The sequence below is a fragment of the Gastrolobium bilobum genome, unplaced genomic scaffold (assembly GCF_033153095.1).
Source record: "Gastrolobium bilobum isolate Gb01-03AN ecotype WA unplaced genomic scaffold, APGP_CSIRO_Gbil_v1 utg24242, whole genome shotgun sequence".
In the NCBI taxonomy this organism is placed as follows: Eukaryota; Viridiplantae; Streptophyta; class Magnoliopsida; order Fabales; family Fabaceae; genus Gastrolobium; species Gastrolobium bilobum.
In genome coordinates, this window is record NW_026900138.1 from 1 (window position 1) to 72,089 (window position 72,089).

At 38.1% G+C, this 72,089-nt stretch overlaps 3 protein-coding genes across 4 annotated transcripts in view; all 3 read right to left on the bottom strand.

Annotated features, from left to right (window-relative positions):
* Positions 1-15,118: 15,118 nt before the first annotated feature.
* Positions 15,119-20,839, bottom strand: LOC133295478 (serine carboxypeptidase-like 20). 2 transcript variants are annotated; one of them, XM_061494315.1, is made up of 14 exons: positions 20,651-20,839; positions 20,021-20,166; positions 19,459-19,535; positions 19,194-19,316; positions 18,992-19,094; positions 18,873-18,910; positions 18,698-18,799; positions 18,285-18,365; positions 17,958-18,200; positions 16,847-16,915; positions 16,657-16,775; positions 15,655-15,768; positions 15,368-15,413; positions 15,119-15,284 (listed from the first exon to the last, which is right to left on the bottom strand). In XM_061494315.1, exons 1-14 carry the CDS (start codon positions 20,788-20,790, stop codon positions 15,201-15,203), a joined length of 1,485 nt encoding a protein of 494 aa, XP_061350299.1. In that variant the 5' UTR covers positions 20,791-20,839; the 3' UTR covers positions 15,119-15,200. The 2 variants fall into 2 exon arrangements, with proteins under 2 accessions (XP_061350299.1, XP_061350301.1); XM_061494317.1 differs by lacking the exon at positions 20,651-20,839 and adding an exon at positions 20,334-20,372.
* A 13,037-nt stretch (positions 20,840-33,876) lies between these two features.
* LOC133295480 (uncharacterized) lies at positions 33,877-35,727 on the bottom strand. Its single transcript, XM_061494319.1, has 2 exons — positions 34,633-35,727; positions 33,877-34,536 (listed from the first exon to the last, which is right to left on the bottom strand). The coding sequence occupies exons 1-2, from the start codon at positions 35,725-35,727 to the stop codon at positions 33,877-33,879; spliced, it is 1,755 nt and encodes a 584-aa protein (XP_061350303.1).
* Positions 35,728-70,056: 34,329 nt separating this feature from the next.
* The window catches only part of LOC133295479 (serine carboxypeptidase-like 20), a 5,697-nt gene continuing 3,664 nt past the window's right edge, over positions 70,057-72,089 (bottom strand). Inside the window, exons 10-14 of the mRNA XM_061494318.1 lie at positions 71,847-71,912; positions 71,647-71,768; positions 70,645-70,758; positions 70,305-70,350; positions 70,057-70,221 (exon numbers count right to left, since the gene is read on the bottom strand). Coding sequence (XP_061350302.1) covers positions 70,138-70,221; positions 70,305-70,350; positions 70,645-70,758; positions 71,647-71,768; positions 71,847-71,912 — 432 coding nt within the window. The 3' untranslated portion in view covers positions 70,057-70,137. The remainder of the gene's footprint in view (positions 70,222-70,304; positions 70,351-70,644; positions 70,759-71,646; positions 71,769-71,846; positions 71,913-72,089) is intronic.

Here is a 72,089-nt window from a genome sequence, read left to right on the forward strand (position 1 = left end):
CTGCATGAAGTTAGCAATATCACCTCTAGTTTGCACTATCTTATTAGAGGGGAAAAATTTCATAATGAATTTCTCAGCAAGGGTGTGCCAATTGGTTATAGAGTTGGATGGAAGGGAGTTCAACCATTCTTTGGCTTTGTCAGCCAGTGAATGAGGGAAGAGCTTCAATCTTAACACATCATCCGAGATGTTAGGATTCCTAAAAGTGTTGGCCACTTCTATGAAATTTCTAAGATGCTTGTGTGGGTCTTCCATCAACAACCCATGAAACTGCCCCATGTTTTGAAGCATGGTGAACATCACCGGTTCTAATTTGAAGGGCACTCCATTCACAGGTTGGGCTATGCTTGGATCTAACTCATCCAACACAGGTATGATGAAGTCCATCATGGACCTATCATTATCATTTATAACAGGTGGTTCCCTTATCCTTGCAGGTCCTCCTACCCCATCATTCCCATTTACACTTCCTAAATCCTCCATTTCTTCAATTTCTAGAAGTGGAATTTGCCTATGTGCTATCTGGGCTCTTCTCCTAACTCTAAATGTCCTTTCAGGTTCCGGGTCAATTGAATATATGAACGGGTGTGGAGTTGCACTCATGCACCCCTTTTAACTAAAACAGGTAAACCTGGCTTAGCTAAAACACCTAAATTACTAACCAACTTTTATGCAGAACAAGCAATAAATAAACACACAAGAACCTGCAAGCAGAAAAATCCCAAGACAGTTCACAGCCTGACGGCTTTATAAGGCAGTAATAACTCACCCTCACACAGGGTGGAACTAATAATTAAAATAAAAATGAAACTAAGAAAAATTAAATGACATAAAATAAACAGAATATGAACAGAACAGATTTTAAACTACCAATATTCAAGATACTATAGAACTAATAACTAAACAAAACTGACACAGAATTCAAATGAGCTACACTAAAAACAGCAAAAAGAAGCAGTTCAAAAATAGCAATCACACAGAAACTTGATCATATACGCCTCGATCCCCGGCAACGGCGCCAAAAACTTGTTGCCTTGCTAACAGTTGTGCAAGTAATGCGCGCAAGTATACGCGACAACAAGTAATATAGGGCTGTTATAAGTCCCAGTTATCGTTCCCACAAGGATCGTTGGCGTTTTGAAATGACTAAAATTTGTAATTGCTTAAAATTGAGTTACTATTTGAAAATAAAAGATATAAAATTGTAAAGTAAAAATAATTTAGAATGGACCTAAAACACTACTGTTCACTTTTCTTTTAAAATTTTTTGAATTACTTTCTTAAGTTATAAAATAAGAATGAAGAATGGAGCAACTTAAATGAAAGATGTGACAAAAATTTTGAAAACGGAATAGAGATTGAAATATGAAATAACAAAGGAAATTGGAAAATCTTAATTGATAAAGATGTTTAAAAAGGTGGGTTGAGTTTTTGGCTCTCCTTCCCCACAATGCTTGAAAAATAATTTGATTAACAAAAGGCTCATCCTAAGATTCTCTGTTAACAGGACTGTATTGTTAATTTTTAATCTCTTAAAAATTATTTTATCCCAAAGTTGCCCACTTCCATATCTCTATGCCAAGTGGGATTAGGACTCTTAAGATTCAGGTCCACTATTACATGAGGACTCATTCATTTCTGAATTGAGATCCCTTAGATGATTTCTCATCTAAGTTCATGTGTCTAATGCAGAATCCAGAATTAATTGTTTCTCAACAACTAAATCCTAACCAAACATCTGACATTTGGCCAAAATGCAGATAATTTTAAACATTAGAAACAACATTAAACAACTGAGATATAAACATTAAAACCAGGAAATCAAATATTTGACAAGCACTGAGGTTTGGGTATCACCTAAACCCAACCTCTAAAAAGTTAGCCACTATCCATAGGGGTGAGGCTTACAAACAGTAACAGAACTACAGAATTCACAAAATAAAAATTCTAAAAACTACAATTACAGCACTGGCCTAACAACCGGCAATCTCAGTGCTGTAAAGACATGCATCAAGTTCATCAAAATGAACCAGAATCTCATTACAAAACAGAAATTAAAAGAAACTCAAAATTGTTCAGAAAACAAAAACTAAGAAAAACCATAAATCAGAAAACAGAAGAGAGCTCTCCGATGACTCACTCCTATATCCCTTTTATAGGGCTCTTTGCACACTATCCTCTTTTTCTCCAGCTCAGCAATATGACGCGCTGCTGCAAATGAGTGGTCCCCACAGTGCTCCACTCCTCTACTCTTACAAATCGGATGGAATTGTCGTTCCTTCAAACCGTACACTGACGTGTGCTCACAATCGCTCCAGCATCCACTAAGTAACGGATCTTTGTTTGGCTTTTTCTGAATCCAAAATAGTGGCTAGGTTTTGGTTTGTTTGCGATATTGTGTGGTTTGGTGCGTCAATCAGGTAGAAAGGGTGCAAACGATGGAAATGGGTTGTATGAGGGTTAGGGTTCGGTTCGAGACAAGGTGTTAGGGTTTGTGTAAGTTGGTCCGATTCAAAAACTGAACCGTGGTGGAAAGTGATGGTTCTATATCTAGGTTGAAAATCATAGGATGTTTTTGGTTTACTTGCTCGATTCAGAGAGGGAACCGTGATGGAGAGCTTGAGATGGAGTAGGCTCACTTAGACGGTCTATGCTAGGGTTTTTTTCTTTCTCTTTCAGAAGACGCACGATTCTGACTTCTTTCTCTCTTCTTCTTTTCTTTTCTTTTGGGCCACTGATTTGCTTTCTCATTTCTCTATTATTTCCTTTCTCTTTCCTTTCTTTCCTTGGGCTGTATCACAATTGGGCCTGAAGAATGCAAATAAGAAAAAAAACCCATTAGCATTTAAATCAGAATCATCCACCTTAATTCAATTTGGGGTATCTATTAACACAAAGTGTATTCTTTTTTTACATTTTCATATTAAAAACCATACATTGTAAGTATTATTTCATGGACTTATCAGTTACTATTGTAAAATAGGTAGCTCAAAGAGCAGCATCTATCATCTTGTTCATCCTTTCTCTGTCCAATTTATTTTTTTTGCTTGATGTTAACTTCTTCAAATTTGGATGAAATTTCTATAAGGGAAGAGGAAAGACCCTCGATTAGTGTTTAAACTTTCGGAATGCTATTGCAGATTTAATCAGTTTGTTCAACTCTCAACTCCTACTTTCAATTCTGCATTTGTTGATATATCAGTTTTACGGAACATCACCATTTACTGCATTAATTTGAGTTGCTTGATTTTGTTGAATTTCTTTCACAGCTTACCATCGGAACAGATTCAAGAGTGTTCAAGAGAGTCATAAAATGGTACTTTCTGCTATGGACGAGCGAAGCTCCAACCTCGGTTCCGAGAGGAAGTCTACGTTATTTATTATTACATTTTTAGCTTCAATTTACCTATTTCCTGTTATCATAAATATGATGAAGGTTTTAATTTCATGTAGAAAAGTTGTGGAACACGTTTGTCTGCTCAGAGAAAAGGACGATTTATCAGAAGACGAAGAGAACGACATGCTGGATTATTTGTACACAATAGGTAATCGTGTGTTATCTTGAGGGTGAATAGAAAGCTATTGCAGATTTAATCGATTAGTATAGATTTTTCTTTATGTAATCGATTAGATAATCAATTAAATTGCAGGTAAACGGTCAATGTATTTTTTTTTTTGAAGATTTAATGGATTAATTAATCATGTAATTGACTAAACAAGGGCAAATTGGTGTATAATTTTGGAACAGAGGCAAAATAGTTATTATTTAATTAATAAGGGGTACAAGGGTCAAAAAGTCCTATATGTAGTGTTGATGACTTTAGGCCTGCGAGCCACTAATTTTAATAGTAGTTTTTTGGCAGCATATATGATCTATCTGTGTGGGCCACAATTGTTATATGACTATGACTTATGTGAAAAAAATAATCTTTAAACTACGTTTTAAATTTTTTATTTTAACTTTGCATAAAATTTTACGGAAGAAAATAAAAATTGTGACATACTCTAAAAGCTAGCTATAGAGAGTTTTATAGTTAAGTTATTGGATTAGGCTTTTTGACCCTTATAACCTTTTATTAATAATTAATTATCAAATTGACCTTCATTATAAACTATTTCAAAAATTTAACCCCCTCAAAAAACATAACATCAATCTGCTCATGTTTGACCGTTGACCACCAAGCCTACCCAGGTATTTTTTGAAATTTTGTGCCTACCCGGGTAGGGAGGAATGTACCCAAGTATAGTTCTTGGCATCTGGGATATTGCTTGAATTATTTACCCGGGTAGAGAGGGGTGTACCCGGGTAAAGTCCTTTGTGAAGGATTCAAAAAGATCAAGACAGTTTTCTTTTATTTTCTGATAAAATAAAGTTCTTAAACTCACTTCAAAATCTACAATTTATAAACCTTCACAACTTTTGGAAATTTGAAACACTAAATCAGTACAACTTTTATCTGGTTTGAAAAATCGAACTTGAGGAAGACTATCTTGCAAGCTATAAGCCACTGGCTCAACTAAGCTAGCAGCATGACTTGGATGAACTCAACCAATAAATGCACCAAACAACAAAGCTCCAGAATTTTACGAGAATTGGGCAAGAAATATAAGCTCATAAGTAAGGCTATAGAGGAGTGTCATTATGTAATTTTCAGGAAATTCTAAAATTGATTCCCTGCTTGCTAGAAGAGAAAGTTCTGGTTGAAAAATTTAACACATCAAAATCCGGGTGAAACATTTAGATTAATACCAAGCAACTAGATCTGGATCAGTTAGAATGTTCCATCTGAATTTTGATCATGGAATTTGTAAAATCCAAGAGAAGTGGAAGCAACAAAGCAATTATCCAGGCATTTAAGACCTACTAGTACTCACTACTTAGCTAATATTTCATATAGCATCTCAAGACAATTGACGCAATTGAAATTTTACAAACTGTCTTTATTTTACCTGGGTACACCCTTCTCTACCCGGGTAAATAATTCAAGCAATATCCCAGATGCCAAGAACTATACCCGTGTACACTCTTCCCTACTTGGGTAGGCACAAAATTTCAAAAAATACCCGGGTAGGGAGGGGTGTACCCGGGTAGGCTTGGTGGTTAATGTAAGAACCCGCACCGTTAATTAAGGTATTTAATTAATTAATTATGCGAAATATGGAAATGATTCCATAATTGACCCTAATAATTATTTATGAGGCTTAATAATCGTAATAAGTGATTAAGAATACTGAAAGTCGCTTTTCGGAAGAAAAGTGCAGATACCAGTTCTGCTAGTCGGTGTAAATGCGTGCCGAAAAAGTATCCCGGAAAATTAATGTAAGTGCATGATAATTACTAGAATAATATGTATGACTTGTAAAACGATTTTCAAGTCCAGATAATGAGAACTGGTGCTGGAAACCGGTACTGGCTTGGAAAAGCGCGTACCGGAAAAGTGCTCAGAAAATTATAAGAAAAATATGATAAATCTTATAAAATTATGTAGTTTCATAATCCAAAGTTTGGGATTAAAATGCTAAGCGTAGAAATTAAAGTTAATACTGTGTGTTTAAGTGGCTTGGACTATAAATACCCTTTGTAAGGGCACAAAACCCTAGAAAACAGTTTCTCTACGTGAGTGTGTGAGGGTGGCTGATCAGCTTGGCTGACTTGTGGGGTTTCTCCTCCATTTTGGGTCCAAGACACTTCCTTTCTTGATTTTTCTTCACACTTTCACATGAGATACACTTGGTGAGGGTGAGAGCTAGCCTTGGGACTCTATTGCTGGTCTTTTCTGAGTTGAGAGAGCTGCTGTGTGTGAGGTTTTGAGGCTGACTTGGGTTGGTTGTGTGTGGAAGCCTTTGTTTTGGCATGGTGAGGTCCAAGAAGCTTCCTTTGTGTTGAAAGGTCCAAGCTTGTTGATCCATTTTCGTGCACCTTGTTGAGTCAGTCTTGAGGGGCTGATTGTGAGCTCCAAAGAGCAACCTCTTCTTCTGTTTTGGCCTTTGGTATGTATACCAACCTTTAATCATGAGTTTAATGCTTAAAAATGAAAGCTTGATGCATGATAAGGTTAAAAGATGATAACTTGTTGTTGGGTGAGGCTTAACACATCTAGAAATGCATGATTAGGTGTTTAAAATCGGTAAAAAGGGAACCTTTTAGGGATATCTTCACGAAAATGCAGAAACTGCATTCTGTCGTGAGATATCCGGATATTTGTCGAACTGATATCCGGATATTGGATATCCAGATACGTGGTTTTGGGATATCCGGATATTGGATATCCGGATATGTGAATCTGTATATCCGGATATTGCATATCCGGATATGGACAGTGAGATATCCGGATATTCTGGGTTTTCGCAGAACAACAGCTGTGCTGTGTGTACAGTAGGCTATTGGGTGTTTGTGGACCCTAGTTTGATGAAGTTGAACTTCTGTATTTAATGGATTAAGCCAGAATCATGGGATTAAGGGCTTGTGGCTTTGTTAGAAGCTTTAAGACTTGAAAACGTAATGAAAAGGCGTTGTCTTAATATTGTATGCTTGTGGTGCATGTTGTTGATGTATTGTTGGTCCATAACAGATTGTGAATCTATTGTGTTTGGACTTTGAGCTGTGGACTCTTGGCTTTTAGAGTTAGCTTGCAAGGTAAGCTTTCATGTCCTCGGTTTAGCCATGTTGTGGTTCCACCATGTCCCATGGGGGTATGGTTTATGCATGCTGTGTACATGCTTTTAGATATTTGATATGTTGATTGAACTTTACATGTAATGGCTTTTAATATGCATGTGTTGTTTCATCTTGACGGGAAGCCTGAGTATGTAGCGCCATACAAGATGGTGTACCGGGGTGAATGCAAGTGGTACTTGCACAGTGTGTAGGTGATAGACATATACCTGCACTGTCTCTGGCCAGTAGATTAGTATTGACACACATGACATGATTATCTGCTGCATTGCATCGTTTTAGAAATGATAAATGATAAACTGTTTTTGAACTTATATTGCACATGTAAGTGAGCTTGGGATGGAAGATCCTTGAGGACTCACTGACTTACTGAGATTTCTAGATTAGAGATCTTACCCCACGTTTGGGGAATGCTTATTTCAGGATCAGGTAGTATGGGTACTGATGCCTCAGGCGGCAGGAGGCCGGAGCTTAGCTGATTATGTTGTTTCTGCTTATATGTTAGCATGACTGGATTTGGATGCTGTTTATGTTTTTCGCTATTTATGATATGTTGTTGTTGAGACTGATGTTGGGCTTTTTGCCTTATTTGAGTGAGCATGGGGATTGTCCATGACACTTTCTGTTAGTACTTGTAGTTTGGAGTTGTATAAACTGTTAGATGGTCCGGTCTACGTTGTTGTAGTTCCGTGACTAGAGCCACACTTATATTATCTATGTTATGAGGTATTTCAGTTACCTGTTTTATTGCAATTACATACCGGCGATGTTTTATTAACTGATTATTAAGCAAGTTGGGAATGTTAATGGCATCATAATTGAAAAGAAAAAGTAATTCCGCATTTTAATTAAGCGCAGCTTAATACGATATTATGATAACATTACCAGATATATACGGGGTGTTACAGTCAACGGTCAAACAGGGGCAGATTGGTGTTATGTTTTTTGAGGGGGTTAAATTTTTGAAATAGTTTACAATGAATGTCAATTTGGTAATTAATTATTAATAAAAGGTTATAAGGGTCAAAAAGCCTATTGGATTACTGCATATATATATATATATATATATATATATATATATATATATATATGGGTTTTATTAGGAAAAGTGATTGTGTAATGTTATAGAGATTCGTTTTGCGTGCCATAGTTTTTTTTTTTTTTGCTTTAAAAAGTGTGGGCCCCACAAAATATTGTGTGCGTAGGAAAGTTTTTCTGGTCATGTTAAAGGACAAACTAAAACCCCAATATATATATATGTATGTGTGTGTGGGTTCACTTTTTTTGCAGTTACTACAGATAAGTTATCTGTAGTAAGCCCAATACGACGTCGTTTTGAGGCAGAAATCATGGTGCATTTGTAATTTTAATTTATTTCACGGTTATAATAGTCTTTATATTTATAATTTTTTAAGATTTCAATACCAAAACGATGTCATTTTGGGAATAAATGCAGATAACTTATCTGCATTAACTGCAGAAATATTTTTTCCTATATATATATATATGAATTAATATTTCTTCTGTCACAATAGATAAAATTATCTCCTTTAACGATGTTATTTTGAGGTTAAAGATTAAAATAAAGGATATTTTAGAAAAATTCATGATATAAAAAGGTGCGTAAGTTTTTTAAAATACTTTGTATTTTTAATCTTAAATCCTAAAACAACCCTTTTTGGGAAGCTTCTATTGTAATTTAGGTTCCTGCAATCCTCTTGATGCAGAATTATGGGGATTACTGAAAGGTTTGGAACTGCTTTGGGGAACAGGATTAAAAAGAATAGAGCTAGAATGTGATTCTAGCCAAGCCATCCAGATGTTAAAGGAGCATCATGAAGATCCTAGGGACTCTCAAGTCACTAGCAGATTGAGATTATGGTTAAAAGCAGATTGGACTATTCATCTTGTTCATACCAAGAGAGAAAACAACAAATGTGCTCATTGGTTAGCTAAAGCTGGGCAGACTAATAATATCCATTTCAAGATTTTTAAAGATCCTCCTCTTCAGGTTATGGAACTTATAGTTGCTGATGCTAGAAATATGTCTAGCTTGTTAGTTTCTGATTTGTAATTTCTTTCTGTTTCTGGGGCTTAGCCCCTCTTTATTTACAAAAAAAAAAAAAACAACGTCTGCAGAAGATAACTTTATCACTTATTACGAAAGAAATATTTTTTCATATATATATATATATATTAATAGAAATATTTTAACTAATCAGTTAATGTAATAAGTTGGCAGCATGGAAAATTTTCAAAACTTTTGTATAAATTTCTAGTAATCTACCAACTTTGTTCATTCGGGTCACTACTAATTCAATGCTCAACAGTCCAATCCAATAAATTTAACCGGACCGGAGAGTTATTCGATTAACAGGAGTTATTTGGTTTACGGTCAAATTGATTGGCTCGTTGGATTCGATTTTTATTATATTGGTTATAAGTGTTACTAATTTTGAGTAAATATCTTTTTCGGTTCTCAGCAAATTTTACGATGCTCACTCCACTTTAGTCCCTAGCAAATAAAAAGGCTATTTGTGGTTTCTAAAAAATTCAAAATGAACCCATTTTGATCTTTTTGAGGATTAATGTAGGTCTTTTTTGAATTTGTGAGGGATTATGATTTCAACTAAATGAATCCATTTTGAATTTCTTAGAGACCACGAATAGCTTTTTTATTTGCTAGGGACTAAAGCGGGTATCATGAAATTTGTTGAGGACCAAAACTGGTATTTACTTTAATTTTTTTATGAGAAAAATATTTCTGTTTTGATATGAGATTTCTTTTTTTGTGGGACAGGCGAGTGTGAACAAAAAAAGAAACATTAATTTTTTTTATTATGTATATTAGGAACGATTATATTTATTAGTTATTATCATTTTAGATTTATCACTCTTATTTGGTTATTGTTATATTAATTTGAAATTTGATTTTTTTTCAAATTAATCCACCAATAATCAAACAAGTAGTAAAAATAGTAAGCCTAAAACAGTGATAAATACAATATTCCCATGCATATATTTGTATGTCATTTTTTTATTTAAATTTGAATCTATGTTTTTGTCACAAGATATTTAGATATGGTTTGAAAAGAGAGAATAAGCAAAGTAGAAAGCAAAGCCACTTTGGAACTTGTTTCTTATGTATTTCCTTTAAGTTAAAAGTTTTTAAAAAAAAGCTTAAAAGATAAAATTAAAAATTATTTGATGATTATATAAAGATGTTCCCATGGTTTTGAAGTATAATGACCCTAACTTGTAAATCTTAAATTGAGGTTTAATTTAAGGATTTAAATGCCATAATTAGATTCAGAGCGTGATTTTGAGTATTTTGACTGTAATCATGACTATGTTATGAACAGTGCTTTTTACTGGAAAAATTGCAGTTTTGGAAATTAACCGGTAGAGCTTAAATGAGCAAAATGATTTTAGAAACATATTTTGATGATTCTGACGCCAAATATGAGTTCAGAATGAAAGATTGTATAGCGTGGCACTTTTCGTGAAAATCTCGTGAATAGTGTTTTCTACTGGGTATTTTGTACTGCTGTTTAAGCAACCGGTAGAGTCCAGGAAATAAATAATTGATGAAATAAGAATAAGTAAGTCCAATATATGCCATACAAGTCAAAATAGGCCCAAGAATGATATGTTTATAAGTTGTAAGTTTCGTAAGCAAACGACGTACAATTAGTGATTCACAGTGCATTTCGTCAAAAACGGTGCAGAAACCATACTGTGAATTATGAATATTGTTCCTTAGGTAATAAAAATTAATGTAAATGAGTTCAAAAAAATAAAAATATGTCCGTAGCTTTAAGTTAGTTCCAGGTTAGTTTAAGTGAAAATACGCGAAAGAAAAACATCCGATAAAAGGCCACATGTTCCTATATAGCCTAGTCACTTAAGTGGATCACTATTCATTTCAGATTTCTCCTCTTCTCTCTCTTCCAAGGCCGAGCTTCATCTATGGAGGGGGACTAGGGTTTGGTTTTGTTTCCTTTGATTTCTCTTTCAATCTTCCACCAAATCACAAAGTCCATTACATGAAATTGATTGTAAACCACCCAATGAAGCTATTCCACCACTTAGTTTGAGCTGATTTTGCTTGTGGAGAGAGTTATTCATCACCCCCAATTCGTGACACTATTCATCCTTGTAGAAAAGTGGGGCTTTTGAGTGAGCAAATCTTAGGTTTTGTTCATTGGACCTTGGAATAGCAACTATAGGTAAGAAATCTCTAATCTTATGGTTTTATTCTTGTGATTTATGTTTTGAAATTTATGATCATGTTTTGAGTGGGAAATAAATTAGTTTAAATTTTGAATTGATGATGTATTATGAATGTTTTGGATATAGGAAAGGAAAATAAGCATTTGTATGTATGTAAAAATTGGAAACAAATCCTATGCCTTTCCTCTCCATGTTTCGGCCATCATAGGTGATGGAGGGGGTATTATGCAAAATTTTATCTTATGTATTGGGAAGGTTTAATGTGGTGGAGTAAGTGGAAATTGATGAATTAGTAAGAATGCTAAAGTGGGAAAAATCCCATGGTATTGTCCACCTATTTTCGGCCATGATGGGCTTTGTAGGAGTATAATGTTCACAATTTAATTAGGCATTGTGGATATATATATATATATATATATATATATATATATATATATATATATATATATACATACATGTATGTGTAAGTTGTTAAATTAAGTGAAGAAATGAAATGAAAAAGAAGAGAAAACCTTGGTTTCTCCCCTTGAATTTCGGCCTAGGAGGTGGTTTAGGGGTAGATGTTGTTACATTTATTTTAATAAAATGTGTAGTTTTCCAAAGTATGAAATTGATGAGCTAAAGAATTGTAATGATTTAAATTTTTTTTTTGAAAGAAATCTTAGTTTCCTTTATGTGTACCCACGGCCTTAGGAAGAAAAATGACATAAATTATGTTAAAAATTCTCAAGTGGATACTTAGTTAATTTAGGGAACGAGAACGATTAGAAAAAGGTCTTGACTTATGTACTGGCATAGGATTGGCAAAAACGTAAAGAAACGAAAATAAGCGATAAAATGTATGCCTTATGTAAGGATCATGGCATAGGATCATTTTATTGATTTTGTTATGGATTCTTCTCTAGGTGTGCCTAGGGGCTGAAAAGGATCAGAATCTTATTGAAGCTATATAAGTAACTTCAGCCACAAGGAAGCATATTAGTAAAGCTTCAAGAGGTAAGCTCTATGTTTAAGGAGTCTTTTCCTGCTTGAGTGCTCCACCATAGTTAGTGAACTGTGGTTGGATTGTATGATTGTTTTGATGCTTTGTATAGATGCATTCATATAGAGTTATTTGATAACATGATATGCCTTGTTCTGATATGATTTCTGTATTGATTGTATGGTACACTGATGTCTTCTTGGGGTTTCCCTGAGATTGACGATGTACGCCTCTGACATGTTCTGGTTCCGCTTGGGGTCCTCCCTTGGGAACACATGCGTTAATTTCCGCTTGGGGTCATCCCTTGGGAATGACGGCGCACGCCTCTGATATGATATGGATATATGCTTTGTTCCGTTATGATTAGGGCTGTGCATGGGTCAGGTCGGGTCAGGTTTTTGTCCGACTCGACCCAACTTGGTTTTTATAGGTCAGGTATTTTGACCCGCCCCGCTTTAATTTGATCCAAGTCAGGTCTGACTTGGATTGGATTTTGTTGAACTAGTTCAGAACCAGTTTGGATCTGACCTGACTTGGTTTCTGAAGTGGGTCTGACTTGGTTTCTGAACTGGGTCAAATCTGACCTGACCCGTTTTTGACTTGGTTTTCTCATAAAATTTTGTCGAAATTTTTACGTTGCAAAAGACGAAAATTTCTTCACAAAATTATTTTTTCGTCGAAATTTGTACAAAAAAAAAAATTTCTATTGAAATTTAGTTTCCGTCAACAGTTTTGACGAAAATGATTTCTTCCATCAAATGTTTTAAACGAAAAAAGAATTTTGTCAAAAAATTTAACAGAATGTTTTTCGTTCAAAATTTCGTTGGGAATGTGTTCTAACGAAAATTTTGACGAAAATTATTTCGAGGGAAATGTTTCATTTGAAACTTTCGACGAAATTTAGATTCTCTAAAGAATTTTGACAGAATATTTTTTTCGTCAAAATGTTTTTTTTGTCAAAAAAATTTACGGAATTTTTTTATAGAAATGTGTTTCGTTGAAAATTTTGATGGAAATTTTTTATCAAAAAACTTGACGAAAATATTTAGTTGAAAATTTTCGATGGAAATGTGTTTCGCTAAAAATTTCGACGAAATTTTTTTTTTGTCAAAAAATTTAACGAAAATTTTTTCGTCGAAAACTTTCGCCGAAATTTGAAATCTGTAAAGAATTTTGATGAATATTTTTGCCGTCGAAATTTTTTGCCGTCAAAATTTTTTGATGACAAAATTGTTTCCGTCGAAAACTTTCGCCAAAATTAGAAATCTGTAAAGAATTTTGATGAAATTTTTTGCCGTCAAATTTTTTTGATGACGAAAATTTTTCCGTCGAAAACTTTCGCCGAAATTTGAAATCTGTAAAGAATTTTGATGAAATTTTTTGCCGTTAAAATTTTTTGATGACGAAAATGTTTCCGTCGAAAACTTTCGCCAAAATTTGAAATCTGTAAAGAATTTTGATGAAATTTTTTGCCGTCAAAATTTTTTGATGACGAAAATATTTCCGTCGAAAACTTTCGCCGAAATTTGAAATCTGTAAAGAATTTTGATGAGATTTTTTGCCGTCGATATTTTTTGCCGTCAAAATTTTTTGATGACGAAAATGTTTCCGTCGAAAACTTTCGCCAAAATTTGAAATCTGTAAAGAATTTTGATGAAATTTTTTGTCGTCAAAATTTTTTGATGACGGAAATATTTCCGTTGAAAACTTTCGCAGAAATTTGAAATCTGTAAAATTTTTATGAAAATATTTTCCATAAAAATTTTTGACGTAATTGTTTTACTTTAAAACTTTTCTTTTAAAGTAGTTGTGATTTTTTTTTCACATAATGATTATGGGTCAAGTTTTGGGTCAGTGGGTCAATATTAAAACGAGTCAGGTCTAAAACTGACCCAAATAAAAGTGGGTCAGTATTTAAACCAGTTCAAAAAATATGGGTATTTATGGGTCGGGTCAAGGTCGGATCAAGGGCAGGGCAAGTGAACCAGTTTTTTTGCACAGCCCTAGTTATGATATCTGTTATATGTGCATTGAAAACTCTGTATCTGACTTTCATGCAGGAGTGAGCCAGGGGTATGGAGAATTCTCTATAAACCTGGAGCTTATTGAGATTTGTTATCTCACCCCTCTTTGGGGACATCGTTTCAGGTTCTCAGATCCCCGGTGAGCCCTCACTAGGCAAGGACGTGACACGCGGTTGAGGCATTTCGACAGATTGGATTTTGAGTAGCTGTAGGCTACTTCTATTTTGGAGTACAGTGCTTTCATGTAGTATTTCAGTATTTTGTGGATCTTGATGTTGGATCCTTCATTTTGTATATGGTCTGTATATGTTTTGTACATGTCTGTCAGTTTGATGCATGTACATTTGGGTATTCAGGCACGTTATATGATTATGTAGTATTCAGTTTATGTTTACATATTGGATTGCATGCTGTTAGATTTAGTGGCACGGAGCCAAGTTATGCATGCGCCCATGGATGGGTATATGATTATATTTGGATGTCTGGTACTTCTGAATTTATATACTGTATAAACTGTCTATCAGGAACTCTTGAGAGTGTGATTGGAAAATCCCCAGTTGTCTGATTTACAGAGGTCACTCTGTCCGATTTTCGTCTTCGCCGAATAAGAATTAATCTAGAAAAAGAAAAAGTTAGCTCGTATTTTCGTAAGTTAAGTCTTCCGCTGTTTCCGTTTGTATCATATGCATGTTAATTGAACTGGCTCGAGACAGGGATGTTACATGAAGCAAGAAAGATAAAATAATTTGCTATTAGGATAGATTGTTAGGGTAAAAGATAAAATTTATAGGACAAAAATATTTCTCTTGTTGGACATCCAGCTAGTAATTCTCATCGTTGATTTTCTTTTATTCCCTGCATTTAATACTTTTGCTCATCCATATATAATTATAATTTCTAGCTAGACATTTAACAACTTCAGAAATGATAAATCCAAATTATAAATACAAATTTAGAATAATGACAAAAATGGAAAATAAACGAGGATTCCAAAATGTTGACATATATTTTAAAAAAATTCCTTTTGGGAGCTTTTAATTTTTAATTTTTTTTTTCATTATAAAAAAACTCTTTTTATAATAAGAGTTTTTATAAAAATATGTTTAGGAAGAGAAGCTAAAAATTAAGACATGCACGAAAGTAGAAAGAAAAGCCACTTCTAATAAATTAAAATAGAAAATTTTATTAATAAAATTTGTCTTCTTCATACACTTTTGAACTGCTTAATGAAGTACAAAGAGAATCCGCAGCAGTATGAGTCTCCGTCTTTCTGTGTCTTTGTTTCTTATAGAGGCAGTCCAGCCATAAAACGTTGGTAAAAATACAATGCCTCCTGTGGTTTATATTCTGGAACAGTATGCCCAGCTCCCTGCACCAATATTATTTAATAGTATCAAAACCAAAACAATCTTATGGTAATTTAATAGAACTAGAACATTTTCATGTACATACCTTTATCGTGAGAAAAGTAAGATTTTTTTCATATCCTTGTATATACCTGCAACCAATAAACAAAACCAACTCAACCTCTAGTCAAGATTATGTCCTAGTAATGGGAATGATCCTCATGAAAAGAGTTGCTTCATACTGTAAATACTTGAAGAAGATCTTTTAATTGGATTTTAAAACCATTTAAGGAAATTAAGCACCCGAATCTCCCAAAAGGTGAATCCATTTAATGGATTATAATATTTGAAAATTCATTAAGTAGGATAAGGAGGAAATAGCATTAGAAGTACCCAGCAACTTGATCATTGATTGACCAAGGTCTCCATTCATCAACAATCTTGTATCCAAGTGAACTAGTCCATGCTCGGCTTCCAGTAAATGGGACACACATGTCATGATCACCACTGCCAAAAACATGAAGCTTTAGGAACAACCAAAAAGAATATAACATAACTTGAAGCCTTTGAATCATCAAAGATAATAGCAATTACAGTAACAAATTGCTGTGCAAAGAACTAGAATTATGGTGATCCCGCAAACTTTTTGTAAACAACTTTAATTGGGGTGATCCTTGTGTGGATATAGTATAAACTATGAAGCAAGTTCAGCAATAAATAATCAATCCCTTAAATGCACTAGAATCTGACAGTTTTGCAATGGCAATGAAATTCAAAATGTTAAACTATGTAACAAATAGTTGTTGGTCAAGTTGCGACCTAGTTAGACGCATAGACCCCAATATTTGACCTGTTAAAAGAATAGTTGGTTCGAATTTCGAGAGAAGCAATTTCCGAGGAGAGTGGAGAGCCATAAACCCGAAATCAGATTACCCGTGTCCATTAGGATTCCAGACACCCGTTGTTATCTAACATAATTTATATTGTATACCTAAGAATTTCTTCTAGAAGACTCAAAAATCAAAGAAAAGAAAATACTTAATAGAACATACATATAACATGGTAAAATAAAGTAGAACCAGAATTGTTGAAAGCTCCATACCCAACAAACAAATATAAAACTAAAAATTTCACACTGTCCTGTAGCTATATTAAAACATGTTCACATAATGTACTTTCTTTCAGTTGTCAAGTCACCAACAAGATCAAGGACTGTTGCATTGATGAAAATAATGATAGATTCTTCCTTCTCAAATAAAACTATTGAAAGATATAATAAAATCATCATCTTGGTACTACTCTCGTCCAAGCTAAACTAATTTGTGGAGTTCTAATGGCATCAAACACATTTTGCTTTCATAAATGTAAAGAAATGCCTTCAAGTTTAAAATTCACCTGTATATAAGTGCTCGATATCCTTTGGAAGTTAGTTTCTTATGGTACTTGATCATACTCCCAGTATCATGATTGTATTCAAGGTCGGTACATAATTGCCAATCACTGACCACATTTTTCTGTTGTGGAACAAAGATCACAATTTAGTGCTTTGATATCCACAGCACCGTATTTTGCTAAAAAACCTTACCTCTACTGTGTGGATTGCTCTCCTGACCTCAGGATTGTTCAGCCATAAGGTTGCAACCTCATCATCATCCTATAACGTTAGATTTTGTTACTTAAACATCCAATGTAGAGGCAATGCAACAATATCAATAACAAGAATAACTGCAATTTTTTTTTTTTTTTTTTTTTTGGAGTTACCCAACCCTAATTATCTCTTTGAGACGAGTTGGCTCCCTCCGGTATCCCCACGAGCTTCGACTCTTTGAGCCGGCTATGGGACTAATCCGGAGTGCGGGGGAACAGTGATGGCTAAAGGTTCAGCCCCTTCCCCAAGAATGCATTCAGCGGGAATCGAACACATATCCAACCCCACTAACTCAGCGCCAAGTTACCAACAACTACTGCAATTTTATCATGTATAAAAGCATCACTCATGAAAGCAGATATGATACATTAAGAAACAGCGACAAAAAAAGATTATGCTATTCAATTAGCAAATATTTATCACCAATTTTTTTTCTTCTTAACTAAATCATAATTGGTGGGAAGGATCAAAGCAAGATCAATGTATGACTAAAACACAACTTTATTTAGTATGCCAGAAACTTGAAGTAATAATCCACTTATAGATAATGACTTTTAAGGCACCGCCATTAGAAGCTAGAACCTAATTTATGCGGACACAATTTATTGCCAATAAAAACATTATTGGATAGATATCTCTCAATCAAGTTTGATTTCATATTTGAACACCAAAATTGATGAAGAATTATTATTTCAAATATATAAGGTTTAGAACAAGATAGAATATGTTTAAATATTTTCATTAGTTTATATCATTGAGTCAAGTTTTTCTCATTATCTTGAGCAGAATCTCCCTTTCAGCACTGTTTTCATCATTTTATCATGTAACTATTAGCTTTTGTAGTTTCATTTAAGATAAATGAAATCAGTAATTCTGAAGTGTATATATGTATATCCTTATGCGCTTACTTTAAAAATAAGTTCATTTTATAGAAGTCTTATCATCAAAATTATATCCAATAATCAAGCAAAAAAATAAAATCAATGGAGAAGCTGGGAGTAAAAATATGAATGGTAAAGAAATAAAGTACCAAAGGAAAGTAACCTACATCGCATGGAGCAGGGATGTCATTGCTCAGTTGTGGCCAAGTTGGTACAATTCCATCTTTCACAGGAGCTCTTAAGGGCCAACCACGACCAAACATTCTTTTTCTCACAGGCATAGGTCTATCAGTTTGACCCAGTTGCCTAAAGCTAATTGGCAACTTATGATAGGATCTTTTATTCTTTTCTGTCTCTTCATCATGATAGCATGGTTCCAGAATGTCATATATGTTTACCCCACCAATGTCCTGTGAAGTAAAAAAAAATCACCAATGAGTGGCTCATATCTCTTAAGGTTGTTTCATGTCAGGACTGTCCTATAGTTAAATCACCTCATCAAATTTTGACAACATTTTTTTGCAATTTGCGTTGACTGGATCATAGAATTTCCCACTGCATTGTTTTGTGATCTCCTGCAGCATATACCATTGATTACATGAAACATGTTAAAAAGCTGACAAACTTATAGCAAAGTTTTAAGTAGAGGCTGCAGCATATACATTCTGCTAACTAAAGCATATTTACTACCAGTTATCACTTAGTAGCAATGGTTCAAAAATGCATCAACATTGAAGAAAGTGTAATTAACAAGATGCGGTCCACAATTTAAAACTTTGTAGAAAGTGTAAACTATTTTACATACTTCATAAAAGAAAAAGTAAAATACAAGCTATTAATTAGTCCACTAAGATGATAATGATGTGCAACTAAGACCTTGCTATATAATTAAGGGTTTTATTTTTACCCCAAACATTTCAATACTGATAAGACCCATCCCATATGCAAATGGAACAATAGCATTGCCATCAAATTCTTCATCTGTAACAGCATTTCCAACCATGTAGCCCTGCATGTTGAAATGATTTCAGATTGTGGCAACTGATTTGAAAACATAATGTGACCCCTTAAAGATAAAATACCTTGAAATTTAGTTTGGGCGTTGTGTTAGCTTCAATTCCTGTGGAAGATCAAGAAACTGAATCATACGTTTGATTCTAACACATTCAATTCAACACTTTCATGACACGACTTGTTTTACCTTTGACTATTTCATCAGCAAGAGTAGGCACATAAACTCCAGCATAGGACTCTCCAGAAATGAAGAGTGGGTTGGGAAGGAACTCAGGGTATAGTTCAAACCACTGGTTTGTTCAAGAATAAGGCAAAAGCAAAATGGTAAGAATAAGGATTTCTTGATTCAAATATTTATGTCAAAAGTTTCCATTTGTTTCCTTAACTACCTTGAGGAGAAAAGTATGTGTATCAGAGGCTGTCTTTACATCTCCAGTAGTGTAATCAGATTTATTCTTTGAGTATGAAAACCCCACTCCAGCAGGAGAATCCAAATATATAATGTTGGAAACCTATAATGCAAATCAAAGTAGAATCTTATACACACTGATCAAAACAAGACACAATCGTTGATTAATCCCAAAACTTCAGTTGGGGAATTAAATCATTTTGCTCTTTCCCTTTCTAGATTCAACACAGTTTGTAAGTTGATACCTTTGACCAGCTGTATGGATTGAGTTGCAACCTTGGCAGGGTTCCCTTAGTCTTTGGTTTTTCAAAATTAAAAGGACCTGAAACACATGAAGAATAAGCCACATGATTTATAAATGAGATCAATAAAAATAAAACCATTCAATCTTGAAGAATTAATGAGAACTCAGGGTCAAGAAACCACAAGCAACAAAACTATGTTTTGAAGAAGTCTAATGAGTAGACCCCAAATTAGTTGGGGTAGCGAAATAAATTGAATAAAATCACTTCTCACAAAACCTCAAATAGCAAAATGGGGTGAAGACAATCCTTATACCCAGTCTTATCCTTAAATATTTGCAAAGAGACTTGATTTTCTGGATTTGAACCTATAATCTTTCAGACACAGATGAACAGTTTTACTATTGCTTCAAACGAAATAAATTAGAATAATAGGGAAAAATGAATAAGACGGAGATTAACATTGTAAGCAATCACAAACCATTTGCGCTTACAATTCTACCTGTTCAACCTAAAATGTATCAAAACCAAAATGGGAAAGTGAAAACTGGCTAGTAACCCTTACCATGCTCATATACAAAGCCATCCAAGCTAGAGCACCCTGGTCCACCATTAAGCCATAGAACCACTGGGTCCTGAGATGGTTTACCTTCAGATACAACAAAATAGTAATACAAGTCCCTTCCATGACTTTCATCCACAGTCACATACCTTAAATGTCAAAAACCAAGACCATTGAATCAGAAATCTTGCAATTCGGCCATTAGTTAATGTGTCAAAACATATGAAACAAGACAAGTAAAAAAACAAAGAACAAAAGCCAGAATTTGATATAGCCAGTGCAGGAATTATAAATAATTGGATATAGTATACTCAACATAACAATATATAAAGGTAATAAGGATTTTTCTCATCCCTTTTCTCTCCGGTCGGGTTTAGTGGAGATTGATTTTTTTTATACTCAACATAAAATAAAAAGTCACTCCTTATTAAATTCCGATCAGGATAGGTGAGAACAATTCTTATACGCAATCTTATCAGCAAAAAAAGTTATATTCTTGATTCGAACCTTGGTTACAAAGGCAAAATAACAAAAACAAATTAAAAATAAAAAGGCAGAATTTGTTTAAGGACAAACTAAATAGCAATTGCAGGAATAAGAATTGAAGTGGAATTGGATATAGAAATAGCATACCCAGCATAGTGCCTGGAAGGTAGAGTGCCATTGAAGCCTGGAACATTGGTTATAAGAGACTTTTCAGGTGCTGATTGGGTCAGCACAAAGCTCAAAGAAATGTGGATTAAGATAAAGTAGAAGTAGAACATTTTAGCCATCTAGGGACCTCACTCCTAAAATAAAAAAAGAATTGTTTATCAAGACAGTGACAACTTGATACCATTTTATAGTTGAAAGATTCTGAATATATAATTATACAATGATGGTTCTACCTTTTTCTACTTAACAATTGTGGCTTGTTTAACTTAAAAGCAGAGATACAACCAGATGAGGAATAGAGGTAATTGAGATATCAAAGTCAAAGTTCCACGAAACGTAAAAGGAGAAGTATAAAAATAATTAAATATTCCTTAATCAATTTCCTTAAGAATGTCTTTATTATTATGTAACCAAAATATTAAATTATTTTAATATTTGCAAGAAACTAAGAACATAGGTCAGGATTAACACACAATCATAATTGTTCGCTCACTTATATCCGATGATTCACAAAATTAATAAATTATAATCATTAGATATAAATAAAATTCAACGATCAAATTAAGAGTATAATTCATAATAATATGAAATGATCGTGTCCTTAAGTATATATATATAACTAAAGTGTCCACAATTTTGCGCCATAATTCATTTCATATTTTAATTTTTAGGAACTTAATAATTTTAGATATTTTTCAGTTTATAATTGATTTTGTCTTGAATTAATTTAGTCTAAATAGTAATTCGATTAAGTTTGTTATAGTTCTTCCCTAATTGCACTAATTATTTTGTTTTGTCACGTGTAAATTCAATTTAATATTTTGCATGTTTTATGATCGTGTCCTTAAGTATATATACAACTAAAGTGTCCACAATTTTGCGCCATAATTCATTTCATATTTTAATTTTTAGGAACTTAATAATTGTAGATATTTTTCAGTTTATAATTGAATTTGTCTTGAATTAATTTAGTCTAAATAGTAATTCGATTAAGTTTGTTATAGTTCTTCCCTAATTGCACTAACTATTTTGTTTTGTCACGTGTAAATTCAATTTAATATTTTGCATGTTTTATGGAAATCAAGATCAGGATGATTTTTTTTTTTTTACCCCTCCCCTAGTATTTATTTGTTGTATTTAGTTGACTTAGGGAATATGAGTAGATCCCAGTGTATTTTGCCTATTTAGCCCGTGTGAGGTCTGTTCTATCTAGGATACCAAAAAAATAAAAATAAAAAGTACCGTAAATTCTTATATTTTACATACACGCAATATTTGTTAGGTCCTGGATAGACCGTATTGCTATACCGTGAGGTATGCGCTCAGAGATAATGTATATCAGGTGTATACTAGGCTTATAGCCGAGGTCCCAATCACTGTGCACAAGCAATAGACTTTTAGCCAAGGGGTGAGTGTGTGCACAGTGTGGGCAGTATTCGTAAATAGGTTAGAAGTGTTTACCTGAAGTCCTTAAGCTCTTATTTATAAGGATTACCTTCTTAGGCTTGGGCCTTTTGAGCTCTCCCAATTGCAATAGGATTCAACTCCCTTTCTGTTGGGATGTGATCCTTATCTTGTGCCCTTTGATTGTTTAGAGTTGTTGAGATGCTTATGACTCTATCTCTTAGTAGATTCCTAGGTTGGTAGTTGGGATATGATATTCATATCCATAACAGTTGCCCCCCAGCTCGGTATTCTGAGGCTTGGAATACCGAGGTGATGTTATGTCACCTCGGATTTGGTTCGTCCGAGTTCATTGGTTTCAGAATTGTGTCTTTGAAAGTTTGACTTCTGTGACTACTCAGAATTAATTTTGCCGAGGTCATTTGCATAACTTTTCTTGTTCTTCCTTGGCATTGCATATGAAGTTGATTTTGATCATGTCGGATTTTCATGAGTACATTTTATGCCTTTAGGGATTGTCGGTCCGAATTTTGATCTCGTTGTGCTGGGCCGAGTTGAAGGTCTTGGCCATGCTACGACTTTCGGTTTCCACTTCGTGGTCGAGTTCCTGTCGACGTCTTGATCTAGGTCGGATTTTGTTCTTATCTTGCTGTCCTGACCTTTCACTTCTTGCCTGCGGTGACGGTTATGGACTTCCATGTGTCTCTTTTCTAGTGGTGGTTCGTGCATCGTGGGTCGAGCGTCATTCTGAGCCTTTGCAGGTCATGATGACGCTCATTAAACGAGTGCAGAAGCGATTTTACAACTTTGCCCATGGCTACTCAACCGTTTGAGATCCTTTCATCTTCGCGCCTGTGGCTTTGTTTCCCCTTTAAATACCATTTTTTAAAATGGTATAGGATTTTTGTTCGTCTGCATCGCCTTTTACATTATACTTCCCTGCTTAATTTCTCTCCACCTTCAGGCGCGTTTCTTTGAGTTTCTGGGTCTTCCTTCGTTGTCAAGGCATTCTGAGTGTGTTAACCTTCTTCTCAGTCCTTATCTTGACCAGGTATCTCTTCTTCTTTTCATACTTTTTGTTTCAAGTATTAGTTTATATTTCCTGTTGGGAGGAGTGTTTCTTGAGCTCTCCTTAAACCAAGTGGGTAATGGATATTCCTGGTTCTTTTGGTGCGGCTGTTGGTCGAAATGATGGAGGGGATCTTAACGAGGAAATGGTACAGGAATTACCTCGAGCCGTCCAGTATTGGTTCTATGGTAGGGAATACACCGAGGAGGAGAAGCTCCAGCAGCTTCTCCGAAGCCACCGAGGGGGTCGTCGGGTCTCCCGAGGTGGACGTGGTAGGAGAAGAAGTGGGAGTCATCAACCTCAACTTAATTTTGGCAGGGGTGTTCCTCCTTCGGTCCCTAACCTTTCGATTTCTGGGTTGGGCTCCTCTCCTGACCCAGCTCCTTTATCTTATATTTTACCATCATCTCAGGTGGCCCCAAGTCCGAGGTCCATTTTAAATCGGATTCCCCCTCTTAGGTTGAGTGATAGTTCTTCAAGTCTTTCTTCATCCGAGCTGGGTTTTCCAAGGTCGGATGTTCCTTCTTGCTTTGATGATTCAGCTTCTAGTCGAATGCCTTTTGTCGATCTTTTCAGTAGTTCTGACGACTCCATCCCTTTTTCTTGGAGTCCAGGCTTGCCGCCATATGATCTTGGGAGTCCTAGATCGGATTTGGTTGATTTTTGTACTGATCCTCATCCTTTATATTCCAGAGCCACAATTATGGAGGGATCCGGCGTTGAAGATTGGGTTCTTCTCGAAGTCCTACAAAGGAGATCCACAATGTCTCCTGCCGACGTGGCCCAACTTTCAGTTGGAGAACCCACTGGGGTGGACATGCTCCCAGCATGTGATCTTTCGGTGTCTGCGGGTCCTATTTTGGACGAGCCCCATTTGTTTTTCCTTTACCAGGATCTGATTACCAAGTTAGGGATTCGGTTTCCCTTCACCAAGTTCCAGATGGCCGTGATTCGTAGGCTTCGAATTGCGCCTTCACAACTTCATCCCAACTCATGGGCCTTCATCTGGGGTTTCGAGCAAGTGTGCGCATACCTTTGTCTTCCTTGTACAGTTTGCCTTTTTTTTTCACTTTTTTGATGTATATACAGCCCGGACTGGAGCCGAGGCTAAAGAGAGAAAGGGTTGGGTTACTCTTCGAGGTGCTCCGAACCGGGGTATGTTTATCCCCTACTCCCAATCTTTCAAGGGTTTTAAGGACGCCTACTTCAGGGTAGTAGCTCGTTCAGACTGCCTCCCCTGGTTTGCCTCGTCTTTATCAGACGGAGGGGATTTGGCAGGTCGGTTTGAGCTTTATTGGTCGCAGAATCATTATCAACGGCGTCCTAAGGACTATGCTACTCCAGGAGTAGCTCTTTCCGATTCGGAGAGACTGGCGGCGTCCGTCCTGATTGGTTATGCCCGAAAATTTGGCATTATCGATTTGAGTCGGATTGTAGATAAATTTGGAGAGGATCTCCTCCGCGATCTTGGTATGTGATTTTCCTTTATGACCTGTTTCTGATATATCTAATGACTTGAGTTCTGATCTTTGAAAATCCTTTGCAATTAGCATGACGAGCGAAGAGTACAGGAAGTTTTTGCCCAAGCCAAAGAAGACTTCTAAGGGGAAGGCTAAAGTAAATCTTTCCTCCGAGGTCGAGACTACCAAGAGACGACAGATTGACATCGGTCAGGGTGGTAGTTCGGCCATTGACGAGGTTATTTCAACCGATGTTTCGGCTCCCCTTTTTACATCCTCGCCATCTCCACTCTCCCCTCCTCCTCCCACTCCTCAAGGGGACTTGATTGTCTTGGAATCTGGGGAGTTGTGGAAGGCCGGGATCTCGGATCGACTTAGGGCTGTGCTGAAGTCTCCTCAACAGTTTATGGGCTCTTCGACCTTGACTTCCAAGCTGAGGAGCCTGATAGCTCGTCTGGAAGAGGATTCTCTGAAGACGTCTTCCTTACTCCAGTCTCCAGTCATTTCAAGACCTCCATCAAAGGCTCGATTTGTCGGCTGCTTCCAATTCATCCCTTGCCCTCAAGGTGGAAGAACTTTTGGGGAAGAATGGAGAGCTCGGTAAGACGAAGTCAGAGCTGGAAAGGAGAGTTCAGGAATTGAATTTGGAGCTGCGGGGGGTGAATAAAACTTCGGAGTCGGCCAATATCAGGGCGGAAGACTTGAGGATGGAAAATGAGGCTCTTTCCAAGTCTTTGGCTGACAAGCACTAACTAACCGTTTATACTTAAGTTGAATCAACGAAAAGATCATTGATTGCATTAATTTCTTGTCACCAGAAACTAAGTTGAATTGTATTAAAACTTAATAAGCAAATAAAATGTGAATTATAATGTAAACAAGTAGTCAGATGTCAATTTCCCTCAAGCATGAATTTATGGATGAACCAATTTTCATTATGAATTATCTACTATGTGATGTTGATCAACCTTTTTCTTATCATCAAGATGTAATGTCTTACTACCTTGATAGATACATTAATCAGAAACCCCAATGTCTTGGTGATTCCCTTCTTAATACATGCATTAATTACTAAGGTCTTAAGATCACATCAGAAATCCTAGCATCAATGTCTTGACTACTAGAACACTGATGATGAAGTTGTCAAATATAGAAATAATGTAAACATGTCTGTTCTACACTACTCCTTAACATGAAGAATTTAATCAAGACAACTTCATACAATCACATAATAGATAAACATAACATCTAATTAACCATTCATAAATTCAAACTTGAGTTCCATTGAATCAGACTACAAAGGACTCTACTCAGACATAATTGAAATACAAACAAGAGAAGAAAGATAGATCAAACTCCATTGTCATGATAGTTGAGTCTTCAATCTCCAAGTATGATTACATAGGAAATACTAACTATTACATAAACTAATCCTAAAGAATTTGAAAATTCAGAGAGAATAAGGAGTCAGATCAGATCTATGAAGGATCTGATCTGATCTCCCCTCTCCTAGTGTGACGGGCCAGGTCAGATTAGAATCTGAGAGAATATATGGGATATGTGGGATTATATCAGAATGTGAAGGCCCTTGCCTTTTATAGAGTTACAAAATACAACTGAAAACTGCCATGGGCGCTAAAACGTTCATTGATGGGCGTTTTAGCGTCCATGTTTGACGGATGCCCAACTGCTTTTAACTGATTCCAACGCTAAAACGTTTGACTTGGGCGATTTAGCGTTCAAGACCAGAGTCTTTTTCCAACAGCAGGGCGCTAAAACGTTTGATCAGGAAGTTTTAGCGCCCAAGACCAGCAACTTTTGTCCTCAGATTGCAGCAGCGCGCTAAAACTTTCAGTGTTGGACGTTTTAGCGCTCGGCACCAGCAACTTTTGCCTTCAGTTTGCAGCAGCGCGCTAAAACGTTCTTTGTGGACGTTTTAGCGCTCAACACTTGAGCATTCTCCCTTTCTTCAGAATCTTCTTCTTTCTCTCTGTTGCTTCTTGAGCTTCATTTTCCTACAAGAACAATGTAAATTTTCAACATAAGCTTCAGAACTTGTATTTAGGACTTTCTAGGACATTAACCCTTTTTTCCATCCATTTAATCACACAAATTGATATTAATTCATGCTTAAAAACCTGATGAACCAAGGGTTTATCACAATTCCCAGATTTGAACATTGTTGTCCTCAGCAATGAATTAAAAACAGAGAAGAAATTGAGATTCTTTACAAATGAAATTCATGAGGATGGACTTTAATTAACAAAAGATCACATTGATACAACTTACAACCATGCAATCTCTTATTTCTTATGACTTGCCCAACATCATATGTGGCTTTTCAACAAATCAGTAAAGATGGTATACAAAGACTTCCAAACAACAACACCTTCTCACTAGGAATTTCTAAAAAATTATGAGAATTTAACTCTCTTGCACACTAGTGTTTAAGGATGTACTTATCACTCACTCTTCACTGAACTCAAACTGCCATAAGCTTGCCCATGTTCTCACTATTCATAGTAACAATGATCCATAAGGTAGATCAAAAAGGTTTTGGTATGATTAGCAATGAGGCTTGGTGTGTGGTTTGACTAGAGGTGAGGATTTCTGTGAAAGGGGAAGTTCAGATCAAATGAATCAGATTCAGATAAGAGGGAATTCACAGTAATTAATCAATTTCTTCCTAATTCCCTCAACTTTCTTCCTTTTCATTCCTTGTGTTTTCTTTTGAACCTTTCTTCCTGACACTTTGTGTCTTTAACAAAAATTTCTCTTTTTCTTTCAGACACTTTGTGTCTTTAATACTTTCCTCTGTCTCTTCCAACACTTGTATTTCATACCTTTTTCTTTCTTTCCTTTATTTCCAACACCTTGTACATTCACTTATTGCAAAAACACTTTCCTCCCCACATAACACTCCATCCCTCATCACTTATCTGCACTTATCTGAAACTTTTAATCTGAAGGATTGAAATAAATGTGGTTCTTGGTTTTATAGACAATAGGCTAGGCTCAAGGGTTTTATGCAATGGGAACTTAAGGGTTGGCCATTTGACTTTCTGGTTCAAGAAGGAAATGCCTCTACCCTACACATCAGCAACCATTCAAGCAAGAAACAAGGAAAGTTCTAGAGTTACTCATGCAGTGAAGTGCTCTCTGCACAAAATTTTCTGTATAGGCTCAATTTCTCACAGTTCAGAGTGCATGCTTGACTTTCTCTCTATGCATCAAAACTAATCTCTTTACTCTTGCACATTGAATGAGTCATGCAATCATTTTATTTTTTGCTAAACATGCAAGGTAAAAGGTTGTATCCTTAATTTGATCAATCATCTAAAACTTTGATCAGTCAAATCCTCATGGAATTCTATATCACAACTGAAATCCAAATTCAATATTACAGATAAAATCTAAATCACACAGAAAACTTAGAAAAGAAAAAGATTGAGATATTTCCCTGTTTTGGCTCATCAATTTGTGTGACATCTCCTTGAAGTTTGCATGCCATTCAATCACACCCAATTCCCAGATTTAAATGTTGTTGTCCCCAGCAACTAATTTAAATTGAAAACAACAATTGATCACTGAAACACATTCATATATAAACCTATAGCATCAGTACTATCGTAATGTGCATCATGCAAAAACAGCAATTATCCCAATGTACTTAACTGAATTACAAAAGTAAACTAACAACAAAATAAAACTAAAAGAAACTAACAACAAAATAAAAAGAATTTGAGAGTGTGTGAAATGAGAGTGAATGAGAGTGAGGGAGTAGAATATGAGAGTGTTTGAAATGAGAGTGAGGGAGTAGAATATGAGTGTGTGTGAAACATATGAGATAACCATGTAAATCATATAAGTGGATCAGCGTTAAAACGTTGAAATCAAGCGTTTTAGCGCTGGTCTCCAGAGACATGTGCACATTGATGTGCGTCGCATCGCGCTAAAACGGTCACGTCTGAACGTTTTAGCACTCTGGACCAGAAAGAACAAAACTTCACAAATACATATAAATTGCTGAAAAATAAAAATTCAATCTCAAATATTAATGGTGTCTGTCAATGTTGAAGAACAAATCCCCGGCAACGGCACCAAAAACTTGTTGTCAGATTTAGCAAGTGCACTAGTCAAACAAGTAATAAAATGATGAGTAAAGATCATTACCACGAGGATTTATGTTCAAGCACTAACTAACCGTATCTACTTAAGTTGAATCAACGAAAAGATCATTGATTGCATTAATTTCTTGTCACCAGAAACTAAGTTGAATTGTATTAAAACTTAATAAGCAAATAAAATGTGAATTATAATGTAAACAAGTAGTCAGATGTCAATTTCCCTCAAGCATGAATTTATGGATGAACCAATTTCCATTATGAATTATCTACTATGTGATGTTGATCAACCTTTTTCTTATCATCAAGATGTAATGTCTTACTACCTTGATAGATACATTAATCAGAAAACCCAATATCTTGGTGATTCCCTTCTTAATACATGCATTAATTACTAAGGTCTTAAGATCACATCAGAAATCCTAGCATGAATGTCTTGACTACTAGAACACTGATGATGAAGTTGTCAAATATAGAAACAATGTAAACATGTCTGTTCTACACTACTCCTTAACATGAAGAATTTAATCAAGACAACTTCATACAATCACATAATAGATAAACATAACATCTAATTAACCATTCATAAATTCAAACTTGAGTTCCATTGAATCAGACTACAAAGGACTCTACTCAGACATAATTGAAATACAAAAAAGAGAAGAAATATAGATCAAACTCTATTGTCATGATAGTTGAGTCTTCAATCTCCAAGTATAATTACATATGAAATACTAACTATTACATAAACTAACCTAAGGAATTTGGAAATTCAGAGAGAATAAAGAGTCAGATCAGATCTATGAAAGATCTGATCTGATCTCCCCTCTCCTAGTGTGATGGGCGAGGTCAGATTAGAATCTGAGAGAATATATGGGATATGTGGGATTATATCAGAATGTGAAGGCCCTTGCCTTTTATAGAGTTACAAAATACAACTGAAAACTGCCATGGGCGCTAAAACGTTCATTGATGGGCGTTTTAGCGTCCATGTTTGACGGATGCCCAACTGCTTTTAACTGATTCCAATGCTAAAACGTTTGACTTGGGCATTTTAGCGTTCAAGACCAGAGTCTTTTTCCAACAGCAGGGCGCTAAAACGTTTGATCAGGAAGTTTTAGCGCCCAAGACCAGCAACTTTTGTCCTCAGATTGCAGCAGCGCACTAAAACTTTCAGTGTTGGACGTTTTAGTGCTCGGCACCAGCAACTTTTGCCTTCAGTTTGCAGCAGCGCGCTAAAACGTTCTTTGTGGATGTTTTACCGCTCAACACTTGAGCATTCTCCCTTTCTTCAGAATCTTCTTCTTTCTCTCTGTTGCTTCTTGAGCTTCATTTTCCTACAAGAACAATGTAAATTTTCAACATAAGCTTCAGAACTTGTATTTAGGACTTTCTAGGACATTAACCCTCTTTTCCATCCATTTAATCACACAAATTGATATTAATTCATGCTTAAAAACCTAATGAACCAAGGGTTTATCAAGCTAATTTTATTTGCTTTGAAATAAATCTACCTACTGACTGAACTTAAGAGCTCGTGTTATTTGCGTAGAGATAAATCTATCTACTGACTGAGCTTGAGAGCTCGTCTTATTATCTCGAAAGTCAGACTTCAGGCCTAACTATAGTAGACCTTCAGCTTGTCCGCGTTCCAAGTTCTCTTTACTAGCTTCTTGGAGATAGTTTCCAAGGTGTAGGCTCCCTTTCCCAAGTTTTCTTTAACTTTGTAGGGGCCTTCCCAGTTTGCAGCGAGCTTTCCATCTCTGGCATTCTTATTGCCGATGTCGGCTCTTCTTAGCACCAGGTCGCCACTCTGAAATGACCGAGGTCTGACCTTCTTATTGAATCTAGCAGTTACTAGGCGCTTCGCCATCATATTCTTATATCTGGCGTTCTCCCTGCATTCATCCAATAGGTCGAGTTCTACACTAGGTGCCTCTCTGTTTTGACTTTCAGTTCCTCGTAATCTTTATACCCTCCTCCAAGATGGTTCGTCGATTTCCACCGGAATCATGGCCTTGCACCCATATGTCAGCTTGAAGGGGGTTTCTTCTGTGGCGAATTAGGTGCTTGTTCTGTAACCCCACAAGGCGAGGTGTAATTGTTGCACCTAATTTCCTTTGGCTTCGAACAACCTTTTCTTGAGCCCGTTTATAATCACCTTGTTGGCAGACTCGGCTTGTCCGTTGGTCTGAGGATGTTCTACTGATGCAAACCGATGTGTAATCTTGAAGTCGGCCATTAACTCCTGGAACATTCTATCAGCGAACTGTGTCCCGTTGTCCGTGATGATCTCGGCGGGAAGTCTAAATCGGCTAATCAGGTTTCTTTCAAAGAACCTCTGTATTCTCGCCGAGGTAATGGTGGTGAGGGGTTCAGCCTCAATCGATTTGGTGAAGTAGTCAGCTGCCATTATCAACCATTTGAGCTGTCCTTCAGCCGCGGTGAAAGGTCCCAGCAAGTCCATCCCCCATTTGAAGAATGGCCATAAAGCCGTAATGGTTTGCAGCTCTTCGGGAGGAGCACGAAGGATGAGCGCATGCTTCTGACATTGCTCGCACCTTCTGACGTGTTCCTTCGCGCCCGCCTCCATCGTAGGCCAGTAGTATCCGGCCCTTAGTGCCTTTCTGGATAGAGCTTTTCCTCCCATGTGATGTCCATTTATGCCCTCATAGATCTCGGCCAACACATACTCAGCTTCGTTCTTATTTAGGCATTTCAGCATGGGTGTGTAGAAACCCTCTTTTTGTAGAGTTTCCCTTCTACTCTGGTAAAGCAGGCCGAGTTCCTCACGAGTTTTCTGGCCTCTAATATTTTGTCTAGCAGGACTCCTTTTTCCAGGTAGGCCACTATTGGCCTTCTCCAATCCTCAGTCTCGGTTATCACCATGATGCATGTCAGCTCCAGGATGTTCTATTGTATTACAGTGCGATGGTTTCCTGAGCCTTTCGAGCTGGCGAGTTTTGATAGGATGTCTGCCTTGCTATTTTCGTTTCGAGGTATGTACTAGATTACCACCTCGTCGAACTCGGCTAATAGCTCCTTAACCTGTTGGAGATACTTCATCATGAGAGGACCCTTAGCTTGATATTTTCCCTCAACTTGTGACGTAACCAGCTGTGAGTCACTCAGGATCTTTATCCTCCTGGCTCCGTGCTCTTTGGCTTGCATGATCCCGACGATGAACGCCTCGTATTCAGCTTGGTTATTTGAGGTCAAAAATACTAGGTGAAGTGAGTGTTCAATGGACACTCCCTCCAGGCTTTCAACTATCACCCCGGCTCCGCTCCCCTTAGAGTTTGAGGATCCGTCGACATATATTGTCCAGAAATCTTCATTCCCTTGTCCCTTTTCTTTGGATGAGGTTAGCTTCAGGATGAAGTCAGCCAACACCTGCGACTTGATTGCCTGTCGAGGTTCATACGATATGTCGAACTCGGAGAGTTCGACGACCCAGTTGATCATCCTTCCTGCTAGGTCCGGCTTGTGTAGCACTTGCCTGATGGGTTGGTTTGTTCGCACAATGACTCAGTGACCTTGGAAATAAGGTCGCAGCCTCCTTGTCGTGGTAAGCAGGGCGAATGCAACCTTTTCGAGCCTCTGGTAACGAAGTTCTGGTCCTTGCAATGTCCAACCTACAAAGTAGATCGGCTGTTGTGATTTGTCGGTCTCCCGTACCAGAGCGGCACTGATGGCCTCTTCCCCCACAGACAAGTATAAGATCAACGTTTCTCCGGGCTCTGGTTTCGACAGTACAGGAGGTGTGGCTAAGCAGTTCTTTATATTTTCGAATGCCCTTTTGCATTCTTCACCCCATCCGAACTCCGCTTCTTTTTTAAGGAGCTTAAAGAAAGGCAAGGCTTTTTCTACCGACTTAGGAAAAAACCTAGTTAGGGCCGCAAGGCGACCTGTGAGCTGTTGGATTTCTTTCTTGGTTTCCGGCTGCTTCATCTCGAGGACGGCCTTGCATTTGTCGGGGTTGACTTCTATTCCTCGGTTGGTGAGCATGAAACCTAGGAATTTTCCAGCTGGCACCCCAAAAGCGCATTTGGCCGGTTCAATTTGATCTTTCGAGCTCTTAGTTGCTCAAAAGTCTCCTTGAGGTTGGCGATATGCGCCGATATGCGCATTGATTTGACGATCATGTCATCGATGTATACCTCTAGATTTCTTCCAATTTGCGCTTGAAAAATGCAGTTCATCATCCTTTGATAGGTCTCCCCCGTATTTTTAAGACCAAAATGCATGACGTTGTAGCAAAAGTTTCCTTTTTCTGAGATGAAGGCGGTTTTTTCGTGGTCATCTGGGTGTAATAGGATTTGATTGTACCCAGAGTACGCATCCATGAACGATAGTAGCTGAAATCCAGATGAATTATCAACTAGTTGGTCAATGCTTGGCATCAGGTACGAGTCCTTTAGGCAGACCTTATTGAGATCGGTGTAGTGCACGCAGATCCTCCACTTCCCACTTGGTTTCTTCACCATCACTATGTTAGACAGCCAAGTGGTGTATTGTATCTCCTTGATGAATCTGGCTTCTAACAGCTCGTCGACGTGTTCGCTTAAAGCTTGACGTCGATCAGATCCTATCTTCCTCTTCTTTTGGGACACTGGCTGCGATCCTGGGTACATGGAGAGCTTGTGGCAACAGAAAGTTGGGTCTATTCCTGGGATCTCCCAGGCCTTCCATGCGAATACGTCGGAGTTTTCCTTTAAGAAGGAAACTAGCTCCTTATTAAAAATTGCCTCCAGGCTTGGTGTGCCCTTTACCGTCCCTCCCAATATTGACGTCTTCCAATTCTCCCTGGGGTTCTGGACGAGGTGCCTAGAGCTCCTCTCTCATGTCGAGTTCGATCAAGTTTACCTCGCTTCCACATGCCTTTAGCGATTGGTCCTTAGCTCCTCCACTATTAAGCCGAGGGGGAGATGATGGACCTCCTTGATGGACCCGCAGGGTCTCATAGTAGCACTCCCGAGATTCTTTCTAATCTCCTCTTATGGTGATAATCTCGTTATTCGCCCCTAGCATTTTCAGTGCTTGATGCTTGGTGGAGATCAACATATCCCATTTATGGATTGTAGGCCTGCCAATGATCACGTTGTAGGAAGACGAGGTGTCTATAACGATAAAACGAACCCTTCCAGCTCACAATGCATCCTTCGTGCCTAAGGTCATCTTCAAATCAATGTAGCCTTTTGGAGGGGACGCCGCTCCGTTGAACCCGACCAGCTCGGTGACACATGGTTTCAAGTCATTCTCGTCCAGGTTCATCCTCTGGAAAGCATCCCAGAGAATTATGTCTGTCAAGCTTCCATGATCAATAAAGATTCTCTTGACCCGGTAGTTGACTAGCACTCCGGTGATTACCAAGCCGTCGGTGTGTCCGGGTACGACCATTGCTAGTTCCTCCTGAGTGAAAAACAATCTTGGGGGAGCAGGATTACTGGCTTTCCCTTTGAAGGTCGGCCTGTCTCTTACCGACATGACCTCCTTCAGGTACTTTCTTCTTGCATTGGCCGTGTCTCCTCCTCCTCCCAGAGCTCTGCTTATCACGTTGCATTCAAATTCAGCCTCTTGAAAAGACTCATCTTTATCTTCGACCTCTTTTCCCTTTGCAGGGCGGTCTTGTTTCTGATCCTTTCTGTCCTCTCTCTTTAGGCTTCGACTTTGGCTCCGGTTTCTTTGCCTTCGCTTATTATTCTTCTTGCCCTGAGTTTGGATGATGTACTGCTTTAATTCACCCTTTCTGATGTGCTTTTCGATGGCATCTCGGAGGTCCCAGCAGTCATCCGTGATATGACCGTTCTAGTCATGGAAGGCGCAGTATTTGTTTCTATCCAATCCACTCTTGGCTTTGAGGGGTCGAGGTCTCTCGACATTACGCATTTCAGTCTGGGCCACCTCTTTCCATATCCGAGATCTGGACATGTTCAAGGGCGTGTAATCATCATATTTCCTCCTTGGAGACAGATCTTCCGACCTCTTATCACGAGTGTCCTTCGATTTCTTCGATCCGCGCTGGTCCCGGTCTTTGTTGTTTTTCTTACTCGGACTCCCGTGATTCGGGCTTCGACCTCTAGATTCCCCATAAGCCTTCTGCATGTCCTCGACATCAATGTACTTGTCCGACCTTCGTCGGAACTCCTCCAAGTCATTGACCGGGTTCTTGTAAATTGACTTTGCCAGTGGAGAATCGCCATCTAATCCCGAGATGATCAGATGCAAGTGTACTGGCTCAGTTAAATTCTGAACCTTTAGGGCGGCATCTTTGAACCTATCGAGGTATTTCCTCAATGATTCATTCTCCTTTTGTCGGATTCTTCCCAAGGCATAGGCCGACATTGGATGCGCCTTGCTTGTTGCGAAATTCAACCGAAAAGTTCGGGCTAGGTCCTCGAACGAGTCAATCGAGTGCCTGGGAAGCCTGGTTATCCAGGCCATTGCCTGGCCTGTTAACGTCGCAGCGAAGATTCTGGCCTTGATAGGTCCAGTTATCCCATTGAATAACATTTCGGTCTTGAAAGCCTCTAAATGGGCCTCCGGGTCTTGACTTCTGTCGTACGGTGGTATCTTGGCACTCTTGAATCTCGGCGGTATTGCCAAGTTCATGAGCCTTTCAGTGAATGGGCTATTGTTAGCCTCCTCATCAAGGAGATAATTATCTCCTTTGTTGTTGACTGGTCCTCCGCCCTCCTGGTGGTTGTCATGGTGGGGATTCTGCATATTTCCTTTTGTCGTGGCCGCGTTTTGATGTTGTGGCTCATTAGCCTGGCCTGCGCATCCACCTCGGCCTTCTCTTCCACCTCTGCCTGCTCCTCCAGCTCGTCCCACAAGGTTTTGATTTCGCAGCTCAGCCTCCAGCGCCTCCATCCTCTGGGCATTCAGCCCTTGTTGAGCCAAGAATCTGTTCTCCATCTCCTGCATCCTTTGGAGGATCGCATTCATGGCCACAGTGGTTATGTCCCTGGATTGTTCACTATGTGGAGGTGGTTGCATTGGGGCCGCTGTCGTGTTGGGCTAGGTTCTGGAGGGCAGTCCTTGAGTGCCGACATGTCCGACCTGGACCTCTACTAGCACAGGGGTCACGGCTGATTGGAGCTGTTCCAATGCAGGTTGGTGTGACGGCATACCATAAGGCTGAGGATGAGATTGGTGTGGCGGCCCATTTGGGCAGTGCTGGACGTCGAACGAGTGTTCGTCATTGTGGAATGGGAATCGAAATTTATCGTTCCCACAGACGGCGCCAATGTTAGGTCTTGGATAGACCGTATTGCTATACTGTGAGGTATGCGCTCAGAGATAATGCATATCAGGTGTATACCAGGCTTATAGCCGAGGTCCCAATCACTGCGCATAAGCAATAGGCTTTTAGCCAAGGGGTGGGTGTGTGCACAGTGTGGGCAGTATTCGTAAATAGGTTAGAAGTGTTTACCTGGTGTCCTTAGGCTCTTATTTATAAGGATTACCCTTTTAGACTTGGGCCTTTTGAGCTCCCCCAATTGCAATAGGATTCAACTCCATTTCTGTTGGGATGTGATCCTTATCTTGTGTTGTTTGACTATTTAGAGTTGTTGAGATGCTTATGATTCTATCTCTTAGTAGATTCCTAGGTGGGTAGTTGGGATATGATATTCATATCCATAACATGATTTATGTTTGTTCTATTTATTTTGTATTGAATTGCATTAATTATTTCATTTGATTCATGTTTGATTTATTCATTTTTAAAATCTACCTCATCAATGCAGATTGATTTTTTTGTCTTGTGAAATTATAAAAATCAAGTGAATCATAAATTTTAATCGATTCCTGGTTTAAAAAATTCAAACAATGTTTCAATATTCAAATTTCATTAATCTTTTATTCAAATGTAACTGAATGCTACTTATGTCCTAGCCGTTGGATGATATTTGATTTGTTCATACATAGGCCTCGTGTTAATTATATTAAATGTTAAGTTCTCCATTAAGTAAAATGTGAGAGAGATCCACATCAAAAAAAAAAAAAGTGTATAAAAAAAAATGAGAGAGAGTTTAAGTCAACCGATCGAGTGCATTATTTAGTATCTTTTAACATAGGCATAATTATTAAAGTTAGTTAATAATTTCCATTTTTTGCATTTGTGCTGAGCAAAAAGTATGTACAAAAAATTATACTAATAGGGATTGGGGATATTTTTTCGTGTTATGTTTGTGTCAACCCGTAATTGATCTGTTTAAATTAAATACTTGCATAATTACTTATTTATCTTATTTTTAATAAATAATTCAAAATTGTTTAATGATTTTCATTCAAATTATGATAGTGTTGTCAAGAGTTTTGACACAAATAATTTACCCGTGTCATGTTGGTGTAAAAGACATTTTATAATAAAAGTTTTGCGTGTGAGCAGATTGATTAAAGTTATGAAATTAGGAATAAATAAATAAAAATTCCTCGCTGAGTTATTTATATATTTAAATAAAACAAAAAAAAATTAATCTCCATGATACGGTAGATTTGGAGAATAAATAATTCAATTATAAATCAAATTTGTATCATTATTTTAGGATCAATTTAATTTTGATTTGGAAAATTAATTTACTTTTAATGTAAATTCCAAAAGAATAAATATGTAAAAGGAATTGAAGTACAATTACGAAACCCTCTATAAAAAATTTAATAAAATAGATGATTTTAGGTGCTATTAATTAAATTTTTTTTGAGAAGATGTACAACCCTTTTCTACACCCGGTTCGTTAATATTATTATGATATTAAGCGCAACAAATATAATATTAAAAAAAAAAAATTACGCTTACAGTTCATGGTGTGTGCTTTTGCGCCAACCTTCCAAGAATTGAGCGCTCAGTGAAGCGCTAATTGCATTAAAACACATATATATATATATATATATAAAACAAAATTTTAAGCTTTCAGCACTGAGGCTGCGCTTCTAGCATAGAGGTTGGAGGTGTTGAGCGTTGTACAAGCGCAATTAGCTTGGATATGTATATACATATATAATTACTATATATATATATATATATATATATATATATATATATATATCATAATAGTAAAATAATTATTAAATAATAAAATATAAATAAATAATAAATATAAAAGAAATATAATAAAAATAAAATAAAATAACATAGTAATAAATAAAAATTAAAATATCAAAAAATAATATATATATATATATATATATAAATAGATAAGTATATATATATATGCAATACAAAATAATAAATTGAAAATAAATGGTAGAAATTAAAAATGCTACGTGGTAACACCCCACATATCCAGTATAACGAAAGTATAAGATTCTTTTAACAAATCAATCATTAGATGAGGTAGATATTATCTAAGAAAAAAAGAGATTACGTAATATGAGTTTACGTAATCTATACACATAATACATTTTTCTCTATATAAATACATCCTTGCATAAAACGAAGGGAAGAACAATCAAAGACAGAGAATAAGAAAGAACAAAAGGAAATCTTAAGAGAGGAAAACAAGAGAAATCTCGAGGAGAAAGGGAAATAGAATCAAAAGAAGGTAATATTGGGTGATAACAAAAGTTTTATCTTTTTTTTTTTTTTTTCAAAACAAAGATTTATTTACAAGCCTCTGTTGTTCTGCCAAATTATTCTCTGTATTTATTCTTTAGTTGGAGTTTATTTCGTTACAGTAGTTTGATTTGTTTAGTAATTTCATTTCTTACAGCATCTATAGTTTCTTTTAAATTTTATTTCCTTTCACATACTAATTATCTAGTGGAGTAATTAGTTGGTACCCAATAATTACAAAGACAATGTATAAATTTAATTGATGAAGACTGCTATGAACTGACCCACAGAGTTGGGTTAGACGATTATAGGGTAAGAGACGCCTTATCGTGGTTTGAGCTCCTCAACAATAAATCTTTCATATGCAGAGAACCAAAAAAATTGGAAAATTATTTAGCTTCAGTTAAATATTACACAACGTATTATTTATTATATTATTTCATTTTATTAAATTATATGAGAGAATGGTATTTTTCGTTATTACGGCTGGAAATGGTTATAGTTAGAAAATCTCATTACTGAGAATTTTCTCACATGTGTTTGTTTTATGCTAATCTTTCCAGAAAATCATAATGCCTAGTCTAAGCTTATCAGGTGAAGGATGGAGTATCAATGTTTACTCTTACAAGGACCGCATGGAGTTCTATATTGTAGTAGGAAATCAAGGAGCTGCTGCAATATTCTATTCTGAAAGTGTTGAGGCCTATACCTATAGACTAGATTAGGACAAGACTTTTGTATTGTATAATTATGTAATGCCAGTATGTAGAATATAAGTTAAAGTGATGTAATATTTAGTAGAATGTAGGACCAATGTAAAATAACTTCCGTATGTACCTGACTTAATATTATCTATAAAGTAACGTTGGTAGATGTTTATATAGTTCCTTTTTAATTTTTCTTATCATCAATATTAAAATTTAATAAATCAATCTATAATAATTAATAACATTAATACCTCTCCATTTTATTTCTTACTGTTTATACATAAAGAGAAAACATAAATTTAAAGAAATCATGTAATATCCCCTTTAAGAGTTAATTTTAAAGGATGTTACATTTTATGGTTTCAGAGCAGCGGTTAAGGTAAATAAAGGACCTAAGCTATTATAGTTGTTTGGTATTTTGTCATATATCATGCATATTTTGAGTTATTTTAATGAGCCTGATCAACTCACTATCATAAAACAATATATATAGATCTATGCCAGATACAAGGCAGACATCTTCAACTTCTGAACCAGAAGTTAACCCAGTGACTGATGCGTTTACCCGGGAGGCAAAAGCTCTTAGAGAACATGTTGTAACTAATCAGCAAATTATTCAGGAGCTGAGGGAGGATCGTTCAACCAGAAATCACACCCATAATAATTAAAGTGAAAGTGACCTAGAACTGTCAATGCTCAAGAAAGACGTAATTCTGACTACAAAGGACTCACAGAATTTCGTAAGCATAAACCATCCACTTTTCGTGGAGACCATAACCCTGAGGCAGCCATAGAATGGGTGAAAGAACTTGAGAAAATATTCCTGGTAATAGACTGTCCTGATACTCATCGTGTAAATTTTTCCACATACTGCTTGATTGGAGAAGTAGAGCATTGGTGGACAAATACCAAAAGATATTTCCAAAGCCAAGAAACAGAGATTACTTGAACAATCTTTAAAGATGCCTTTTTGGAAAATACTTTCCTCAGAGTGTATGAAACAGAAAAGAAATAGAATTCCTTGAACTAAAACAAGGAAACATGACTGTTGAGAATATATGGCAAAATTATCCAGATATTCTAATTATATACAGAATCAACCTAATGAGGAATGGCTGACAACTAAATTTGAATATGAACGAAAACCTGAATTAAAAAGTATGATAATAGGACACTAAATCAGGAATTTTCCATCATTAATAAATAGGTACAGATACATTGAAGCAAGCATGAAAGAAGCTGGGGAGAGAAGAGAAAAAGATAGAGCTTTAAATCAGAGAAGAAATGATGACAACAACAAAGGGAGGTTTTCACGGGCGCAAAACTCGGGAAATAATTTTGCTAGCAATGGAGGGAAGAAGATTGTTGGTCGAACGAATTCCCATATTCAGGTATGTCCAAAATACAAGAAAATTTATGCTGGAGAATGTTTGGCAAGAAGAGGTGTGTGCTTTAAATGTGCGAAGTCTAGACATATGTTGAAATAATGCCCTCAGAATCAAGGTCAGAATTTATTAAACCAACCTACAACAAGAGGAAGAGTTGTCACCTTAAGCATACTTTGAGAGCTTCTACTCTATCACTTGCATATTCTTTCATATCTTTCGAAGATCAAACATATTTGAGCTCATATCTTGAAAATCCATATACCCATAGTGCTTCAAGTTGTATATCCACACTTTGAGAGTGTATATTTATTTCTAAATTTTTTCTTCCTTGTATTCTTGAGTTGAAAGGATTGTGAGACCCATTGTTTGAGAGGTGGCCAAATACCTAAGTAAATTTGAAGTGAATTGTACGGTTACCAAGTACCCGTAAACTTGGAGATTGAAAGGTATCCAAGAACCCGAAGTCTTGGAAGATTGTAAAGGTTTGTCAAGCACCCGTGAAGCTTGACCATTGGTGAAAGAGTTGATCGAGCGGCTTCAGTCTGGACGTAGGTCACAAGTGGTGGTGACCGAACCAGGATATATTGTGTTTGCAATTCTCTAAACTCTTTATTTCTAGCACTTTAATTCTTTGATATCTTGTATGTACTAGTATAAGTTCTATAATTGTGATATATTATATATTATGAATTGTCTGAATGTATTGATTAGCTTTTCACATATCAAAGTTTACTTGAAATGATTATTTAAAAACTAGAAGGGGGCTTTTGTGAAAATCTTGTAATACTCAATTCACCCCCCCTCTTGAGTATGGAAGTCACATTCCTAACAAGCTTAAATTCATACTCAATATGTGCTAATATACATAAGGTTACACATGCCTCTCAAAATATATATTAATTATAAACATGCATGATTACTATTTATGCCTCAAAACACATTTATAATAATCCAAAACTACTAAGTCTCTACTGTAGTTGATTGTTTAGCCACCCTGCACAGGCCTCTTGCCCTAAGAGGGCTCTCCTGCTGCTGCTAGAGCACCTGAAAATTAAGTATCCACATGAGGAGAGATCAATCATCTCAATAAACTCAGGGTTTATGAAGTAGTCTTCACCCATGCCACATCTTGCTTAACAATTCATTCTTGACAATTCATGTTCATACCACAAGTCAGACCAAGCAACCCATAACTTGACAATTATTCACATACAGTTAAACCTATATCAAAATACCGCAAACTATAGGTTTAACCCCTTGGACCTACTTGGCACATACTCAAAATAGGTTTCTAGTTTTCATTATCAATTAATTAGGATAACAACCCATTTAACCATGACATGGCCGAACCTATACCTAATCAAAACATGCAATTTCCAAATTTTTCATTTACAATTTTATATTTAATTTGACACCAGACCATACATAGAACATATCACTTCATCAAAGTCATCACAAACATACTCTTAACCTAGTCTTTCATATACTTAGTTATTTGACCATTTAAGTGTCTATTTCACTTCTAAAGCTTCAAACACATAATTTAATCATTCCTTTACACTTTCTTACATACTTACATCACTTAACATCATTCAATATGAATTAAACCCATTTGCTACCCTAAATGATGGCCGATTAGGGAAATTTTAGGGTTTCTGAACTTATTCACACATAAACTTTAATCCAATTGGTTTAATTAACTTAATATCCATTAAATCCTTGTTTCACTTACTTATTTTACCAAGCACAACATAAACCCTAATTTTACTAGTCATGGCCGAAACATGCACTAGGAAATAGGTCATTTATCTTTGCATTTTCTTAACTTTTTATTACTTGATTCAACTTAAAATTAATAGCAAATCAATATACAACATCAAACACACCAAGACATGGTCATATTTCATCCATAGAATTTCATGAAAACCTAAATAAAACCTAGGTTTCCAAATCATTCTCCAACTCATTAAAATAACATGTAATACCTCAAATAGCTTCCTTTTGATGATCTAAGGCTTCTCCAAACTATAAGCCAAGCAAAAGCACATCAACACTCCTTGGACAACAATTATATCGAAGGCTTTAAGAGAAGATATCTCACTCAAAATAAACTCTCAAGGTGTATGGTTTAAGGGGTTTTGATCACAAGCTCATTAGCTATCTTTTTCATATTGAAAGTTTCTTGAAATGATGATTAAACCACAAGCTCTCTCAAACTCTTCCTCTCGCCAAAGCTCTCAACCTTATAAGAAGAAAAAAGGAGAAATTTGGGTGAAAGATGAAGAAGAAAAGAGAAGTGAACAACCTACACACTTCAAATGGCTTAATATACAAGTTTTCTTAACTTTTTTAACTTTAACCACTTAAAATGATTATCATTGGTCCACAAATTCTAATGTTCACTGTAACACCCCGTATATATCCGATAATGTTATCATAATATCGTATTAAGCTGCGCTTAATTAAAATGCGAAATTACTTTTTCTTTTCAATTATGATGCCATTAACATTACCAACTTGCTTAATAATCAATTAATGAAACATCGCCTGTATGTAATTGCAAAAAAACAGCTAACTGAAATACCTCATAACATAGATAATATAAGTGTGGCTCTTGTCACGGAACTACAACAATGTAGACCAGACCATCTAACAGTTTATACAGCTCCAATCTAAAAAGTACTAACAGAAAGTGTCATGGACAATCCCCACGCTCACTCAAATAAGGCAACATGCCCAACATCAGTCTCAACAACAACATAATGATAAAAGGCATAAAACATAATCAGCATCAATATCCAGTCATGCTAACAAATAAGCAGAAACAACATAATCAGCTAAGCTCCGGCCTCCTGCCGCCTGAGGCATCAGTACCCATACTACCTGATCCTGAAATAAGCATTCCCCAAACGTGGGGTAAGATCTCTAATCTAGAAATCTCAGTAAGTCAGTGAGTCCTCAAGGATCTTCCACCCCAAGATCACTTACATGTGCAATATAAGTTCAAAAGCAGTTTATCATTTATCATTTCTAAAACCATGCAATGCAGCAAATAATCATGCCATGTGTGTCAATACTAATCTACTGGCCAGAGACAGTGCAGGTATACGTCTATCGCCTACACATCGTGCAAGTACCACTTGCATTCACCCGGGTACACCGTCTTGTATGGCGCTACATACTCAGGCTTCCCGTCAAGATGAAACAACACATGCATATTAAAAGCCATTACATGTAAAGTTCAATCAACATATCAAATATCCAAAAGCATGTACACAACATGCATAAACCATACCCCAATGGGACATGGTGGAACCACAACATGGCTAAACTGAGGACACGAAAGCTTACCTTGCAAGCTAACTCCCAAAGCCAAGAGTCCACAGCTCAAAGTCCAAACACAGCAGATTCACAATCTGTTATGGACCAATACTATATCAATAACATGTACCACATGCATACAAATTAAAGACAACGTCTTTTCATTACGCTTTATGTCTTAAGGCTTCTCACCAAGCCATAAGCCCTTAATCACTTGATTCTGACTTAGTTTAATTAAAACAGAAGTTCAACTTCACCAATCTAGGGTCCACAAACCCCCAATAGCCTACTGTCCTCTCAGTTCAGCTACTGTTCTTTGAAATCCCAGAATATCCGGATATTCCTTGGGACCATATCCGGATATGCAATATCCGGATATCCAGAATCCCATATCCGGATATGCAATATCCGGATATCCAGAATCCCATATCCGGATATCTATTATCCGATACTCAAAACCCATATCCGGATATCACATATCCGGATATTCATCGGGTACATATCCGGATATTTCACGACAGAATGCAGAAAATGCATTTCGTGAAGATATCCATCAAAGGTTGGGTTTTTAACGATTTAAAGCACCTAAACATGCATTTCTAGGTGTGTTCAACATTACCCAACAACAAGTTATCATCTTTAAGCCTTAACATGCATCAAGCTTTCATTTTTAAGCGTTAAACTCATGATCAAAGGTTCGTATACATACCAAGGGCTTAAAATAGAGAATGGAGGTGTTCTTGGAGCTCAACACAGCCCCTCAAGTCTGACTCAAAGATGTGCACGAAAATAGCACCATAAAGGTTGGTTCCTTAGAGCAAAGTTCCCCACTTAGACCTCCAAAAACCAAAGCCAAGCTTCTCACAACCAAGCCAACCAAGTCAGCCCCAAAACCCCTCACCAACAGTGGCTGAGCACTCCCCCAAGCCCACTCTCCACACTCACAAGTCACCACCCAAGTGTATACAAGAAGAGAGGGTGAAGAAAACCAATAAAGGTCACAACTTGGCTCAAGAATGAGGGAGAAGGCCAAAGGAACAGAAACTGGTCAGCCTCCACCAACAACTCACGCTCAAAGTCTGGTATCTAGGGCTTTGTGCCCTTTAAAAGGAGTATATATAGCCCAAACACACTTAAACACACAGTTTTAACTTTAATTGCTACGCTTAGCATTTTAATCCCAAACTTTGGAATCTGAAACTACACAATTTTCTAATATTTATCATATTTTTCTTATAATTTTCTGAGCACTTTTTCGGTACGCGCTTTTCCAAGCCAGTACCGGTTTCTAGCACCAGTTCTCATTATCTGGACTTGAAACTCGTTTTACAAGTCCTACATATTATTCTAGTAATTATCATACACTTATTATAATTTTCCAGGATACTATTTCGGTACGCATTTATACCGACTAGCAGAACCGGTATCTGCACTTTTCTTCCGAAAAGCGACTTTCAGCATTATTACTCACTTACTATAATTATTAAAGCCTCATAATAATTATTAGGGTCAATTATGGAATCATTTCCTATTTTCTCATAATTTATTAATTAAATTCCTTAATTAACGGTGCAGGTTCTTACATTCACCCCACCTTTTTAGGATTTTGACTTCAAAATTAGAAACATACCTGGTCGAAACGCGGGGTACTGCCGGAGAAGCTCGTCCTCACGCTCTCAAGTACACTCCTCAGGAGTCCTTCCGGTCCACTGCACCTTGACCATCAGAATGATCTTGCTTCTCAGCTGCTTCTCGCCACGATCGAGAATCTGTAGTGGTCTTACGGGAGTCTTTAGGTTCTCCCGAACCTCCACATCATCCGGTTGCACCACATGCGACGGATCTGCTATGTACCTCCGAAGGTGAGACATGTGAAACACGTCATGGATGTTAGCCAGGTTCGGAGGCAAGGCAAGCCGGTAGGCAACAGGTCCTACTCTACCAAGAATCTGGTATGGCCCAATAAACCGCGGGCTCAGCTTCCTCACTCCGAGTGCCCGTCCAACACCGGTGACAGGTGAAAGTCTCACAAACACGTGCTCACCCTCACTGAACTCCAGTGGTCGATGCTTGACATCGTAGTAGCTCTTCTGACGATTCTGCGCCTGCTTCAGCTTTTCCCTGATCATCTGGATCTGCAGGGTGGTATCTTGGACAAAGTCCAAGCCAAACAACTCACGATCCCCAACCTCCGACTAGCAGGTAGGTGTACGACACCTCCTACCGTAGAGCGCCTCGTAGGGTTCCATGCCCAGGCTAGCATGAAAATTGTTGTTATAAGAAAACTCTACCAATGAAAGGTACCTATCCCATGCCGAGCCCTACTCCAACGTGCAAGCCCACAACATGTCCTCCAAGGTCTGGATAGTCCGCCCAGTCTGTCCATCAGTCTGAGGGTGATAGGTGGTACTCAATCTCAACTGCGTACCAAAAGCTCCCTGCAGCGCCTCCCAGAACTGAGATGTGAACTTCGGGTCCCTATCACTGATGATACTCACGGGCACCCCGTGAAGCCTCACAATCTCGCTAACATACAGTTTGGCCAACTGCTCTGTAGTGAAGCTCACCTTCACTGGAAGAAAATGGGCAGACTTCGTCAGTCTGTCCACAATGACCCATATCGAGTCACAGCCAACCTGAGTCTTCGGCAGACCCACAACGAAGTCCATGGAAATGCTCTCCCATTTCCATTCCGGAATCTCAAGAGGTTGAAGTTTACCAGACGGCTTCTGGTGTTCAATCTTCACTTTCTGGCAAACCAAACACTTGGACACAAAGATAGCAACATCTTTCTTCATGCCCGGCCACCAGAAGTTCTTCTTCAAGTCTTGATACATCTTAGTAGCACCAGGGTGGATAGAAAACTGACCCTTATGGCCTTCTGCCATAACCTCTTCTGTCAACGGACCTCGAGGAACTACAATCCTCTGCTGAAACAAACGCACTCCATCGTCATTCCAAGACACACCGTCTTGGTTCTTCACATAATCCAGACACTCTCTCTGAACTTGTGCCTCTTTAATCTTTTCTAGCAGCTCGTTCACAACATCTGATGCTTCCAACCCGAGAAGTACGCTCGCACACGGAGCGGTCACTGCCAAGTGGCGGTACTTCTCAACCACATCGAAGTTACCAAGTAGCAAACTGGATGAACTACTGGATTTCTGACTCAAAGCATCAGCTACCACATTGGCCTTGCCAGGATGATACCTTAGCTCAAAGTCGTAGTCCTTTATGAACTCCATCCATCTCCTCTGCCTCATGTTCAACTCCTTCTGGTCGAACAGGTACTTCAAACTCTTGTGGTCACTGAACACTACAAACCTCAAACCAAAAAGATAATGCCTCCAAATCTTGAAAGCAAACACAATCGCAACCAACTCCAAATCATGAGTCGGGTAGTTCTCCTCATGAGGCTTCAACTGCCTCGAAGCAAAAGCAACAGCTTTACCAGACTGCATCAGCACACAACCCAGCCCCTTTCCAAAAGCATCACAGTAAAGCTCAAACTGCTCCTCAGGATCAAGAAGGATCAACACAGGTGAAGAAGTCAATCTCTCCTTCAACTCCTGAAAGCAAAGCCTCACACTCGTGAGTCCACACAAATGGAGTCTCTTTTCGGGTAAGGCGAGTCAAAGGGAGAACCATCGTGGAAAAACCCTTGATGAACCTCCGATAGTAACCTGCCAAACCTAAGAAGCTCCTCACCTCCGTAGCTGTCTTGGGTATCTCCCAATCCAACACGGCCTCAATCTTGTTGGGATCCACTGTAACTCCATATGCTGAAATCACATGCCCCATAAACTTGACTGATTTGAGCCAAAACTCACACTTAGAAGGTTTAGCATAAAGCTTTTTCTCCTTCAGCACTTGCAGAACTATCCTCAGATGCTCCGCATGCTCCTCCTCAGTCTTGGAGTAGATCAGAATATCATCAATGAAGATAATCACAAACTGATCCAGATACGGCTGGAAAATCCTGTTCATGTAATCCATGAACACTGCCGGCGCATTTGTGAGTCCAAACGGAATCACCAAATACTCAAAATGACTGTATCTCGAACGAAACGCGGTCTTCGGGACATCCTCCGGCTTCACCCGAATCTGATGGTATCCGGACCGGAGATCAATCTTGGAATACACACAAGCACCCCTGAGCTGATCCAACAGATCATCAATCCAAGGAAGGGGATACTTGTTCTTGATTGTCACCTTGTTCAACTGCCTGTAGTCGGTGCACAATCGCATTGTCCCGTCCTTCTTCTTCACAAAGATAACCGGTGCTCCCCAAGGAGACACACTCGGTCTAATGAGATCTTTCGCCGAAAGATCCTCAATATGCTTCTTAAGCTCAGCCAACTCCGGTGGCGACATCCGATAAGGAGCTAAAGAAATCGGCCCCACACCGAGCAACAAGTCAATGGAGAACTCTATCTCCCGCTGTGGCGGAAACTCAGGAATCTGCTCAGGAAACACTTCAAGGAACTCCCCCACCACAGGAATGCCAGTGATATCCTTCTGTGTCCCACTCACCAAACCACCCAACATGACATAACCCAATGCCCTTACTCGCAACGCTCTCCTGGCTTGCAGCAGTGAAATGTATGGCGAGGAACTAGCTGTGGAATCACACGGAGACATCACCACGCGCTTTGCACAACAATCAATCAATGCACAGTTTCTAGACAACCAATCCATGCCCAGAATAATCTCAAGGTTGGCCATCGGCAATCCTATCAGATCTACCGAGAACTCACGGCCATCCCACTGAAACTCTACATCGCGATGTACAGTGGTAGAATCACAAATCTCTCCGGTGGCGATAGTCACCCGCAACGGTGGAGAAAGCACAGCACTGGGCAACTCAAGCCCCAAAGCAATCGGGGTAGCAACAAACGAATGAGTAGCCCCGGAATCAAAGATAGCATCAACAAAAGAATCACCAATAGACACAGTACCTCTGAAAAGGTTTGGAGCGCGGTCCGACAGCTGCCTATCTAGTGTATACACTCTCCCAACAGAAGGTGGCACTGCAGGTGCCGAAGAAGATGCCATCGGAACCATCTGCAAAGGAACTGCCTGAACAACTGCATCTCTCGCCGTCGACGACGGACAATCTCTAGAGAAGTGGCCCTCCTTGCCACACTTGAAGCACAGCAACTGCCCCGTAGCACAGTGTAACACCCCGTGTATACTCGGAATATTAACATTACATCGTATTAAGCGGTGCTTAATTAAAAATTGCGGAATATTCTTTTTCTTTTCAATTATGATGTCATTATCAATTACCAACTTGATTACTTAATCAATTTCATAAAATATCGCCTGTATGTAAATTGCAATAAGACATCTACTGAAATACCTCAATATATAGATAAAGTGTGTATCTAAATCACGACATTACATCAAGTAATCCGGATAACATCCTAATACATTATTACAACTCCAAGAGACTCAAGACATAAACAAGATATAACAATACTATGTGTCATGGACAATCCCCATGCTCACCAAATAAACATAGTAACCAACGAGTCTCAACATAAAACTCCAATACATAAACTGAAGCTATAAGCATAAATGCAGCAGGAAAATCCAACATCTAATCAAGGCAGCATAATATAACAGCAATCTAACTCAGCTCCGGCCTCCTGCCGCCTGAGGTCTCAACATTACCTGACCCTGAAATAAGCATTCCCCAAACGTGGGGTGAGATCTCTAAACTAGAAATCTCAGTAAGACAAGGGGTCCTCAAGGATCTTCCACCTCAAGCTCACTTACATGTGCAATATAAGTTCAAAAAGCATTTATATCATTATCAGTTCCAAAACTATGTAGTGCAACAGATATCTATGGCATGTGTGTAATCACTATCTATTGGCCAGAGAAATGTAGGAATACGTCTATTCAATACATGTAGTACAAGGAACACCGCTTGCACCTCACCCACAGCCTCACCCTCTTGTATGTTCTACATACTCAGGCTTACCGTATAGGTGGAACACCTCCATGCATATCAACAAGGCACTAACATATAATAGCTCAACAACATTTCCAAAACATCAAAAGCATGTAACACAGCATGCATATACCATATCCCCATGGGACATGGTGGAACCACAACATGACTAAACCAAGGACACGAAAGCTTACCTCTAAGCTAGCTATCCAATGCCACAAGCTCAAAGTCCAATCACAACAGATCACAATCTGATATGGACCAAATATAAATCAATAAACATGTACCACATGCATACAAATTAAAGACAGCGCCTTCTCATTACATTTTCAAGTCTTAAAGCTTCTAACAAAGCCACAAGCCCTTAATCCCATGATTCTGGCTTAATCCATTAAAAACAGAAGTTCAACTTCATCAATCTAGGGTCTACAAACCCCCAATAGCCTACTGTATGCACAGCACAGCTACTGTTCTGCGAAATCCCAGAATATCTGGATACTCCTCGGGACCATATCCGGATATGCAATATCCGGATATCTCACTGTCCATATCCGAATAATCAATATCCGGATATACAGATTCACATATCCGGATATACAATATCCAGATATCCCAAAACCCCATATCCGAATACACATATCCGGATATCCAATATCCGGATATTCCACGGGCAGATATCCGGATATTTCACGACAGAATGCAGTTTCTGCATTTTCGTGAAGATATCCCAAAAAGGTTCCCTTTTTACCGATTTTAAACACCTAATCATGCATTTCTAGATGTGTTAAGCCTTACCCAACAACAAGTTATCATCTTTTAACCTTAGCATGCATCAAGCTCCCATTTTTAAGCTTTAAAACTCAAGTTAAAGGTTGGTACACATACCCCAGCTCAAAACAGAAGGAAAGGTTTCCCTTTGGAGCTCACAATCAGTCTCAAGCTACTGTCACAAGAGAATACACGAAAATGGTAAGAAAGGTTGACCCTTTAGCACCAAAGATCAACACTTGGATCACCAAAAACCGAAGACAAGGCTTCTTTCAACCCAACCACCAAGGTCAGCCCCCAAACAAACAAGAACAGTGGCTGATCACTCAGAAAAATGGTGTCTTCCAACCTCCCAAGGCTCACTCAAACAAGAACAAGTGTTTAGGAAGACAGTTTTAAGAAGAAACAAGCATACAATGATCACAAAGTCTCAAAATGGAGCAAATGGCAATGGAACAGTATAGGAGGTCAGCCACCAAGGAGAACTCACGCTGGTTTTCTGGTATCTAGGGCAATGTGCCCTTAGTAAGTGTATTTATAGCCAAAACTCACTTAAGCACACAATATTAACTTAAATTGATACGCTTAGCATTTTAATTCCAAACTTTGGATTATGAAACTACATAATTTTCTAAGATTTATCATATTTTTCTTATATTTTTCTGAGCACCTTTTCGGTACGCGCTTTTCAAAGCCAGTACCGGTTTCTAGCACCAGTTCTCATTATTTGGACTTGAAACTCGTTTTACAAGTCCTACATATTATTCTAGTAATTATCATGCACTTACATTAATTTTCCGGGATACTTTTTCGGTACACATTTATACCGACTAGCAGAACCGGTATCTGCACTTTTCTTCCGAAAAGCGACTTTCAGCATTCTTAATCACTTATTATGATTATTAAGCCTCATAAATAATAATTAGGGTCAATTATGGAATCATTTCCTATTTTCACATAATTAATTAATTAAATACCTTAATTAACGGTGCAGGTTCTTACATTCACCCCACCTTTTTAGGATTTTGACCTCAAAATCAGAAACATATCTGGTCGAAACTCGGGATACTGCCGGAGAAGCTCGTCCTCACGCTCCCATGTACACTCCTCAGGAGTTCTTCCGGTCCACTGCACCTTGACCATTGGAATGATCTTGCTCCTCAGCTGCTTCTCGCCACGATCGAGAATTCTGAGTGATCCGACGGGAGTCTTTAGGTTCTCCCGAAACTCCACATCATCCGGTTGCACCACGTGCGACAGATCTGCTATGTACTTCCGTAGCTGAGACACGTGAAACACGTCGTGGATGTTAGCCAGGTTCGGAGGCAAGGCAAGCCGGTAGGCAACAGGTCCTACCCTACCAAGGATCTGGTATGGCCCAAGATATCGCGGGCTCAGCTTCCTCACTCCGAGTGCCCGACCTACTCCGGTGACAGGTGAAAGTCTCACAAACACGTGCTCACCCTCACTGAATTCCAGCGGACGATGCTTGACATCATAGTAGCTCTTCTGGCGATTCTGCGCCTGCTTCAACTTTTCACGGATCATCTGGATCTGCAAGGTGGTATCTTGGACAAAATCCAAGCCAAAAATCTCCTTGTCCCCAACCTCAGACCAACAAGTAGGAGTCCGACACCTCCTACTGTACAGTGCTTTGTAAGGCGCTATGCCCAGGCTAGCATGAAAGCTGTTGTTGTAAGAAAACTCAACCAACGGAAGGTACCTATCCCATGTCGAGCCCTGCTCCAACGTGCAAGCTCGCAACATGTCCTCCAAGGTCTGGATGGTCCTCTCAGTCTGTCCATCAGTCTGAGAGTGATAGGCGGTACTCAATCTCAACTGCGTACCAAAAGCCTCCTGCAGCGCCTCCCAGAACCGAGATGTGAACTTCGGGTCCCTATCACTAATGATACTCTCGGGCACCCCGTGAAGCCTCACAATCTCGCAGACATAAAGCTTGGCCAACTGCTCTGTAGTGAAGCTCACCTTCACTGGAAGAAAATGGGCAGACTTCGTCAGTCTGTCCATAATGACCCAAATATAGTCACAACCCGCCTGAGTCTTCGGTAATCCCACCACGAAGTCCATGGAAATACCTTCCCACTTCTACTGTGGTACTTCAAGAGGTTGAAGTTCACCAGACGGTCTCTGATGCTCAATCTTCACCTTCTAGCAAACCAAACATTTGGACACAAAGATAGCAACATCTTTCTTCATGCCCGGCCACCAGAAGTTCTTCTTCAAGTCTTGATACATCTTAGTAGCACCAGGGTGGATAGAAAACTGACCCTTATGGCCTTCTGCCATAACCTCCTCTGTCAACGGGCCTCGAGGAACTACAATCCTCTGCTGAAACAAAAGCAATCCATCATCATTCCAAGACACATTGTCTTGGTTCTTCACATAATCCAGACACTCTCTCTGAACTTGTGCCTCTTTAATCTTTTCAAGCAACTCGTTCACCACATCAGATGCTTCCAATCTGAGAAGTACACTCTCACACGGAGCGGTCACTGCCAAGTTGCGGAACCTCTCAACCACATCGAAGTTACCAAGTAACAAACTGGATGAACTACTGGATTTCCGACTCAAAGCATCAGCTACCACATTGGCCTTGCCAGGATGATACCTTAGCTCGAAGTCGTAGTCCTTTATGAACTCCATCTATCTCCTCTGCCTCATGTTCAACTCCTTCTAGTCGAACAAGTACTTCAAACTCTTGTGGTCACTGAACACCACAAACCTCAAACCAAAAAGATAATGCCTCCAAATCTTGAAAGCAAACACAATAGCAGCCAACTCCAAGTCATGAGTAGGGTAGTTCTCCTCATGAGGTTTCAACTGCCTCGAAGCATAGGCGATCACTTTGCCCAACTGCATCAACACACAACCTAGCCCCTTCCCGGAGGCGTCGGTGTAAAGCTCAATCTCAAGCGCAGGATCAGGAAGGACCAACACAGGAGTAGTAGTCAGTCTCTCCTTCAACTCCTGAAAACAGACCTCACACTCGTGAGTCCACACAAATGGAGTCTCCTTCCGAGTAAGGCGAGTCAATGGCAAAACCATGGTGGAGAATCCCTTGATGAACCTCCGATAGTAACCTGCCAAACCCAGAAAGCTCCTCACTTCCGTAACTGTCTTGGGTCTCTCCCAATCCAGTACGGCCTCAATCTTGTTCGGATCCACTACAACTCCCTCAGCAGAAATAACATGCCCAAGGAACTTCACAGACTTGAGCCAGAACTCATATTTGGAAGGCTTCGCATACAGCTTCTTCTCTTTCAGCACTTGCAGAACAGTTCTCAAATGCTCCACATGCTCTTCCTCCGTCTTGGAGTAAATCAAAATGTCGTCAATGAAGACGATCACAAACTGATCCAGGTATGGCTGGAAAATCCTGTTCATGTAATCCATGAACACAGCAGGTGCATTGGTGAGACCGAATGGAATCACCAAGTACTCAAAATGACCATATCTCGAGCGAAATGCGGTCTTCGGGACATCCTCCGGCTTCACCCGAATCTGATGGTATCCGGACCGGAGATCAATCTTGGAATACACACAAGCACCCCTGAGCTGATCCAACAGATCATCAATTCGAGGAAGGGGATACTTGTTCTTGATTGTCACCTTGTTCAGCTGCCTGTAGTCGGTGCACAATCGCATTGTCCCGTCCTTCTTCTTCACAAAGATGACCGGTGCTCCCCAAGGAGACACACTCGGTCGGATGAAATCTTTCGCTGAAAGATCCTCAATATGCTTCTTCAGCTCTGCCAACTCCGGTAGCGACATCCGGTATGGAGCTAAAGAAATCGGCCCCACACCAGGCAACAGATCTATGGAGAACTCTATCTCCCTCTGTGGCAAAAACTCAGGAATCTCCTCAGGAACACCTCGAGGAACTCCCTCACCACAGGAATGCCAGTGATATCCTCCTGTGTACCACTCACCAAACCTCCCAACATGACATAACCAAATGCCCCTGCTCTCAAGGCTCTCCTAGCCTGCAGCAACGAAATGTACGGTGAGGAACTGGCTGTGGAATCACACGGAGACAACACTACACGCTTGACACAACAATCAATCATCACACAGTTTCTGGACAGCCAATCCATGCCCAGAATAACCTCCAAGTTGGCCATCGGCAATCCTATCAGATCCACCGAGAACTCACGGCCATCCCACTGAAACGCCACATCGCGATGAACAGTGGTAGCATCACATCTTTCTCCGGTGGCGGTAGTCACCCGCATCGGTGGAGAAAGCACATCACTGGGCAACTCAAGCCCCACGACAATCGGGGTAGCAACAAAAGAATGCGTAGCCCAGAGTCAAACAACACATCAACAGCTGATGAACCAATCGTAACAGTACCTCTGACAAGGTTCAGAGCTCGATCCGACTGCTGACGATCCAGAGTATAAACTCTCCCAGAAGATGGTGGCACTGCCGGTGCCGAAGTAGGTGGAAGGGGAACCATCTGAAGTGGCACTACCTGCACTGCAGTAGCCCTCGCTGTCGCTGACGGATAGTCTCTGGAGAAGTGGCCCTCCTTGCCACACTGAAAGCAAATCAACTGGCTGGTAGAGCACGGCCCAAAATGAGTCTTCCCGCATCTCGAACACCTGAGAGCATGAGGTCTTGCTGCATTCCCCTGAACAGAAGTCCTCTTGAACTGACTCGGCGCCTGCCGAGCTGCCAACTGTTTACCCTTGTTCTTGTTCCCAAACTTCCTGTCTCGCCAAGAAGTGGAACTACCAGCTGCAACCTTCGTCGCCTCAGCAACCTTGGCCTTCTTAGCCTTACTCGAGCTGTAGTAATCTTCAATATCACGACACTACTGAACCAGTGTCCCAAAATCCCTAGAAGCAGAACCAGCTAGGTAACCAGCAATATCCTCACTAAGTCCCCTGCGGAACTTAGCAGCCAGAAATGTAGGAGTAGGCCTCACCATCCTGAAGTGTGCAAACTTCACCAACTGGTTGAACTTGGCCAGGTACTCGTCCACAGACAACGAGCCCTGAACCAATCTGTCAAACTTTCCCTGCTGCCTCTCCTGAGCGTCATATGGAAAGTACTGACCCAAGAAGAAGTCCTCAAACATAGGCCAAGTCATCACATGACCCTGCATCTCGTAGACATGAGAAAGGTTTGTCCACCACTCATGGGCATCGCCCTCCAGCATGTAAGTAGCGAACATCAACTTCTGCGGATCTGTGCACTGCATGACCCGAAATATCTTGTCCAACGCCTGAAGCCAACGTGCCACAGCAACAGGATCAAAAGATCCATCAAAAACAGGTGGCTTATGCTTACGGAAAGCATTCAGCCGGCGATCGATCTCATCACGATCCTCAACAAAAACAGGGACGGTCTGCATGGCCCCCGTAAGATGATTGCCATCTCCCATCTGACTCTGAGAGTCATCCTGCAGACTGGGTGGAGGTGGTGGTGGTGGTGGCGGCGGTGGAGGTGGTGGCGGTGGAGCATGACCAACATCATGGCCATTCCTCATCTCCTCCAACATGACTCTAAACATCGTCATGTTCGCCAGACGGTTGGCCTCCAACACGTCCTCAGTGGCCTTCCTGTTCGCCTCTCTGACGGCGTCCAGCATGGCCTGGTTTGCCATTCTCATGGCCTCCTGGTCGGCTAGTCAGGCCGCCTGCATCTCAGCTAATGCAGCCAGGACAGGATCAGGCCGATCCTCCGAAGTCTCGCGGTTTCTCCCGGGTCTTACCATGATTCTGCACAAGTTACACAAATTATGAGTTGATCAGGCCCACGTAATGTGGTCACATATGCATTATCATAATAATACTCGACGGAGCAAACACACAAAACAGACACAACCAAACATCCTAATCATTGCAATACATACAGGCTTTTCCCTTGAACCGTTGCTCTGATACCATAAAATGTAACACCCCGTGTATACTCGGAATATTAACATTACATCGTATTAAGCGGTGCTTAATTAAAAATTGCGGAATATTCTTTTTCTTTTCAATTATGATGTCATTATCAATTACCAACTTGATTACTTAATCAATTTCATAAAATATCGCCTGTATGTAAATTGCAATAAGACATCTACTGAAATACCTCAATATATAGATAAAGTGTATCTAAATCACAGCATTACATCAAGTAATCCGGACAACATCCTGATACATTATTACAACTCCAAGAGACTCAAGACATAAACAAGATATAACAATACTATGTGTCATGGACAATCCCCATGCTCACTGATGAACCCTTAGTTCATCAGGTTTTTAAGCATGAATTAATATTAATTTGTGTGATTAAATGGATGGAAAAGAGGTTAATGTCCTGGAAATCTCTCAAATACAAGTTTTGAAGCTTATGTTGAAAATTTACATTGTTTTTGTAGGGAAATGAAGCTCAAGAAGCAAAAGAGAGAAGGAAGAAGATTCTGAAGAATGGGAAAATTCTAAGTGTTGGGCGCTAAAACGCCCAAAGTCAAGCGTTTTAGCGCCCTATTGCACAAAAGATGCTGGTGCTGAACATTAAAACGCCCAAAACTGAGCGTTTTAGCGCCCTGTTGCACAAAAGATGCTGGTGCTGAACATTAAAACGCCCAAAACTGAGAGTTTTAGCGCCCTGCTGCACAAAAGATGCTGGTGCTGAACATTAAAACGGCCAAAACTGGGCGTTTTAGCGCCCAAGACAGTTAAAAGCAGTTGGGCATCCGTCAAGGTTGAGCGCTAAAACGTCCAGAAATGAGAGTTTTAGCGCCCATGTCAGTTTTCAGTTGTAATTTGTAAATTATAAAAGGACAAGGGGACTTCACATTCTGAAATATTCCATATATCAGATCCAATCCATCATATCTCATTCTGACTTTTCTCATCACACTAGGAGAAGGGAGATCAGATCAGGTCTTTCATAGATCTGATCTGACTCCTCATTTTCTCTGAATTTCCAAATTCTTAGGATTAGTTCTTGTAATAGTTAGTATTTCCTATGTAATTGCACTTGGAGATTGAAGACTCAACTATCATGTCAATGGAGTTTGATCTTTCTTCTATTGTTTGTATTTCAATTATATCTTAGGAGGGTCCTTTGTAGTCTGATTCAATGAAACTCAAGTTTGAATTTATGAATGGTTAATTAGATGTTTTGTTTATCTATTATGTGATTGTATGAAGTTGTCTTGATTAATTCTTCATGTTGAGGAATAGTGTAGAACAAACATGTTTACATTGTTTCTCTATTTTTGACAACTTCATCATTAGTGTTCTAGTAGTCAAGGGATTGATGCTAGGATTCTGATGTGATCTTAAGACCTTAGTAATTAATGCATCTATTAAGAAAGGAATCACCAAGGGATTGAGGTTTCTGATTAATGTGTCTATCAGGGTAGTAAGGGATTACATCTTGAGATGATAAGAAAAAGGTTGATCAACATCACATAGTAGATAATTCATAATGGAAATTGGTTCATCTATAAATTCATGTTTGAGGGAAAATGACATCTGACTACTTGTTTACATTATAGTTTACATTTTATTTATTTATCAAGTTTTAATTCAATTCAGTGTAGTTTCTGGTGACAAGAAATCTATGCAATCTATAAACTTTTGTTTGATTCAACTCAAGTACATATGGTTAGTCAGTGCTTGACACAAATCCTCGTGGGAACGATCTTTACTCATCATTTTATTACTTGTACGACTAGTACACTTGCTAAACGTCCAACACTCACCAAATAAACATAGTAACCAACGAGTCTCAACATAAAACTCCAATACATAAACTGAAGCTATAAGCATAAATGCAGCATGCAAATCCAACATCCAATCAAGGCAGCATAATATAACAGCAATCTAACTCAGCTCCGGCTTCCTGCCGCCTGAGGTCTCAACATTATCTGACCCTGAAATAAGCATTCCCCAAACGCGGGGTGAGATCTCTAAACTAGAAATCTCAGTAAGACAAGGGGTCCTCAAGGATCTTCCACCCCAAGCTCACTTACATGTGCAATATAAGTTCAAAAAGCATTTATATCATTATCAGTTCCAAAACTATGTAGTGCAACAGATATCTATGGCATGTGTGTAATCACTATCTACTGGCAAGAGAAATGTAAGAATAAGTCTATTCCCTACATGTAGTACAAGGAACACCGCTTGCACCTCACCCACAGCCTCACCCTCTTGTATGTTCTACATACTCAGGCTTACCATATAGGTGGAACACCTCCATGCATATCAACAAGGCACTAACATATAATAGCTCAACAACATTTCCAAAACATCAAAAGCATGTATCACAACATGCATATACCATATCCCCATGGGACAAGGTGGAACCACAACATGGCTAAACCGAGGACACAAAAGCTTACCTCTAAGCTAGCTATCCAATCCACAAGCTCAAATTCCAATCACAGCAGATCACAATCTGATATGGACCAAATATAAATCAATAAACATGTACCACATGCATACAAATTAAAGACAACGCCTTCTCATTACATTTTCAAGTATTAAAGCTTCTAACAAAGCCACAAGCCCTTAATCCCATGATTCTGGCTTAATCCATTAAAAACAGAAGTTCAACTTCATCAATCTAGGGTCTACAAACTCCCAATAGCCTACTGTATGCACAGCACAGCTACTGTTCTGCGAAATCCCAGAATATCCGGATACTCCTCGGGACCATATCCGGATATGCAATATCCAGATATCTCACTGTCCATATCCGAATAATCAATATCCGGATATACAGATTCACATATACGGATATACAATATCCACATATCCCAAAACCCCATATCCGAATACACATATCCGGATATCATATCCGGATATCCAATATCCAGATATTCCACGGGCAGATATCTGGATATTTCACGACATAATGCAGTTTCTGCATTTTCGTGAAGATATCCCAAAAAGGTTCCCTTTTACTGATTTTAAACACCTAATCATGCATTTCTAGATGTGTTAAGCCTTACCCAACAACAAGTTATCATCTTTTAACCTTAGCATGCATCAAGCTCCCATTTTTAAGTCTTAAAACTCAAGTTAAAGGTTGGTACACATACCCCAGCTCAAAACAGAAGGAAAGGTTGCCCTTTGGAGCTCACAATCAGTCTCAAGCTACTGTCACAAGAGGATGCACGAAAATGGTAAGAAAGGTTGACCCTTTAGCACCAAAGATCAACACTTGGATCACCAAAAACCCAAGACAAGGCTTCTTTCAACCCAACCACCAAGGTCAGCCCCCAAACAAACAAGAGCAGTGGATGATCACTCAGAAAAATGGTGTCTTCCAACCTCCCAAGGCTCACTCAAACAAGAACAAGTGTTTAGGAAGACAGTTTTAAGAAGAAACAAGCATACAATGATCACAAAGTCTCAAAATGGAGCAAATGGCAATGGAACAGTATAGGAGGTCAGCCACCAAGGAGAACTCACGCTGGTTTTCTGGTATCTAGGGCAATGTGCCCTTAGTAAGTGTATTTATAGCCAAAACTCACTTAAGCACACAGTATTAACTTAAATTGCTACGCTTAGCATTTTAATTCCAAACTTTGGATTATGAAACTACATAATTTTCTAAGATTTATCATATTTTTCTTATATTTTTCTGAGCACCTTTCCGGTACGCGCTTTTCAAAGCCAGTACCGGTTTCTAGCACCAGTTCTCATTATTTGGACTTGAAACTCGTTTTACAAGTCCTACATATTATTCTAGTAATTATCATGCACTTACATTAATTTTCCGCGATACTTTTTCGGTACACATTTATACCGACTAGCAGAACCGGTATCTGCACTTTTCTTCCGAAAAGCGACTTTCAGCATTCTTAATCACTTATTATGATTATTAAGCCTCATAAATAATAATTAGGGTCAATTATGGAATCATTTCCTATTTTCACATAATTAATTAATTAAATACCTTAATTAACGGTGCGGGTTCTTACACACAGCGTTCCACATGCTCCTTCCCACATCTCGAACATCTCGGAGTGGTAGGAGGCCTAGCAGAACTCCCCTGATGTGAAACAGCTCTCTTGAACTGACCACACGCCTGCCTAGTCGCTAACTGCTTTCCCTTGCCCTTATCAGCAAACCTCATGTCCTTCCAAGAAGTAGGAGCAGGAGTGGAACCACCTGTTCCCTTGCTCTCCTCAACCTTGGCCCTCTTGGCCTTGCTTGCCACGCAAACATCCTCGATGTCCTTACACTACTGAACCAGTGTACCAAAGTTCCTCGAAGCAGCACCAACAAGATGCTCAGCAATCACCTCACTAAGTCCCCTGCGGAACTTAGCTGCCAGAAACAACGGAGTAGGAGGAACCATCCGGAAGTGTGCAAACTTCACTAGCTCATTAAACTTAGCCAGGTACTCATCAACAGACATCGAGCCCTGTACCAAATGATCAAACTCTCCCTGCTTTCTCTCCTGCGCATCATAGGGAAAGTATCGGCCCAGAAAGCACTCCTCAAAGAATGGCCACGTCATGACACGACCCTGCCTCTCAAAAGCACGAGAGTTGTGCGTCCACCACTCATGGGCATCGCCCTCCAGCATGTAGGTCGAGAACATCAGCTTCTGTGGGTCTGTACACTGCATAACCCGAAAAATCTTGTCCAGCGACTCTAACCATCTCGCAGCAGCAATAGGATCCAAAGACCCCTCAAACACAGGTGGCTTATGCTTCCTGAAAGCATTCAACCGGCGATCGATCACATCACGATCCTCAGCAATCCCCACAAGGGGCTCCCCCATCTCAGCGGCATGAGTAGCACTGCCGATGTGACTATGGCTCTCCTCCTGAACACTAGGTGGAGGCGGTGGCGGTGGTGCATGGCCTACAGCAGGACCAACCCTCATCTCCTCCAACATGACTCTCATCATCGTCATGTTCGCCATCCTGTTCGCCTCGAGGACATCCTCAGTGGTCCTCCGGTTCGCTTCACGAACCTCCTCTGCGGCTATCCGGTTCGCCTCGCGAACAACATCCATAATTGCCGCGTTGGCCAATCTAGTGGCCTCCTGATCGGCTAACCTAGCCGCCTGCATCTCAGGCAATGCAGTCAGGATAGGATCAGATTGATCCTCAGAAGTCTCTCGTGTTCTCCCAAACCTTACCATGACTCTGCACAAGTTACACAAATTATGAGTTGATCAGGCCCATGCAGTGTGATTACATATGCATTATCATAATAAAATTCGACTGAGTAAACACACAAGACAGACACAACCAAACAACCTAGCAATTGCAATTCATACAGGCTTTTCCCTCGAACCATTGCTCTGATACCATAAATGTAACACTCCGTATATATCCGGTAATGTTATCATAATATCGTATTAAGCTGCGCTTAATTAAAATGCGAAATTACTTTTTCTTTTCAATTATGATGCCATTAACATTACCAACTTGCTTAATAATCAATTAATAAAACATCGCCTGTATGTAAATGCAAAAAAACAGCTAACTGAAATACCTCATAACATAGATAATATAAGTGTGGCTCTTGTCACGGAACTACAACAATGTAGACCAGACCATCTAACAGTTTATACAGCTCCAATCTAAAAAGTACTAACAGAAAGTGTCATGGACAATCCCCATGCTCACTCAAATAAGGCAACATGCCCAACATCAGTCTCAACAACAACATAATGATAAAAGGCATAAAACATAATCAGCATCAATATCCAGTCATGCTAACAAATAAGCAGAAACAACATAATCAGCTAAGCTCCGGCCTCCTGTCGCCTGAGGCATCAGTACCCATACTACCTGATCCTGAAATAAGCATTCCCCAAACGTGGGGTAAGATCTCTAATCTAGAAATCTCAGTAAGTCAGTGAGTCCTCAAGGATCTTCCACCCCAAGCTCACTTACATGTGCAATATAAGTTCAAAAGCAGTTTATCATTTATCATTTCTAAAACAATGCAATGCAGCAGATAATCATGCCATGTGTGTCAATACTAATCTACTGGCCAGAGACAGTGCAGGTATACGTCTATCGCCTACACACCGTGCAAGTACCACTTGCATTCACCCGGGTACACCGTCTTGTATGGCGCTACATACTCAGGCTTCCCGTCAAGATGAAACAACACATGCATATTAAAAGCCATTACATGTAAAGTTCAATCAACATATCAAATATCCAAAAGCATGTACACAACATGCATAAACCATACCCCAATGGGACATGGTGGAACCACAACATGGCTAAACCGAGGACACGAAAGCTTACCTTGCAAGCTAACTCCCAGAGCCAAGAGTCCACAGCTCAAAGTCCAAACACAGCAGATTCACAATCTGTTATGGACCAATACTATATCAATAACATGTACCACATGCATACAAATTAAAGACAACGTCTTTTCATTACGCTTTATGTCTTAAGGCTTCTCACCAAGCCATAAGCCCTTAATCACTTGATTCTGACTTAGTTTAATTAAAACAGAAGTTCAACTTCACCAATCTAGGGTCCACAAATAAACCCCCAATAGCCTATTGTCCTCTCAGTTCAGCTACTGTTCTTCGAAATCCCAGAATATCCGGATATTCCTTGGGACCATATCCGGATATGCAATATCTGGATATCCAGAATTCCATATCCGGATATCTATTATCCGGATACTCAAAACCCATATCCGGATATTTCACGACAGAATGCAGAAAATACATTTCGTGAAGATATCCATCCAAGGTTGGGTTTTTAACGATTTAAAGCACCTAAACATGCATTTCTAGGTGTGTTCAACATTACCCAACAACAAGTTATCATCTTTAAGCCTTATGCATCAAGCTTTCATTTTTAAGCGTTAAACTCATGATCAAAGGTTGGTATACATACCAAAGGCTTAAAACAGAGGGCTTAGCCCCTCTTTATTTACAAAAAAAAGGCTTAAAACAGAGAATGGAGTTGTTCTTGGAGCTCAACGCAGCTCCTCAAGTCTGACTCAAAGATGTGCACGAAAATAGCACCATAAAGGTTGGTTCCTTAGAGCAAAGTTCCCCACTTGGACCTCCAAAAACCAAAGCCAAGCTTCTCACAACCAAGCCAACCAAGTCAGTCCCAAAACCCCTCACCAACAGTGGCTGAGCACTCCCCCAAGCCCATTCTCCACACTCACAAGTCACCACCCAAGTGTATACAAGAAGAAAGGGTGAAGAAAACCAATAAAGGTCACAACTTGGCTCAAGAATGAGGGAGAAGGCCAAAGGAACAGAAACTGGTCAGCCTCCACCAACCACTCACGCTCAAAGTCTGGTATCTAGGGCTTTGTGCCCTTTAAAAGGAGTATAAATAGCCCAAACACACTTAAACACACAGTATTAACTTTAATTTCTACGCTTAGCATTTTAATCCCAAACTTTGGAATCTGAAACTACACAATTTTCTAAGATTTATCATATTTTTCTTATAATTTTCTGAGCACTTTTTGGTACGCGCTTTTCCAAGCCAGTACCGGTTTCTAGCACCAGTTCTCATTATCTGGACTTGAAAATCGTTTTACAAGTCCTACATATTATTCTAGTAATTATCATATACTTATTATAATTTTCCGTGATACTTTTTCGGTACGCATTTATACCGACTAGCAGAACCGGTATCTGCACTTTTCTTCCGAAAAGTGACTTTCAACATTATTACTCACTTACTATAATTATTAAAGCCTCATAATAATTATTAGGGTCAATTATGGAATCATTTCCTATTTTCTCATAATTTATTAATTAAATTCCTTAATTAACGGTGCGGGTTCTTACATTCACTATCAATTAAAGACACACACAAGTAAAACAAGTGAGAATGACGTGGAAATGGGGAAAGAAGTCAAAGTTTCAAGTTTGAAACGAACACTCAAATTGGCAAAGTCAAAGCTTAAGTCAAAGTTTCAAGCTCAAAAGAAGTACTAGAAGACTAAAACAATGAAGGCAAAGAAGACTTATGTACTTATTGTTTCTTATGTTTATTTAGAGTCTTAGAACTTATAGGAATGAGTTTATTGAGCTTTATCTTAGGAAATGCATAATTAGACCATAAACTCATATAAGTGACACATATTCACTTTGATCATGCATACAAGATCACACACACATCAAGAGTTGTTATACAAGTGTGAGACATGATCATACATATTTAGATGTCACTAGAAATCATTTAGAAGTCACTGGAAATTATTTAGATGGTTTTAATTTCGAAAAACCAGCAATGTGTTGTCATCTGCATAAAAGTAATCGAATACTTTTTGTAAAGTAATCGAATACTTTTTGCAAAGTAATCGAATACTTTCTGGGTTTGAAGAAGTATTCGAATACTCCACAAAAAGTAATCGAATACTTTCACTTATAAGTGACTTAAACTCTAAGTAATTCAAAATTTTAGTTGCCCAATGGCTATAAACAGATATTAACTTATTGGGCACCTATAAATACATGTTATTAGGGTTCTGAACACAAGAATTAACATTGGAAAATGAAAATAAAAAAGAACTCAGAATTAAAACCATATTGGCTTAGTTTTGCACATCCTTGAGAAAAAGCTAAATTACTTTCTCGTTTCTTAATCTTTTTCTGATCTTTCTGTTTATATTGGACGTGGAGAGACTGCTCTACATCTGTTTGGTAAGAGTGAATTGCTGTAATTGATTTTGGTGAATTGGAGAGACCCTATAGGTGATAGGTTGAGTATGATCAAAGGTTTGGTCATAGACTTGTAAAAGACCCCATTGTAAACGGTTTTTCTGGCACCGGTTGGAAGCTAGAACATAGTGAATGGCTCAACCTCAGTCATGATATATCTCAGTTTGATTTTTCCTAAACCCTTTTCTCTTTTGATTTTGATCAAATAATTTCGTTTTGATTCTTTGTATATGTTATATTGAATCTGTATAAGGGTTGGGAATCATATGTTTTGTGTTTAAATTTTATCTTGCATTATTTCTTGAAAAAGGGTTGCTATAAACATTGATTTTCTATATTTTCCCATTCAATTTTGATTTTGTTGTATTGCCTATGAATTTGTGTTATTAGAATTGTTTTAATTCTGTTTTATATTGGGAAAAAGGTTTATATTCCGTTTGAATTCTTTTTGGTTGAAATTCTTGTTAAAGTGTTGTGTTTTTAATTGTTTCTTGCATTAGAAATAACACACAATACCAAATGATGGTAGCTCAGTTGGGGCATGGGAGCTAAGAAGGTGGGGGTGAGAGCATGTGTTCAATCCTCCCCAGTACCACCTTTGGGAGGGGTTTAAAGCCTTAATCCTGGATCTACCCCGAAACGGACTAATTGCAAAGCGATTAACCGATTGGAATATTTCCAAAAAAAGAAAAAAGAAATAACACACAATTCACCCCCTTGTGTAATTGTTTAGCCATCTTTTCTTTTCAGCCCTAAAGGTGGTTAAATAATTAGGGTGTTCATAATAAATTTAAAATAATTATTCATGCTGAAATACTCTTTGCAAAGCATGACACATGATAAAAAAAAAAGGTAATATTAAGTAAACATTTATGACGTAACACTGACCCTTTTCGATTGGGTACAACATACTATATAGTGAGGGATGCCCTACTTTTATTTCTAACGTAACGCCAAGTATATGTCTCTTACAGTTAGAGCCCTCAAAAGTTAGGCATAGTTAAATTTTTTTAATATTATCCAAGTAATTAATTGTATTTGTTTCTTATGCAAATAAATTAATTTAGTGTATTAAATTATTTTGCATGAGAAGGTATTTTCCACGTAAATGTGGCTGAAAATGTTATAGTTCAAAAACTCTTAAAGTTACTGAGAATAATTCTCACCTGTGTGATTTGCTTAACACTTCTAGACTAGCAAACATGGATTGGATCTATTTATATGGACTAGGGTGGGAGATGTTGATTCTGATTTACGAGGACCACAACACTTCTACGCCTCTATATATTTACTTAGATATGCTGTTGTAAATGACTTTTGGAGGATTTCTGTTCCTATCATCCTTTTGGGTGTAAACTATTGATGTAGAAGTATGAAATTCCCCCATTATATGCAGTGTTGATGACTTTAGGTCTGCGAGCCACTGAGTTTAACACTAGTTTTTTTGGCATCATATCTGTGTGGGCCACAATTGTTTATGACTATGAACTTATGTGAAGAAATTAATCTTTAAACTACGTTTTAATCTTTTTATTTTAACTTTGAATAGGAAATATATATATATATATATATATATATATATATATATATATATATATATATCCTTCAACTCTAAAACGATGATGTTTTGGGTTAAAGATTAAAATAAAGGATATTTTAGAAAAATTCATGATATAAAAAGGAATGTAAATTTTTAAAAATACCCTGTATTTTTAATTCTAAATCCTAAACGACGTCATTATGGGATTACAGAAGTCAGAAATATCTCCTGTTACACAAGAAACATTTTTTCTTATATATATATATCACCTATTAAGTTATTGTGATATAATAGTTGGCAGTAGGGATGGCGAAACAGGACAACTTGGCTCGATCCGATCCAACTTGTTTGCAATCCGAAAAAAACGAGTCAGGTTAGGGTTGACTCAAAAAAAAATGAACCAGAAAATCCAACCCAACCCAAGCCAGTTAGGGTTGGCTCGCAGGTTGGCTCGAAAAAAATAATCTAATTTTTTTTAGAAAAACATGATAATTGAAGAAAGATAAAAATATATATTAAAGCTTGAAAAAATGAATATGATATAAAATAATTAAAATTTCTAAACATAAACTTACATAAAAAAATTTCTATTTTCTTTGAATAGATTTGGCCCCTTATTATTCTTTTATATTTTTTTAATAAAAAAAAAGGATAACCTCGTAGTTGACTCGTTTTACCCACGAGTTGACTTGATTTTTTTAGAGCTGGCTCGTGTCGGACTGATTCAAGTTGTCAGCTCATTTTTATCAATCCAAGTCAACTTATTTTATACAAGTTACGAACTAACCCGAGGAGTTGACTCATTCTTGTCATCCTAGCTAGCAACATGGAAAATTTTCAAAACTTCTATATAAATTTCGAGTAATCTACCAACTTTGTTCATTGTGGTCACCTTCAAAGCACAGACACACTCGTTAAAGAAAAATTTGCGTGTCAGACACGTGTCCGACACGGACACGCTCCGACACGCGGTCAACATTTGGGGACATGCGGTCAACTCTCCGACACGTTTTTCCGACACGCAGTCAACTTTTTCTGACACGCGGTGAACGCTCGGACACGCTCGGACACGTTTTTTTTTTTAATCTTAATTTTATTTTGTTAACTAAATATAAAAGAAATAATTTATAAATTTTTTTCTGTTATGAAATTTGACATGAAAAATTAACAAAGTACGAAAAATTATTTATATTTATGTTATGAAATTTAAATATTTGATTGGTTATATGACTTATTATGGACTCTTATAGGTATTAAATATAAATTATATTATATATATTAAAAAATTTATTTAATATCAAAACGTGTCTCAACGTGTCAAAATATGACAATTTTTAGAATTAACGTGTCGGCGTGTCGTGTCGTGTCCCGTGTCCGTGCATCATAGGTGGTCACGACTAATTCAATGCTCAACAGTCCAATCCAATAAATTTAATCGGACCGGAAGTTATTTGATTAACAGTAGTTATTTGGTTTACGGTCAAATTGATTGGCTTGTTGGATTCAATTTTTATTATATTGGTTATAAGTGTTATTAATTTTTTTATGAGAAAAATGTTTCTGCTTTAGTATGAGATTTTTTTTTGTGGGACAAGTGAGTGTGAACAAAAAAAGAAACATTAATTTTTTTTATTATGTAAAAAAAGATTATACTTGTTATAACCTGGCCGCTTCAAGAATCAATGACTATTCCTACATACTAACACGAGACTTTTCAGTGTGCTTTTTCCTCACTCGTACACTTCCCGGGAAAACTTCTCGGGAGGTCACTCATCCCAGAATTGCTCCAAGTCAAGCACGCTTAACTGTGGAGTTCTTCAGTTCTGGGCTATTGAAAAGTAGATGCATCTTGTTAGTATAGGTAGTTTCAATTAATTCTTATAAGCTATCTCAAACTGTGCAGTCTCACACCTGCACAGTCTTTGGAATCCTTCTCTTTCGGGTGTCGATTCGATTCATTCATGCATGTAACCTCCCACTGGAAGCCTGTTAGAAGGCGCTCCTTGTCCATGCCCATTCGCACCGGCGATCACTCCCCGCCCTCGTCAGTGCTCGGGATGTTACATGTCCACCAGCTTCCGCCTGGTTCGTCCTCGAACCACACCGTACTGGAAGAAAGGCCATGCTCTGATACCACTTGTTATAACCTGGCCACTTCAAGAATCAATGACTATCCCACATACGAACACGAGATTTTTCAGTGTACTTTTTCCTCACTCGCACACTTCCCAGGAAAACTTCTAAGTAGGTCACTCATCCCAGAATTGCTCCAAGTCAAGCACGCTTAACTGTGGAGTTCTTCCGTTCCAGGCTACTGAAAAGTATATGCATCTTGTTAGTATATGTAGTATCAATTAATTCTTATAAGTTATCCCAAACTGTGCAGTCTCACACCTGCACAGTCTTTGGAATCCCTCTCTTTCGGGTGTCGATTCGATTCATTCATGCATGTAACTCCCCGCTGGAAGCCTGTTAGGAGCCGCTCATTGTCCATGCCCTTTCGCACCGGCGATCACTCACCGCCCTCGTCAGCGCTCGAGATGCTACAATACTTACTAGTTATTATCATTTTAGACTTATCACTCTTATTTGGTTAATATTATATTAATTTGAAATTTGAATTTTTTCTCTTTTTCAAATTGATCGAACAATAATCAAACAAATAATAAAAGTGATAAATCTAAAATAATAGTAAGTATAACACTTCCATGCATATATTTTTATGTCATTTTTTTATTTAAATTCGAATGTACGTTTTGTCGCAAAGGAGATTTAGATATGGTTTGAAAAGAGAATAAGCAAAGTAGAAAGCAAAGTCACTGTGGAACCTGTTTGTTATGTCTTTTCCTTTTAAGTTAACAATTATTTTTAAGTTAAAGTTAAAAAAAAAAAACTTAAAAAATAAAGCTAAAAGTTATTTGATGATTATATAAAGATATTCTGATGCTTTTGAAGTAAGAAAGATAAAATAATTTGCTATTAGGATGGATTATTAGGGTAAAAGATAAAATTTATAAAGAAAAAACATTTCTCAAGTTACTGGACGTCCAATTAATAATCCTGATCTTTGATTTTCATTTATTTCTCGCATTTAATACTTTTACCTACCTATGTATGATTATAATTTCTGGCTGGATGTCCAACAACTTGAGAAATGATAATCCCAATTTATAAATACAAATTTAAAATAATGATAAAAATGTAAAATAAATGAGGATTCCAAAAAGTTGACATACATCTTTAAAAAAGCTCTTCTTGGGAGCTTTTAACTTTTAATTTTTTTTCTTCATTATACAAAATGCTTTTATAAAAATATATTTGAGAATAGGAGCTAAAAATTAAGACATGCCAAACAAACACGAAAGTAGAAAGAAAAGCCACTTCTAATAAATTAAAATAGAAAATTTTATTAATAAAATTTGTCTTCTTCATACACTTTTGAACTGCTTAATGAAGTACAAAGAGAATCCGCAGCAGTATGAGTCTCCGTCTTTCTGTGTCTTTGTTTCTTATAGAGGCAGTCCAGCCATAAAACGTTGGTAAAAATACAATGCCTCCTGTGGTTTATATTCTGGAACAGTATGCCCAGCTCCCTGCACCAATATTATTTAATAGTATCAAAACCAAAACAATCTTATGGTAATTTAATAGAACTAGAACATTTTCATGTACATACCTTTATCGTGAGAAAAGTAAGATTTTTTTCATATCCTTGTATATACCTGCAACCAATAAACAAAACCAACTCAACCTCTAGTCACGATTAGAGCATATACACTAGTAGTGATACATTTATCATAGAACCAATACTAGAAAATTATGTCCTAGTAATGGGATGATCCTCATGAAAAGAGTTGCTTCATACTGTAAATGCTTGAAGAAGATCTTTTAATTGGATTTTAAAACCATTTAAGGAAATTAAGCACCCGAATCTCCCAAAAGGTGAATCCATTTAATGGATTATAATATTTGAAAATTCATTAAGTAGGATAAGGAGGAAATAGCATTAGAAGTACCCAGCAACTTGATCATTGATTGACCAAGGTCTCCATTCATCAACAATCTTGTATCCAAGTGAACTAGTCCATGCTCGGCTTCCAGTAAATGGGACACACATGTCATGATCACCACTGCCAAAAACATGAAGCTTTAGGAACAACCAAAAAGAATATAACATAACTTGAAGCCTTTGAATCATCAAAGATAATAGCAATTACAGTAACAAATTGCTGTGCAAAGAACTAGAATTATGGTGATCCCGCAAACTTTTTGTAAACAACTTTAATTGGGGTGATCCTTGTGTGGATATAGTATAAACTATGAAGCAAGTTCAGCAATAAATAATCAATCCCTTAAATGCACTAGAATCTGACAGTTTTGCAATGGCAATGAAATTCAAAATGTTAAACTATGTAACAAATAGTTGTTGGTCAAGTTGCGACCTAGTTAGACGCATAGACCCCAATATTTGACCTGTTAAAAGAATAGTTGGTTCGAATTTCGAGAGAAGCAATTTCCGAGGAGAGTGGAGAGCCATAAACCCGAAATCAGATTACCCGTGTCCATTAGGATTCCAGACACCCGTTGTTATCTAACATAATTTATATTGTATACCTAAGAATTTCTTCTAGAAGACTCAAAAATCAAAGAAAAGAAAATACTTAATAGAACATACATATAGCATGGTAAAATAAAGTAGAACCAGAATTGTTGAAAGCTCCATACCCAACAAACAAATATAAAACTAAAAATTTCACACTGTCCTGTAGCTATATTAAAACATGTTCACATAATGTACTTTCTTTCAGTTGTCAAGTCACCAACAAGATCAAGGACTGTTGCATTGATGAAAATAATGATAGATTCTTTCTTCTCAAATAAAACTATTGAAAGATATAATAAAATCATCATCTTGGTACTACTCTCGTCCAAGCTAAACTAATTTGTGGAGTTCTAATGGCATCAAACTCATTTTGCTTTCATAAATGTAAAGAAATGCCTTCAAGTTTGAAATTCACCTGTATATAAGTGCTCGATATCCTTTGGAAGTTAGCTTCTCATGGTACTTGATCATGCTCCCAGTATCATGATTGTATTCAATTTGGTCGGTACATAATTGCCAATCACTGACCACATTTTTCTGTTGTGGAACAAAGATCACAATTTAGTGCTTTGATATCCACAGGCCACATCACAGTATTTTGCTAAGAAACCTTACCTCTACTGTGTGGATTGCTCTCCTGACCTCAGGATTGTTCAGCCATAAGGTTGCAACCTCATCATCCTATAACGTTAGATTTTGTTACTTAAACATCCAATGTAGAGGCAATGCAACAATATCAATAACAAGAATAACTGCAATTTTATCATGTATTTCTCAGATAGAAGATGTTTAAATATTTTCATTAGTTTATATCATTTTATGAGTCAAGTTTTTCTCATTATCTTGAGCAGAATCTCC

Bases quoted from the DNA above. Each gene is read 5' to 3' on its own strand.
- LOC133295480 (XM_061494319.1), bottom strand. From the start codon at position 35,727: ATGCAACCACCTCCACATAGTGAACAATCCAGGGACATAACCACTGTG. The intron at 34,537-34,632 runs GTGGCCCAGACT...TTCCATGACTAG, and splicing joins GATCTCGGATATGGAAAGAG to AACGGTCATATCACGGATGA.
- LOC133295478 (XM_061494315.1), bottom strand. From the start codon at position 20,790: ATGGCTAAAATGTTCTACTTCTACTTTATCTTAATCCACATTTCTTTG. The intron at 19,317-19,458 runs GTATCAACTTAC...TTTGCATTATAG, and splicing joins ATCCATACAGCTGGTCAAAG to GTTTCCAACATTATATATTT. The intron at 16,916-17,957 runs GTAGGTTACTTT...CTAACGTTATAG, and splicing joins ACATCCCTGCTCCATGCGAT to GATGATGATGAGGTTGCAAC.